Source organism: Motacilla alba, chromosome 6, assembly GCF_015832195.1.
Source record: "Motacilla alba alba isolate MOTALB_02 chromosome 6, Motacilla_alba_V1.0_pri, whole genome shotgun sequence".
NCBI classification, from domain to species: domain Eukaryota; kingdom Metazoa; phylum Chordata; class Aves; order Passeriformes; family Motacillidae; genus Motacilla; species Motacilla alba.
In genome coordinates, this window is record NC_052021.1 from 20,726,457 (window position 1) to 20,798,545 (window position 72,089).

The 72,089-nt window shown below is 39.2% G+C and overlaps 2 protein-coding genes and 1 long non-coding RNA gene across 4 annotated transcripts; 1 reads left to right on the plus strand and 2 right to left on the minus strand.

Annotated features, from left to right (window-relative positions):
- Positions 1-234: 234 nt before the first annotated feature.
- LOC119702325 lies at positions 235-19,493 on the minus strand. The gene is made up of 12 exons (XM_038140200.1): positions 19,419-19,493; positions 18,508-18,584; positions 12,700-12,775; positions 9,225-9,356; positions 8,257-8,380; positions 5,969-6,029; positions 5,820-5,866; positions 5,304-5,379; positions 4,340-4,441; positions 2,884-3,795; positions 1,959-2,069; positions 235-831 (listed from the first exon to the last, which is right to left on the minus strand). Exons 2-12 carry the CDS (start codon positions 18,534-18,536, stop codon positions 519-521), a joined length of 1,983 nt encoding a protein of 660 aa, XP_037996128.1. The 5' UTR covers positions 18,537-18,584; positions 19,419-19,493; the 3' UTR covers positions 235-518.
- A 140-nt stretch (positions 19,494-19,633) lies between these two features.
- On the plus strand, positions 19,634-25,538 carry LOC119702594. 2 transcript variants are annotated; one of them, XR_005257386.1, is made up of 3 exons: positions 19,634-19,719; positions 22,090-22,259; positions 24,601-25,538. It is a non-coding gene; the product is annotated as an uncharacterized LOC119702594 (long non-coding RNA). The 2 variants fall into 2 exon arrangements; XR_005257387.1 differs by lacking the exon at positions 24,601-25,538 and adding an exon at positions 22,750-22,830.
- A 10,336-nt stretch (positions 25,539-35,874) lies between these two features.
- Positions 35,875-44,536, minus strand: CCNJ (cyclin J). The gene is made up of 5 exons (XM_038141340.1): positions 44,073-44,536; positions 42,088-42,298; positions 39,420-39,719; positions 39,169-39,328; positions 35,875-37,678 (listed from the first exon to the last, which is right to left on the minus strand). The coding sequence occupies exons 1-5, from the start codon at positions 44,139-44,141 to the stop codon at positions 37,267-37,269; spliced, it is 1,152 nt and encodes a 383-aa protein (XP_037997268.1). The 5' UTR covers positions 44,142-44,536; the 3' UTR covers positions 35,875-37,266.
- Positions 44,537-72,089: the final 27,553 nt, after the last annotated feature.

The window sequence follows — 72,089 nt, forward strand, 5'->3', positions numbered from 1 at the left end:
ACAGATAATATGGAAGTAAATTGTGGTGCTGCAATGACTTTTAGCAGTACTTCAAAGTTCTGTTTTCAAATTAAAGGATGAACTGTACATACCCTGGCTTCATTCATTTCTAAGTATTTTCCCTATAATTTCAATGCTAGTCTACCTGATAGTGCAGTGTTTTATTATGCATCTGGAAATCACATATATTTTAAAGAACTGTTTAACAAAAAACAAACACAATCACTCAGAAAGTTGTCTGTTTTAAGGGGTTGTTTGTTTCAGGGTTGCAACTTTACTAAAAGGAAGGACTGCTTTAATTCCATGTGTACAGAGACATTGTCTCTAACAACACTTAACAAATACAGCCTAATAAATTTAAAGAACCAAATATCAGTAGAAGCTAATCTTACAATAGAGACCTGTTCTTTACTACTGAAATTTTCATTGAACTAATTTGCTTAAAAAAAAAATTGGTCCACATACAAAATAAAATGGGTAAAAGCAATTCTAAGCTGAGCAAACATTGTCCTTTTTATTCAGTTCCAGTTGTAGTGGTCTCTTGGTGGTAAATCATAATGGGATCTCTCGTCCTCTTCAGGTCCACAGTCTAGTGGCAGACCATAATTGTAATCAACTGTTACAACTGGTAATCTTTTACTTTGTTCCATGCTTCTGGTAGTTTCACCCTGAAAAGGCTTTCTTTCATAGTCTATTGAACTATCTTCTTGGTGTATGGATGAAGATGGGTGCATTGTTCGTGAAGAGTATGGTGCAAATCTGTTTTTTCCTCTATTAAACTCCTCTGAGGGATGCACTCTCCTATTGTCTTCAGGACAATGTGGTCGATTACTGCAAGAACAAATATGAACAGTGAAATTCCTATCAATAAACCAGTTGATTTATTGTTGATGGCCACCACTAGAAATTAACTGTGTCTAACACTGAAAGAACAATTCAAACCCTCATTCTCATTTTTACCCTCAAAAATTAAAATCCTCTCTATGGATATTGCAATCTTGTTTGCATTAATTTTCCAATTCTAGTGATTAAAATTACAGCTCTTTACAGTAAGTAATTCTACTAGATGAAGTTTTGTTTCAAGTACTGTTTACAATTAAAATTACCTGTTTACTGAGGATATTTTAACCTAGAGAACGTTTTTTCTTAAGTCTGTCTTTTCATTTTTGTGTACAATATGTAACAATAGCTCTCTAGTAAATAGCCTCAACAGGCAAAAATGTATTTTGGAAAATATTTTAATTATTAATTTTTCTGCAATAGAAGACTCACTCTCCTATAAAATACATATGGAATGGTCTAAAAATGCAGATACTTTTTTTTTTTTTTTAATTCTCTTTACTCTCAAATACCTTCCTTACTTGGTAAAGTAAGTGGTGTATAAAGCCAATTCAAAACAATCTTTAAAATTTTAAAATCTTCTCCCTTACTGAACCATAGATCCACTTAGACTGAAAAGGATGTCTAGAAGTAGCTAGGGTCACTCAAACTCAGTCTCATTAGATGAGTTTGTACAGGGGCTCTGTCCACTCTTAAAGGATGTGGGACAGTGGCTCTGGGCAACCCAGTTGAGTGTCTGCCCACCCCGCACAGTAAAACTCCTTAGCTCCTTGTACACAGCACTTAAGATTTAAATGCAGCATCTGTGCTTTGCGTTTTTGCTCACTGACACACGATTTTCATATTATGGAGTTCATTAGCTTGAACTGTGCTTGCCATGGCAATGATTATGTCAGGGATTCACACAACAGTAACACTCAAAATTCAGTATCAATGGACCACAAATTAGTCACATTATTTGCTCAGTGCTCAGATCCAATGGATTAAACTGCTTTTAAGCAAAAATATTAACACAGATTTTTACACTGTGCAGTTAATTTTTATTTCTTAGCTGGGAAACAGGGGGAGTAATACTACAAAGGTAAGTCAGAGAACAATGTATGATATCTGATACTTACCTGTAATTTCTGTTAAAGTCATCATTATCAGACCCGTAATCTCTGTGAAGTGGAGGAGATGAGGAGAAATGAGGTTCTGGCACATTTTCGTGGGAAGGAAAGGACTGACTTCTGCAAATAACCAAAAGAATTGCATGTTATGAAGACTGCCAACAGTTGTAAGATTTGAGAAAAAAATACACATCAAATGAAATAAAAGATTTCTTCTTTTAAGAAAAAATTACTTAAAATTTTAATAAAACTTGTAATAACTGTATTAATTTAATACCTCAAAATCATATGCTTCACTGTAATTACATTCTCTGTTTTAGCTGTACAATGGAACAAATTAAATCAAACTTAACTAGTCCAATGAATCTGAAACACATTCTGCAATATTAAAAGTATTTTGAAATATGTCAGAACCCAATAGGTTTACTAATAAGTGATATATGTATCTATGAGAATATAATGCAAGTTCTGAAGCAGATTTCTAACAAATTATTAACTCATGGAATAAACAAAGGCAAATCAAACTTCCTTGTAGCACTCCTGTTTATCTGTGTTTGGCTGAGGGCATAAATAAAATTTCATATCCTCTTTTGTTCAGAGGGCTTCTTTTTAAGCGTAAGTTTCTGTACAAAACAAAATAGGACAGGAGTTTTGTTTCAAGCTGACTAACAGGCAAAGGAAACACAAATTTTAAAGAAGCACAACCTTCTAATTAAGGAAACACTGGTTTTTGAAGCTGCAACACTCCAACTTATATCAAACCCTAACTCAAGTAAGTCAAAACAAGAAAAGTTAATGAACTGATCATTTATATAGAAAATGGATGATTGATTTTTTAAAAAATTATTTTTAAAAATACTTCATTTAAGTTAAAACTGCTGAGGTTTACACTTTTATTCTCTAATTCTGTTCTTACAGCTCAAGGATGCTTTACCTGTCTGAACACCATTCACGTGGCAAGTCATTGTGACCTGGATGATCATGAAAAGGTCTTGGCCTTTGTCCGTGCCCTTTATTAACATAATCAAAATCTTTTGATTGAGTCTGTTCCTGTAAGCCATCATAAGGCTGAGGGTCATGAAAAGGTCTGCACCTTTGTCCAGGACCTTTATTATCATAATCTTTCAGTTGCATCTCTGTTTTTAAGTCATTACGAGGCTGGTGATCATTGAAAGGTCTCAACCTCTGCCCACGACCCCTCTTAACAAATTCAAAATCTCCCAATTGCATCTGTGTCTGCAAGCCATCATGTGACTCATAGTCATGGAAGGATCTTAGTCTTTGGCCAGGACCTCTACTGGCAGAATCCAATTCTTTTAACTGCATTTGAGACTGAAATTCATCATGAGATTGGTGGTCATGGAACAGTTTTCGCCTCTGGCCGCGGCCCCTGCCACCGAAATCAAAATCCTTTGACTGCCTTTCTTCCTGCGAATCATTAGGAGATGGATGGTCAGGAAAGGATCTCTGCCTCTGTTCCCGTCCCCTGTTGAAGTCAAAAGACTGTCTATCTGCTTGCAAATCATCGTGAAACTTATGTCCACGAAAAGGTCTCAAACTCTGTCCGTGTCCCTTGCTACTGAAGTCTAGGTCCTTCAGCTGTGTGTCTTCTTGATAATCATCATAAAATTGGTGATCAGTAAAGGCCCTTTGTTCTGGTCCCCTATTGTAGTCCCAATTTCTCATTTGCACTGATGCTCTTAATTCATCCTGAGTTTGATGGTCATGAAATGGTCTTCGTCTCTGTCCAGGCCCCTTATTAACGAAGTCAAAATCTCGCAACTGCATCTGTCCTTGCAAATCATTGTGAGAGTGGTCATCATAAATTCTTAATCTTTTCCCAGACCTGTTAAGAAGTATTGAATATCATACTTAAAAATGCTACAAGTCATTAATGAAAACAACTAATTTTTAACTAAGAATTTACATGAAAGACCTTCATCAAATATGTAGGTATCAAAATTATTAATAATCCAAACGGTATGTAAGATTATAAAACCCTCAGTGTTAAAGCAGAAGCTGTGACATTCAACTGTAATTCTATAGTACTTGTTAAACAGGCAAAACCAGTGATTCAAAATTAATTAAAAATAATTGCACATTAGTGTAGAATAATGAAGGAGGACAGGCAAAGTAAAACTGAATTTTCCTAAGTGAAATAATTACTTACAGACTTCTAGAAGCATACATTCCCTTTCCTACCCATATCTTGTTGCTGTTTCGTCAAATTCTGTAAATACATTTTACATGAGTAGGCTATATTAATAAAATCTCTTTTGGGTGTCTATGGTATTTTCAATAAGAAACAATTCTTCTCCCTTGTGTTTTTTTTTGTGGGTTTTTTGGGGTTTTTTTTGTTTTGCTTTGAATTCCATTTTTCAGCCTATTACCCCTGAAAATCTTCATTTGGGAACCGCTCTACAGATCCTTCCATTGCATGTGGTGGTGGGATAATATCTTCATCTGCATCCCATACATCCATTCCAAGGTTACTAAGAGGGGAAAAAAAAATCTCACATAAGCTTCCTTTTTTAAAGCATATTACTGACAGAGAAAAAACCCACTCCCATAAAATTCTTCAGTTCTGAATGACAAAAATTTTATGTTAAGTAAAATTTACAGACAACTCAGAAAATATTAATCTTGTAAATTTATTTTAAAAATCTGACATGACTCCAACTTAATCCTGCACAGACTATGAAACAACAATAAGAGCAAAACAAAGGAGCTACAATTAATATAAAAAGAAACAAATCGCTCAGGTATTAATTTTAAAATCCATTCACTGCTACAAGACATCATTGGCACAAATACCTTAGGAAGACATAAAGGTTGGCTGTTCTTAGGAGATGATAAGCATATAATTCTTAAACATCAGAAATACAACTACTATGAACAGAGGAGACAAGAACAATGTTCCACTTTCCTGTATTTTTTTATTCTTAAAACTGTTCTACTATTTTTTTTTAATATCTTGTTCTACAGTGCCAACAACAGCAGACAGATCACAGAGCTTGCAAAGAGATCTTTGCAGTGGCTCCTTTCAGCTTGTGAGAGAATACAGACTCAATACACTTGTCACAGTATGATAAAAGCACAACGATGTTCAGTAGTAGTTGTCAGATTAAAAACGATCTTTCGAACCATATACATCGGAAAGATTAACAAAGTTCACTGCACTTCATGTTATTCATCTGAGAATACACAAACAACTGCATATTGTTTTACATCTATGTGTAGTTTTGTATTTGAGGTTTAAGAGGGAATTTTGGCTTAGGACTGGAAATGAACTTTTAAAAATGCCAGGAGACATACTGGAAGATCTTAAGCACACAACCAAAAACTTTTGCTCACCTTCGCATCGGCTGTGTCCTGAGATCTGTGAGATACACAAGGCCATCCATGCGGTGACCTCTGGCATCACCAAAAGCTAGAGAAAAGAAAAAAATACAGTCTAATGAAATGTGGTCAAACTGAGCCATGAAAATGTAAAAGGCAAGGTTCTGTTCCACATGAGATGCTGAATTTGAAACAATTCTAACTTGGTATTACATATTTCAGCAAGCTGGCATCATTGCAGCATTTTTTAAAAAGACCCCTGACACTAGTAAGGGTAGCAAACTATGAGTGAAAACTCCTTCAAATAAAAATAACAAATGTAAGCAGCTAAAACACACTCCTCTATGCTGTCAATTTGCTATTGCTCAAGTCCTACCTGACATAGAATCAACAGTCAGCTATAAAATCTTCTGTATAAGGCAGCACATGAAATTATGGAAAAGATACTAAAATAGAATTGTTGTATTTGTGAGTGTTTAGTAATTGTGAAGTACAACCTGACATGTGCCTTAGTTCAAAATATATACCTACCCTGAATTGCTGCCTCTGGATCCCAGCCTTCAACATCTATAAGATACCTGAAGAAAAATATGACTATGTTATTGTCCCAAAGGGAATAGAGAGTAATATAAGGATGCTACTTTTTGTGAAGAATAATTTGTGCTTTCATATAGCCTTACCTACATATAAGATAGCCAGTTCTATTAATTCCGTTAGTACAGTGCACGCCAATGAGTTTCTCTATCAAAAAAGGAAAGAGTCTTTAATAGTCCAGAAAGTGAAATTAATAGAAAGCTAGCACAATTTTTTTTTTACAAAATAAAAATCTCTGCTTTTCTATCAAAGTAATAATAAATAATGCTTGCTATTTACAAATTCTACTGTCACGCCTGTAAAACAAGGGACACATGCAGACAAGACACATGTCCTCTCCATGCTGGATCTCTAGCAGCTGTTAGCTCACTACTTCCAAACCTGTGATGGCTGAGATTGACTCTGCAGAATGTGGAAAAAAAGAAAGAGTGATGGCAGGTAAAGCACCTAACCTCAGCCACTGAAGTAACAGGAGAAAAAGAATAAAATATTCTTTTTGAATATTTTGAAAGCAAAAATCAACAAGCAAATGGAGAACTGAGGACGTTAAATTACACATAATGCACCTGAAAGTATGAAATGCAAGGCTAAAAAAGCAGAATAACCTACTATTGCTAGGGTGTTTCAAATGAGAGACTTCCAATAGAAACAGGGAAACACTAATACAGACATGCAAGGCACTGGTAAAACCCCATCCAGACTATTTATATTCATATTGAAATGTAATGAAAAACAAAAAAGTTCAATATATATATATTCTCTCAATATATATAGAAAGGGCTACTATGTTGGTCATAAAAGAAGGAAGCTTGTCTTAGTCTGTAAAACCAAATCTGAGATACTGAATGTAGTAGTCGGGACAGAGAACAACAATACTTAAAGGGCAAAGCTGGTAGAAGAATAAATGTATAACTGATTAAGTTTTAGGCTAGATTTTTGAAGAAAAATTATCATCAGAAGAAGAACAAAGTTTTGGCAGAGACAGTACTGACAGATGGTCTTTGAAACAGGACGTTGATAAACTTCTGAATGACATAAAATATAACTGAGACAAAATGTGTTTGCCACAGATCACGACAGCCAAATTGCCACAGACGTTCATTACAAGCTGATGTCCTAACAACTCAAACACTAAAAGACCCACCTTCTTAAAAAGTATTTGTAAAAGGAATTCTGAGTTATTTTAGGGATTATCTAAAACAGAGGCCAAATTACAAGGAGGAAAGTTCTGTCAAGTCAGGAGTTATATAAGCTCTGCTGAAATGCCCTTACAAGCTATAACTGCAGGTCAACATCCAGCAACAAATCAAGAATAGATTCTCTCAAGATCAGATTCAGATACACACTATTCTTTGTCACACAAAGAAAGCACTAGATCCAAACTGAAAGAAAACTAATAATCACCAGGTAATTTTGTTAAGCCAAAAAAGAGCAAAGGAAGAAAATACAAACTAACTTCCTGAGCAAGGACAAACGCTTTTTCTTATACTTTTTCATCTTCCCAGTAGTTCTAATTCAGGCTCTCATATCTGAAATTTAGGTCAGATCTTTTTCACAAAACAGTTGATCACCCACTGGAAGACTCTGGTTATGCTTTGCAGTAAAAACTGTATGCACTTGGGCAGTTACTATCCCTACTTTCTCAAAGAGAACGCCAAAGGAACCACAGCAAACATCACAAAAAGGCCTGAAAGAATGGTCCATCACTACTGGATAAACAAACAGGTAAAATCTGCCTGTAAAGAATCACTACCTAAAGAAGTGGCAAGTTTAAAGCTACAAACACACGGTGGCAAAATACACACTAATTTATTTTCACAAAAAGCACCTTATCTAATCTCAGCAAGAACTGTCCTGTTGCACAGACACTGAAATAGCAGCACAGCCACACTGTGGAAACACTGACACCAGGTCTGTAATCAGATTTTCAAGAACTGCTCAGATCAGACTGAATGGACTGAAGCTGCTCACACGTATCAGTGCCCAGTGCCATCAGAGACCCTGCGCTATTTCAAACATCCATCAAGGGCTGGCAGCCACAACACTCAGCTGATGGTAAAACAGCTGGGTCACACAGAAGAAGGCCTTGCTGCAGTTACTTTAACCCATAACACAAATGTAACACTATTAGGAATGGCATTTAAGTTACCAGTCATTTTTGAAAAAAACATGTTTTGATTGAAAAAAAAGATACGTAGTGGTTTGCATAATGGATCTTATTATGATAATTAAGTGGAAAGTGCTGCAGAAAGCCTGAGATCTGTGGTGTCATAAATGTTATTGAATACTGAAATTAGTAAATGACACTGTTAATACTGAAATAAAATTATTGTGAAGTTTGGTTTTTTTTTCAGCACAGGATGCTGATATTTACCATTTCCTGCATTTTCCCAAAGGAATTTTCTGACCCACTTTTTGAACTGTAGGATTGTAGCATTATCAGGGACTTCCAGTCCAACAGTATAAAGTTTCTTATACTGCACACTTTTAGGTAAATCCTAACAAAAAAAGGAAAAAGTAATGGTAAAAATTACTGAAGTCTTGCAACAATTAGAAACCTTAAGCAGTATCTAACATAATGACAATGTAAACCAGTTGTTCACATCCTGAATAGAAACTGAAAACAATCTTAACACAATTGTATAGAGATAAACTCTCAGAAACCACCAGTAACATTTCTACATGAAAGACCATGTCAGTTCCTACATAAGATTTATTTATCCCTGCTAATAAGGCTGTACATTAACTAAGGGAGCAGTTTCTTGGCATTCCATTCTAACCCATTTTACAATTATTAGCAGTATTTGTCCCTCCTACCCACAATCATGAACATACTCACAAATTCACTCCTTTAATGCCTAGAGCCCATGTGCATACAAAGATTTGCATTCTGATATAACACTGTCATTTATTCTCCTTTTCAACATGAGGCTGATTAATCACAATTGTTTGAACCATTCAGGCAAAAACTTTTAAACTGATAAAGTAGTTTAGAAATGTACACCTTCTTAAGTGGATTCCGCTGAGGATGAGTAAAAAGAACCACCTAGGAATAAATGAGAGTATCTTCAGAACACAGGATATAACTCTTCTGCACTTTTTGTGCAGTGCCTGGCACTGAAGTCTTCATCCATTACTGAGTTACCATAATACTAATAAGCCATAAATGCAACTAGCTGGGAGAATGAGCTATTTCCTCTGTGATTAAACATTTATTTTCTACTGGAGACATAAAAGTAGTCTAGATAGCTTGTCTACTCCAATTCAAGGTAAGAAAATGTGTAAACACTTTAAAACAAAAGTTACAGTAACTACTTTACATTTTTATTAGGCTTTTGTTACCTTAACTTCATAGTATCGTGTGGTGTATGTTAAATCAATAATTAATCCAAGCTCCACATTTAGGGCTTTCATTGCAGCAATTAAGTCTTTTGGTGTAAATTTCTGGGTTGGGGTAAGCCTCTGGTTAATTGCCTAAGAAGAAAATAGAAAATAAATATTTTCTTTTTATATTCTAATAGTAAGACATTTGTAATATTCAGCTGTTTTAATTAGTACTAGGAAACATCAATATTTAAAACAGAGTGTTTAATTATCAGAACCACATCCATGTATTATACAGGTAAGAGAAACCAACAAGAAAGCAAAAATTTATGTACTGCTATTTAGATGAAAATGCAAGACAATGTGAGCATTTCTGCTTGTACAGTGTTAACAAACATTATTAAAATTAGCTCTAATTTGATAGACACAAAAATTCTGAAAAATGCAGCATGTATATATTGATTTTTATGTAACTAAACACACTAAAAAGCAAAACACTACAATCTACTTCCCCCAAACAGATTTTGTCCAGCACAGTAACTCAAAACTAAAAGCCTATTTCACATAAAACATAAGAAATTGTGATACAAGAGTTCATTTCTAAACTTTCTTCCCCCAAATGTTGTGCAGACATTTTTATCCCTCCTTCATCTCTTGACAGAGTGTACTTGCATATCATTTAGCACTGGGGAATATTAAATAAGACTAAATATCGTGACTAAGAAAGCTGTGTGTTGGTGGGTAATGAATAATTCATTTCATTTGACAAACAGTGAGAAAAATGTTTACTCACCCTATTGTAGCTGTGGTTTTTGAAATGTGTTCTTCACTTTAGGTATGAAAATGCCTCATATACTCAAGACTGGATTTTCTCTGAACAGTGCACTTGTCCATTGTGAGAGCCTTTTGACACAGGCTCAGCCAGAACCAATAAAGACAGTGGCAAAAGATGCAGCAGCCTCAACCACCTGTCAGTTCCTTTGTCAACAAGAAATTCAAGCAGACTGGACTCAGAACTATTGGAAAGGAAGGCAGCCACAGACCACATATTTCTTAGAACCACAGATGCTATAGGGTAACTAACCATTCCTTGTTTTGACTGTACAGATTCTAATGTAAAATGCAAGCAAGCACTTGTCTCAAGTCTGGAAACAGAGACAGGAAACCGAAGTAAAGAATAAAGAGCAGGGCAGTCATATCAAAGCTGGTATGTGATTAGGAAGCTTGAGCTGAAAGGAGGAGGAGGATAGAAAGGAAGTAATAAAGTATTCAGTCCTATGTATTTCAGATACCAGTGCATTGCTGGAAAAAATGGATGTTGTACAAATTTAAACAAAATGAACATGAGTCAGTTATGTTACTGCTACTCAGCAGTGGCTCTTAGTACAATCTGAAACTGAACAACTTTGAGGTGACAAAGGTGAATCTGCAAAAGGTCTATCGTAGAATATTAAAGAATTTTTACTATATGACATGACAGAAACTGAGGAGGAATGTAATTTACAAAAATAAGGTATCTCCAAATATATTGATTGAGTAGACAGTTATATGTGTTACAAAACACTATATTTTGAAAGGCTCGCTAGAATTTTCTGAAAAACTCCTGCTGAGTTGAGGTGTTTAATAGGGCTTTGAGAATGTGAGAAATCTGAACCAATTCTGAAAATCCTCCTAATGGCATGGGAAAAAACTTGCCCAATTCTTACTACACTACAATGTTACTGTTAGCACTATAAAGGTGATGTGAAAGGAGAGACAGAAAATCCTTCAAAGTAAACACATGATCTCTACCAACAGCACATCTTCTAAGACAACAACCCTGTATCTTCAAATACTGAAAATATGTTGTCTCCCATTGGGAGAAATCACCAATCAAGTTCCTAATACATAGCAAAGAAGCAAACTGCTGCATATATAAGAGGTCTGTTCCACCAATTTAATAAATAATAGGACTTCCAACAAACTACAACCAATCAGGTCTTCAGCATTTTCAGACAGATTTACTGACCACCTCTGCAAAGACATCACAGGCTAGCCAGTTACACATTTTATGTGTGTTCTGCCACAAACTCTGTGACCTTCAAGCACACAGTCTCTAGCAGACTTGTCATTTCTCTGTCTTGCATAGCTGAGACTGAACAAACTGAAGGGACAGAAATGTTACAGATTTTGCATTCTTGGGTACCAGACTTTATGTCTGGCCAAGACAGCCTCCCAGAACAGAGATCTACGCCCCAGTGAGATCAGTAGGACAGGAAATGAGTAACATGCTGATGTGGAGTGGTCCTTGTGACAAGAGCAAAGAAGCCAATTATAATTCTACTGGATTTTATATTCACAGCTTGATTTGTTAACTGGCAGTCTTGGTGGAAAATCACACGACTGCTGTACAACCCATCCACATCTTGGAGAACAGGACATGTTAAGTATGAGATCCTTGGTGTCCAAGGAACCAAACCATCATCCTAAAGCTGTAAAAGCAGCTGCAGGAAGCAAATCCTACATTTCACTTCAGTCATTCTTAATAAAACTGAATTGAATGGTGACTGAAAACATAATGGGTAGTAATATACCTTTTGTGTATGAATACTAGAGAGCAATCTGAAGACAAAAGCTTAGACAGAACATTTCCCTTTAACTGCTAGAGTTATGTCAGACCACTGTACTTCCTTTACAAGTGCTTAGAAACTTTTATTTTCTCTGTATCTAAAGCAAGGACTTGTAGAAGTCAATTTATGCAGCACTCGTTCTGTTTGCCCTTCTGTATAAATTAACACTAATTTGCCCTATGCCTCCAAAAAGGCACTAAAGAACTGAACAGTCTCAACAAGACAACCTCCACATTTTTAGAAACAAAGAATTGAAATATTTAACTCAATGTATTTAATAGCTTAGGATGGCACTTCATGTTAGCAGGACTCTAAAGGAAATACTAATACAAGTACTTTTAAAATTAATTAATTAGTAAAACAGAAGAAATCTATGGAGACTTCTTTTTTAGCTGTAATACATTCCACCAGATCACTGAAGCTTTTCGCTTATGAAATTGCCAATTTGGATCTATGATTTTAAAAGTTCTGCAGTGGCTGGTATCCTTCAATGAGTGCTTAATTTCCATAAAATTATACTTTGGCTTACACTGCCTAGACTGTTATTCATATCATAAAGTCTTCCATATGATTTTCTTATAACAGCCATGAAAAGATATTTAATAAGATTATGAATTTAGGCACTTGATCAAATGAAGTATGCTGATTGATTTAGAAGCTTGATTATTTTTAAAAGATAAATAAAAAGAGTAACATCAGAAATAAAGAAAAATAAGAAAAAAATATAGAATGTTATTTTAAAAAGCCAGATGGTTGAAAGGCTTAAATCTGAATAAATTATTTTTTAAAAAACTTTCTTGAAATTTGCATGTAAAGTCATGCTATTCTTTATTGCTTTTGCAGTTTATCTGATACAGCCAATTTTCAGTTTCTTTTATACATACCCCTTTTAAAGGTACTTTGAATGCAATAAATCTTGTTCCTGGTATAGGCTGTCCAACTGGTGTCAAACTCCGCCATCTGTAAGGAAAGAAATATTAAATGTTAAAGATTTTCAAGTTGCATGATTCAACAGAAGACACCTGCAGCACACAACACATAAAAATTGCTGTCATCATAAAGTATAATTAGGTCCCCAAATCTGCAATTATTCCATGAAGCAGTTTCAAAGTATCACTAGGACACTTGAAAAGAGTCTTTTTCCTTCCTTCTTCAACTTCCAAGAAACTCCTCTCCTCAAAATGGCAGGATAACATTTACAAACAAGTAGCACCAATACAAAGCAAAGCAGATATGTAAGGTTCAACAGGTAAAAACAGGTATTGTTGTAGTTGGTGGATGTTTTTCAACCTGACTGAATCAAACACCTTAAAGTTGCCATAGGCACACATCAAGCATTTAATTGACAATGAAATGCAAAGTTTACTTTCATTAACAATACAAATCATCTGTATTTTCTGAAAATGCTTCCTTTGTAATATGCTTCTTTTTCAAAGAAACACTCATGATTGAACTCTCTCTCACCATTTTGAAAAATACAGAGGATATTCCATCACACCAAAACCTATCACGAATCACTAATAAGACTTGTTACAACACTCAAAATACCTGTAATTCCAAAACCACAAAGACCTGGTGTGCACAAGTTCTACATTATGCTGAAAAATCTCTCCATATATAATATCTCAGAGATTTCAATTTTTAAAAAGGATGAAAAGCATTATCTGAAGAGGAAAACAAGTTAATCAGCGGATCAATTTTACCTTCAAAGAGGTAACTTTGTAAACTTAGAAGTATTATTTCTTCTTCTTCCTTAAGTGCAAATAGCCTCTATAACCTAACAAGGCGCAGCTGGATGACTTAAAATCTACACAGGCTTTTTGCATTTTTGGCTAATACCTCAACTATTAAAATACAAAACATTTCCACAAGATTCTTTAACACTGGTGTCCATGCCTTGCAATTTTCTGAATTAATGCTTAAATTAATCTCTCCCTTTGAAGGGAGCATCCAACAGCTTTCTGATATTCATAAAACTACACCATTTAATTAAATAAACCAAATACTTAATTTTAAAATATTCTAACCACTGAGTATTTTGCTTTGTTCACAATTCCCGTATTGGACCACAAAAAAACTAGAAGTTGGCTGGGAAAATTCTCAATGAAGTATCTATAATTATGTTTGTCATAGTATATAAATAACAACGTCACCATTCAGAGATGCTTGGAAGTGACAAAGGAAACACAAAGCAGGGTGACCGAAGTGTATGTGATATTAACCAATCACATAACAATCCCTAAGCCATGTCTTTAGCACTAACTTCTCTCTGTATTCTTCATCATGAGGCAAAGAACAGATCAAGGCTCACGGTGCAGACCTACAGGTGCTTAGTTTAATGGGCAACAAATGAAGCAACAAAGGAGTAATAACAACTCATCATTAGGAAGGCTGTTGCCAACAGCTGGTCTGTAGAAGACAGACACAAGGAGAGAAAGTGTAAGGGCAAGCTAAAGATGAGATCACTGAGAGCAGTTTCAAGTAAACCTTTTACTAAATTCTAAATTTTTTTGCAGGATAAGTCTTCTTAAGTGAATTTTCAAGTTTGTAAATTCTGGAGACTGGTAGCTTTATGCTTCCTGTGAAGTATGAAAACAAAAATCTGAGACTATGTTCCATTCATTCCTATTTAAGAGATTTAAATTGTACATGAATCAAGATCAGAAATTCAGTGCTATTTTAAACGGCTTTCTCTTGGAAATCTATGAGTGGAAATAAATTGTAATTACCATAGATAGGAGCATTTAGAAGTCAAAAAGAAAGTATCAAAAAAATGGCTTTAAAATCTTATTTTCTTTAATTAACAATGTAAAAAAGGCTTTGTAAAAATTCTGATTTCTTTTTCATATTAGGGGATTTACAGAACAATACCCCAGGATTACCCAATTTGTTGCCAGACCTTAATAAACTTGGGGTTTTATTCTCTTGTATTTAAAGCCATTTGAATCCATCCAGAAACAAAAAAATCTGCACATTCAGCAAGAAACTCAAAAGCTGCTGACAGCTCTATGGTAGAAAATGAGCAGAAGGCACTTTTCATCAAGAATATAAAGGGTATGTGTTCCATGTTATCTTTAAAATGGTATTTTAAAATGAAATTTCAGCACACTGCTGCAGAACTAAAAATAAAACCAGCAGATTGAAATTAACCAAAGATTAGCTAAGGAAATAAATTCACATTTGTTCTGTTCTCAACAAAGGAACACGGCTGGGAATTAAAAGTGGCCTAGACTAAAGAAAGTCAAACCCTTTCAGAGTAACTATAGATAAAGGCAGAATGATCCAAGATGATCATCTGCAGGTGGTCACATAAACAGGAATTACAGGAGCAAAGCCTTAACTAAGCATTTTAGCAAGTATGAATGAGACTTGTGACATGTAATTTGTGTCCTGCTTGAACACGAGTGCAAGGAAGAAAGGCAGGAGTCACAGGTGTTATCACAAGACTTGGTACCATCATCACCCCTGTACCAGTGACTAAGAGCTACAGAGGCTTGAGTGAAAAACAGGCTGGACATGCAGAAACTGATTATGGATTACATCCAGCTGCATATTTTATCTGCTTTGGTTTTAAAGTTTAAGCAGAGCCAGATGTGGAACAAATGGTTTTTTTGTGATTTATTTTAACATTAACATTGTTAAGGTCATATGGAAGCTTTAATTTCCAGTAAAATTTTCTGGTTTAGAATTGATTAATTTTAAGATTTACTTTTACAACTACTGTCACCTCTAGCAAGATCATTTAGAAAATACTGCTTGGAACCTCTTTTCCTTTTTTTTGGCTACAGATACTGCATGATATACATGCAGCCTGATTTTCCAGGTGACTTCCATATAGACACCAGATTCAAAACTGATGATAGGAAACACTTTTACAAATAAAATATCATCTTTCTCTCCCGTTCACTGTTGAACATGCACAATCCATTACACCACAGTATTTAATATTCCTGTCTAAAGGAAAATGCTGATTCTTTAAGTCTGCACAGGGAAAATTCAGTTAAAGAAGCATGTTTATAGTGTATTGGCAAAAATAATTCAGCTTTGCCCTTCTAACAAAAAGACCCCACTCAGTATTTTTTATACTATTCCAGGGAAACTTGCCAGAAGGTGACATTTCTGCAGAAGCTCTTCAGAAGTGAAATGGAGTTTATGTAATTATACACACAGCAGGATTTTGGATGCTGAGGCACAAATGAGTATAAATTTGTAAAAACATCATAGTATTTTATGACTCTTAGGCAGCTTGGACTGTCTGATTCTTCACTAAAACATCATAGTACACAACTGAAGGTTAAAACCATTTCAGCCACTGTGAAGAACCAGAACTTGACTCCATGTGGAAACTGCAGTGCAAGGAGTCACTTGAATCCCTCTTTTACACTGATGTTTCATTTTGGTACAACATAACTTCACCAGCACTATTTTGTAGGTTTGGGACTGCAGTGGACACTACACCATAGCTCTGATCCAAGACATTCCTGGTAAAAAAGAAATATAATTTTCTTTATCATAGAATGGCTTGGGTTGGAATAAGCCTTAAACATCATGTAGTTCCAACTCTCCTGTCACAGGAAGGGACGCCTTCCACTAGACCAGGTTGCTCAAAGACCCATCCAACCTGCCTTGAAAACACTTGCAGGGAAGGGCACCCAGAACTTCTCTGGGCAACCCATTCCCGTGCATCACCATCTTTATAGTGAAAAATTTCTTCCTTACATCTGATGTAAACCTCTTCAACTTTAAAGTCATTACCCCTTGTCCTAAAAAAAAGGTTCACCATTTCTTGTTTAGTTGCACTATTCCTACTTACTACCTTAACTGAAGCTCCCACTTTATTGTATCGCTTGAATTAGCATAATGAAGTCTGGATTAAAAGTGTTAAGAATTGAGGCACTAGCAGGAAGACAAAAGATGCCAGTATGTAGTGTCACTTTCCTTATCTCTTGCAGTACCATTAAACCAAAACAGTTAAGAGTATTGCTTTTGCATCATGGAGACTGAGGTTGTGTTTCCACAGTCTGCACTCGTCCTTACGCTCCAGGGTACCACAATCTCACTTCTGCCAACACCTACTTATGGGGCCAGTAAATTGCATATGCAGGATGACCTAGACTCAAACTAGTTTCCTTAAGTCCCTTCCAGGGTTCACTTCTATGTCCTCCTGGCTTACTGAGCTGACAGTAAAGAACAACATGCTGTGCTAGCACAAGGGTGACATCCACATCCTGCTGCAGGAGACTGAGGGACTGACAAGGCCCTCAACTTCTTTACTGCCAAACCCTTGTTACTGTGGACGTCTAGCTTTATTTCTTAGCAGTATAAAACCTAAAGAAGTTGAAAGCACTTCAGTATCAGACACTTTGTCACAAGGTAATACGAACTTTATAACCAAATACTTGACAGTAGCTGTTTCTCTCCCTGAAAGGTATTAGTTTCCAATTGCAGAAGTCAAAAGTACAGTCCATGGATTCTTCCCTACTTAAGAAATCTGTGTAATCTGAAAGCTTCTCTAGTCCAAATGCAACGGGGGAATAAGAAAGGAGAAACAAGCATCTGATTCTCAAAGTTTTAGTGGCAATTTCCAAGGATGAAGAAAACAAGGACAATTAATTGTTTTCCAATTTCTGAATTGCTGCTTAAAAACTAACCCACTTTAGCTCACTTTCATCTAACATGTAACTTAAATTTAATAGAAATTTTCAGAGAAAGACATGTTTAAACACGTTTTTTTTTTTTTTTTGAAGTTTATTCTAATTTTAATCCTCGAGCCTGTCAGCCATGGAAAACTCTTCTACTTCTTTTTTTCTTTTTTTTTTAATTCTGTTCATCTTTTGTTTCTATTTACTGGTTTTTGGACCAACAAATATTACAGGAGCACATGTTTTCTGTATCTTATTGCTCCTCCTGAGAATGCTCTTAAAAAACCTACAGAACACTCCCCCTGAAGCCAGCATAATGTAATTATTTCCTCAAATAATGTATAAACTGCAAGTTATTGCCCCATTACAGTGTGCCTTTATATCTCAGCACATCCTCCTATCCAAAAAGTTTGTATTGATGTCATCAAGAACACATGGGTTAAAACTCTTAACCTGGACTTCTTTTCTTGTGCTTTATTAGAGCTGAAGAATAGAACCGTATCTGTTTTAAATGACATCATTTTGTGGTCCACATATGCACTCCCAATCAAGACATCACAAGGCTGGTATAGCGCATTTGGAATAATTTGGGATTATTATTGCTGATACAACATTTCTGTCGTCCTCTTGTTAGAAACAAAACCACAGGATGTTTCTGGATCTGAATTCACAAAAATATTCCTTGCTCTTGTGCATGCAAACACCTGCTCCCATCTTAACAATTCTTCAGCCATTCCTAGTAGCAAACACGAGTAGCCAGGAGTATGGACTACTCTCCTATTTCCCAAGTAAACATACACTTGGGGGTAAAAAGATTAGGAAGAAGGAGCTGTGTGTGGCCAATGAAGGAGAAGTGTTCACAGACAGGCTGGAGCATTATACTCACCTGGGGAATGAATGGCTGGGCTGTTCCTGTCTTGGAGAAGATACCTACCTTAACCTGTCTGTAGGTGGTGAAGATGCTTGAGGCAAGAAAGCGCCTGGGGCAGTCAGCGCCCCTCTCTGTGGGATGCCCGCTCCTGCCTCTTGCTTAGTGTGAGTGATACTTACCCATCAGGGATAGTGTTCTTCTTTACCATGCTGAAAGCAGGAGCAGGCAGAGCAGGAGGCAGCGGTGAAAGTGGGCACTGCAGCAAAGGAGAGAGAACCGCGCGGTTAACACGGTGCTAATCTCTTTCTCCATCAGTGGGCCTTTGCACAGGGCTGAGTCTCAAGTAAAACAAACCAAGCAGCCAGCTTGGGCTTGAAGCTGTCCTGAACAAGTTCTGCACCTTGCAAGCTAGCCTATTTCTCCACTGCTACTGCACGACAAGAGGGAAAGACAACTCACCTCTCCTCTCCAGGTGATCACAAGAAAGAGAGAGGAGAGGCGGCAGGTTTCTCTGTAACTCTGGCAGCAGCCCTGCAGGCACGAAGATCTTCCTGGCAGTCCCTTCTGTCCCACTCCTGCGGCTCGGAGCCGTCTATTCCGCCCTTGCGCTCCCAGTTAGCACCCGTCTCAACGAGAAAAACCTCCAGGTAGCTGCAAGAGGCGAGGCCGGCACCTCAGCAACGTTAGGATCATCACCTGCTCCCCCCTAACCTAGACCGGCCTGACCCCGCTGGACGCCGGGCGCCCGCCGACCTTGGGGGGCCCGGGCTGGGAGGGGCGAGGGGAGCGGCCCCATGGCCCCGCTGCACGGATGACGCCGATGAGGCTGCCCCTCACAGCCGCTCGTCTCCGGGGCACGACCGGCTGCGGGGCCGGCCCAGGGCTCGACAGCGGCTGAGCTCGGGGCAGGGACAAACAAGAGACCGGGGCGGGGGGAGGTCGCGGCCCGGCTGCGGGGGGCGGGCAGGCGGCTGTGGAGGGAGGCGGGCGGGCCGTGAGGGGAAGGGCGCGGGCTGCAGACGGTGACAGGGAAGAGCCCGTGCGGCGGCGGGGCGGGGCGGAGAGGAGCGGGGCTGCGGGCGGCCCGTACCCGGACAGGATTTCCCTGGCGGAGGAAGGAAAGGCTGGTGCGACACAGAACCTTCCCGAAAGGGCCGCGACTGCGCCTGCGCGGCGGCGGCGGGGCGGGGCGGGGCGGGGCGCGGAGCGCGGGGAGCGCGGCCAATGGGGCGAGGGGCGGCGGCGGCTCCGCGCGTGCGCGGGGCGGGGCGGGGCGGGGCGGGGCGCGGAGGGGCCGGGCCGGGCCCCGGGAGCGCCGCATCTTCGGCAGTGCTGGTGCGGGGTTGTTCTCCGGCTGGATGTGTGGAAATACACCAGCTCCGGTATCAAGGGTGTGCAAGTGATGTCAATTTAAAAAGCAGCTAACCATCTCTCTTGCTTAAGCCAATTTTACAAGTTCTTGAAATTTGTTATTGCCGGGTACTGCACACCGCTCTGAGTTGGTGTCAGTGGGAAGCAGCCGGGATGGGTGACACGTTCTGAAAAGTTAAACCATGATTTACAGTGAAACAGCTGTTGTAATGTTGGTTGTCGGAATTTGTTAATACGTTTTTATTTCTGCTTGATTTGGTATCCTTTAACACGGCTCATGGAGCAAATGCATTAAATATTCTAAGCATATCTTTTTTCAACTGTGTTTTTCTTTGCTCTGTGGTATCTTTCTTCCTCAAAGACTTCCTTCAGTCTTGTCCTTCAGTAAGTGCTTTGGGGCAGCAGTTTTGAGGTGCCTCATTCATGGAATTTACAAATCCCCTTTCCATATACTGCTTATGATGCATTCCATGTTGGATGAGTCCTCTTGGTGCTCAGTATAAACTGACAGATCATACCTCTTCATTTTTGCATATTTCTTTTTTGTATTGTTTAACCTTTTTTTATTTCCTGCATAATTACTAAACGTCAGCACTAATATTTTTAATTTAATCATTTATTGAAGTTCATTTTAATCGGAGTCTTTGGAATGTCAGAAATTGAAAAGGACAAGAGAGAGCATGTTGTTAATAACAATGCTGCTTTAGATCATGAATAGTTCTTGTTTTTCAATGTGTGGATTTGCATTACAGTAGCTGAGAGTGGAGTCCTTTTTGAAAAGGGAAAACTTGAATCAAGTGATTTGGCTTGAACTTTTTATAAATAAATATTTGTGCATTTTTGAGGGAAGCTTGTAGGCAGTTTGATTATATTGATAGATTTGAAGGAAGACAAAGTAATCATGGCTGAGCCGTGCCGTAAACCAAAGATCTTGGAAAGGTGACCTTGACTTTCAGAAGAAAGTTCAAACAGCCCTCTGAACAACATCTGTGTTCTCTGTTCAGCAGTAGAGTGCGGCACTACCCAATACTTCTCATCCAATGAAGGAACCCGTGGGTTTCGGGCTGTAAATCCCCCCGGCTAGCTTGGGATTTAAGCCTGCACAGATCCTACACGGACGAAGTAAAGGACGAGAAGCGCTCTTTCTCCACGTGGTTCTGATGTCCTGTTTTATTAGCTGGAAAGGGACATCTGTATCGGAGACCGTCCAGGTGAAAAAGAGAGGACCAGCGCCAAACCCAAGGGACATTTATACCTGCGGAATGGGAGGCGGGGACGGAAGGCCGCAGCCAAGGGGACACCAGTGAGGAGGGGCAAAGGGAGGGGCTACAGGGGACAGACCACCTTATCCGGGGGATACAAGGGGAACAGTTCACCCAGTGCAGAACATCTAAATACCTATATAGTGCATCACAGCAATCCAATAAATGTTAAATATTGGTTTGAATGTGGGAGCTTCTTTACAGCATTTCACCGAAATCGCTTTACTCTGACTTTTGAAAGAACGCAGTAATATCCAGAAGCAATGTAGATTAAAGAAAGTCATTCATTTCATTTCCTCCGTGTGGGCGCGAGTCTGACCGCGGCGCTCCCGCCCTGCCCGCCGCCGCCAGGGGGCGCCGGAGCCGCGGGCCGCGCGCCGGGAGCCGCCCGTGAGGGAGCGGGCCCCGCATGGCGGAGAGCCCCGGCCTTGCGGCCCTTCAGCCCCGTCAAACCCGCGCTGAACCTCCCCCGTGACAACGCACAGCCGCTGCTCAAACAGTTAGGGGAAAAATAGATGGGGTTGTGCTCCCCTGGACGCTTGTCCTGATTTGTTTTCCATAGCTTGCTGGAGACACTGAGGATGTTGGTAGACGACAAATTAGAATGGCTTGTAAATCAGAACCTGCAGGAAGGTAGTACAATAAAAATACTTATTTACATATTTCCTGCTATTGTGCAGCAAAACTTAACAAGTCAGTTAGGAATGTATTAATTTTATTTTTTCGTGCTTATATTGAATAGTCCCATTGAACTTGGTGGCATTTCCCGTGGTTTAAGGTAGAGGTTTCTGAATTTAGTTTTCTCATTCTCTCAGCAGCAGCAGTAGTAACTGCAGATGAAGTGTGAGGTCTTACTGCTGAGGAGGGATGCTCCCAAACCTCTGTAAATACTTGCACGAAATGCCCTAAATGAGGAACCCGTGCGGCTGTCTTGGCCATCCCCATCACCTCAGCCTCAACTTTGCACCTGCCTGAGCAATGTCAGTACAGCACTAATGTTGAAAGAGTACTTAAAGAAAGTATCATTTACTTGCTCTGCAGATGCATTGTATTGCCTTTATTGGGGATTGAATAGTGCCTAGACAGACCTGTAATCTGACCCATTACTTTTTTTTTTTTTTTTTGCAGCTTCTCTGCTGTTTACGCTGTGTCATAAAACAAATGGCACTGCTATTAACTGGAAAATCTGGTCTAGCATACATGATGTGCATTTAGAGTGACAGTTCTGTACCTTGATCTACACTTAGTGGTGCCACTCTGAATGGAGCATCTGGTAGAACAAGTCTTCCTTAGGACATGTAAGTATTCATTTTACTGAGATCAGTAAGGAAACTTGTATATGTATTTGGGTATATTATTAAACATATTATGAGAAGAAAATAAGTATACAAATGGTTGCTCACTTGTATTGTGTTAGTAGTTGGAGGAAGTTTGTGGAACTTACTAAGACAACTTGATGTCCTGGTCCTGCTGGAGCTGCCTGTGACCCCGTTTAAGTTGCTCTAAGTGTATGCTCGCAAACAGCCTCTCTTCACAATCCCCCTGCTCTTGGAGCAAGTCCAGGATGACAGTGCCTGCTACAGCAACTGTGCTTTTTTTACTCAAGTCAGGTTAGGTGCATCTGCCTGCCAGGTATCCTACCTGAAAGCTGGGACCAGTACTAAATTCAGTCTTCTGCAATTTCCAATTGACTTTCTTCCTTCCCCTCTGTCCACACATTCTTCATTCATCTTGTGGTGATTTGTTTCTGTTTCCTGACTAAATCTCTTCCTCTTGTTTCTTCTCTAGCCCCTGTGGATTGTAAACCACATACTGGAACACAAATAAACTGGAAATTCTACAAATATTTTATAAAAATATTTTTAAATCGTAAGCATGTCTTCAGCACATCACTGTTTTCCTTAGATAGTTTTTAAAGTGCTATCTGATCAATATCAGATATTCATCAGATACTTAGCATTTGGGTACCAAACTGATCTTAATCCTAAAATACAGTTATCTAATTTACTCACACTGTGAATATCTCTGTTTTGCATGGTCCTGATGTAATAAGGTTCAGAGAAATACTATTGCTTGTAGAAGGGTTGACATCAACCCTCAAGAACTGAAAACATAAGAGATTGTATCATGACTGAATGACAGAATAGGATTATTCAGCTGATATAAATCTTACTTTAAAAATCACTTAAATTACAAACCTAGTTGATAAATTTAATTAAATATATTTTAAGACTACTAATGTGTTAGTATCAGATAATAGTTTAGGAAGAATTATCATGCATAGTATCAGTAATCACATATTAAATGTATGAAAATTTGGATAAAAATCAGACCTTAATGTAACTGTCACCAGATGGATAAATTGTTATCACACAGAAGCACGTTTTGTGAAATCAGTGGTAAGTCTGAATAGAATAGTTTGGGTTTGAAGGGACCTTAAAGAAAGATCATGTGGTTCCAAAGCCCCTGCATGGACAGGGACACCTTCCACTAGATCATGTTATGCAGAGCCCCATCAAACCTGGCCTTGAACACTTCCAGGATGGGCATCCACAGCTCATTATTTTTAATAATCTGCAATTTGAGTGGTTTTCTTCCCACTTATCTGAAAATGATCTAAAATAATTGCTGAGAAAAATCTGCTGCTGGAAGGAGGCACTCATACATAATGGTGCAGATCTCTTCATGACTCAGTTATGAAAATTTGCATTTGTAGCCATTAAAAAGTCATTGTTACTTAAAAAATGGAGGCTATGTCTACAAAGTATAACTGTTCTTCATAGTCACTTTGAATATAATTTAGATGTCAAATGACTAATGCTGGAATAAAAGCAGCTAATGCTTTTATAGGAACATCTTTCTGCTCTTTTGTAGAAATGGCTGAGTGGCACTTCATCAACTGATGAAGTGTTCCTGGGACAGCCACAGGGAAGGTTGTGAGGTGCTCAGGTGGTTTTAAAATTACACCAGTCAAGGTGGGCCAGTTTACGTTTTTTTGGTTGTTTTTTTTTTACAGTTTGTAAAATGATTTGAAGTGAAAGTAGCATGCTTTGTATTAGTAGTGCCCAAGTCCCTGACTGTACCCTTTCTGTAATAAGTTCAGTTACAGCTACAGTAAATGACAGCTCAAATAAACCAGATGAAGTCTGGGCTGGGTTCTGAGCACCATGTCCTCATCCTGAAAGGAGACACCAAGGAATATAATATTTCCTCACTAAACAGAGTCTTCTTTGAACTCTGATCTGACAGGCTGTGAATATTGACCTCTAACTGTTTTGTCAAGTATTTGTTTGTGGAGCATGTTTTCTGAAGGTTTTAGAGAATTCATTTTTTCTCCTCCATTAACTCTAAATTCAAGAAAGCATCCTCCTTCAGGGAAATACAAGCTCATCAGCAATTCAGATGTTGGAATACAGGCGAGTTGCTATGGCTGTGAGGCAGCAAAGTGTAAATTTTGTTTGAAAGCCACATTGTTTATATGGCCCATTAAAACGAAGTGGAAGTTTCACTTTATTTGGAGGGGCAGAGAGGGTGACTTTTCAAATATATTGAATCATATATATCCCCACACACAATCATATTGAATGACTTTTTCTATTCTGTCAATAAATTTTGATTTAGATATACCTTTCTTTCTAGATGAGGAAGAAACTGCATGCTCTGATGCCAGGCAAACTCATGCATGCTGTATCACGGGCACCTGATGAAGGAGGTGCTTTCCTGTAGCTCCTGTTTCACAGCTGATAAATTCTGCTTGATGCAGGTGATAATGAATTGCAGATTTTCAAGTTTTATCAGCATTCTCATCTGTTAAAATGTCATGTTCAGATCTGTGGGCACTGTTTGTAAGTTGGTTTAAGGCTTCTTAGTGCTTCCTAGTTGATTTTTTTAAAATAGCTATAATGTTAAACCAGGTAACCTGATTAATCTGTCAGAATTTGAAAATGTGTTCTAAAAATGGCCCATGGTATAAGCAATTTATGTTGCCATTTGTTCCTTTGAATGTTCTTCAGTTAATGATAGATGGCTTTATTTTAATGTGCCAAGAAATATCAATGCAGAAATAGCTACTGGAATTTGATGGCTCAGTCACAGACAAATTTATCAAATAGGCTAAAGCAGTTGAGTTTGATCCCAAATATCCTAAGTATTCATGTATGAGGGTATTAATATATGATGGAATTGATTATGGTAATGTTTAGCAGATTTTGATAGTCCATCTTCACATGTTTTTTAAGAAGGAAATACATATTGTCCATACTGTATTATGAGTATTACAGGGTAACTGTAGATACTCTTAATATTTTTCATGCAAGTTCTTTGGCTTCAAGATTACAAATAACAGGGACCAAGTTAAGGCTTGTTATGTTTTTAGAAAGTCTAACAGATAAAAGCAAAGCATGGGAACAAACTGAAGGAGTTATCACAGTTATTTAAAACCCCAGAGCAGAACTGTTGCCTGAGATTAGGTCTCATCCCAGAATAGCCAAACAGAGGAAGCTGTATCTTCTGCTGCAGTTGCAGAGAGGTCACTTGTGTGCCTGGGATAAAGGTCCTGTCCTCTCCAGGACACCCAGATGTCCTAAGAGCACTTAGTAGCTCCGGGATGTTCTGAACACAGTGGGTTTATTGCATGAGCTCAGATTAACCCTGGAGAGCTCAGGCCCCAATTCTCAGGCCTCAGGTGTGTGAGGGCTGTGCTGGATTTATGTGTCCTGTGCAGCTCACCTGCTTGTGCTCCATGTGTCTAATGCACCTGGTGACTAACAAATTACAATCAGTAATATCTGATAATCCAGTGAAAAGAGAAAAAACAAATTATTTTGTAAGAATCATCTGTAATTTGCAATGCTACTTCTTAGAAAAGGACACTTTAAAAATTTTTGTAATGCAGAAAAATATTTATGTACAATTTAAAGTAAAAGTACGCATATTTTTCTACTTTTCAAAAATTCACTTCAGTAAAAAAAGTATGAACTTGTTTACAACTAAAAGACATTGCAGTTAGACCTGATAAATAATTTTGGCTCAGATAAGCCATGTACTAGCATATGCTTATGCTAGTGGTGCTAGTCAGAAAGATGTATCAGAAGTCTTGAAGAAGTTTGTCTAAAGTCTGTAAAGGTTAATTAAGAAAAAAGTTATTTTGAAATTAAGCAATTTGTAGAACCCTCCAGCCTTGCCCTTACATTCTTTCACAGTATGCAGGATCCAGGGAACAAACCATTCCAAAATACTTTTGAACAGCTGCAAGAAGAATTTAACTTTGTTACTGAGAAAGATATTAAAAAGTGTAAATGCTTCCAGCTGTTGCAGTAGTAAAACTACTGTTTATAGGAAGATACAACATACAGTATTTCAGGAATTTGGTGTTTCAGGTACAGTCTTTGTTTTAAACTTATATTTGATAAGTTGTGTTTAATCTCTGATTTATTTTATATTTTCTGAATCAATCTTTCCTGTTCTTTTATATGTGTATGTAGCAGAGAATTTTGTTCAATTATCAACCTAAATGCCAAGTTAGAGCTATCTTTACTTACAACACATTTGGATTTACTGTAATTAGAAGCATATTAGATATATTAGTTAACAGTACAAATTAAAGATCCAGTAAGAATTTTATTATAGCTTGCAAAATTTTGCTTACAGGTATTAGATACATATTAAGATGCTATGGTCCTTTGAAGAAAATTCACAATTTTTCTCTCAAATGTTCACAAAGTGAAGCTCTGGGTAAAAACTTTAAAATGTAGTTAAACCCCAACGTTTTTATTAGATACTGCATCTAGCATGCTGATTTTTGTAGACTGCAATCCTTCACATTCTTGATTAATGGGATTGTATATTCCATGAAACTTTGTGATCCCTCACGCTGAGCTGCCACAATTTATCATGAGATGGAGCTCTGAGGCAGAGGAGAGTCAGCCAAGGCGGTGGCATTACAGCAGCATGGGCATTATTCCTTTCTAATGTTTCTGGTTTGGGAAAAACTTTGGGTTCTCTACAGTTTGAACTCTTCAGCTACATTTAGAAATTTCCAAAGAAACCTGACATCCTGTGAAATACTTTTGCAGTTGAAATGCTGGAATATTTTTTTCAAAAAGTTGACTGGTATGAACTTCTGTCTTTTCCTTCATTAAAAAGTCTTATAGCTCCTCTTTCAATTAGTTGTTTCAAAAATGGGATATCATGAGGAAATATCTATCACACCCCTAGAAGAGTTGTCCTAATACTTACATATCACAATGCTTTATTTCTGTCATGTACTCCAGTTTAAATTTATCTCGAGTCAACTTCCTGGACCCTTTTGTGGTATGCCCATATCTGCTAGTTCAGGATCCCATACTAGATATGGTCTTCTTGTGCAGAGCTGATAGACTATTGGTGGCACTCTGTGTTTATGAAGTTAAATTGACTTTCTTTACTCTGGAATGCAAGTTTTCTTGTAAATGTTTCTTGCAACTCTTTCTGAAGCTTTCCCATTCATTGAACTAATGAATTAGGGATTTTGTTTTTCTGGTAATAAATATTTTCATAGTGCTCAGTCTGTATGGCAAGATTAGCTATGAAATTAATGGGTTTTAAACTCTTTCCCTGCAAAGGATGGGTATATTCTGTGAGTTACTAGTTTTTGAGGTCCATTTTTGTAGAGATTTTTTATAGTTTCCTGCCAATGTTTATGCTTTTCTTGATAGTTGCAGATGAGGCCAGGAAAAATGGTGAAGGTTCCCAAATCATACATAGAACATAAATGAAATAGAAACTGTGATGATTGATACAAACAACTGACACATAGATTGATAGTTTGAAGTATCTACTATCTCAATTCTCAAACCCTTTGTAGCATGGCAACCTTGAAAAAAATCCCTTCCTGACTAATTATGCAGTTGTTATAATTACAGATATTACAAAATTATTTTATACCTTTCTTGTCAACAGATGTGTCCACATGAGTGCTGTCAGTGGCAGCTGTACAGGGCAGGGCTATTCATCACATGCTTATTTGAAGAGGTGTAGATTGAAAAATTCTAGTAATTCCAAAGAAATTACAGTTGCATGAGCAGATGTCAGAAGCAGCTGAGTTACTAATCATTTTAGAGAAGTTACCTATCAATTATCTGAGTTACCTATCATCTTATGAGTTAACTCCCTGAGTAAAAGGGAGTTGGAAGGTATCAGTAGGTGGCAGAAAAACACTGGTAATGTAGCTTTACCTGTGTAACCAGAACCTGACATCTCTGCCTTTATAATATTTTAAAGTTTTCATCTTTCTCTGTGCTGAGCTCCAGACCCCTTTACAAGACTTCTGTTTCCATGTTTTCAGTTATGACAACCTAGTGCTGTATTACTGTTGTTCAAATAGTTCAAATCTGTCATCAGAGGAACTTTCAGATGCTTTGATGTGAAGCAGACAGCTTCTCTTTCCATGAGAAGGGAAGTTTGAGGGGTGGTGAAATGAGAAAGTGTTCACAACACTGAGAACCCGAGAACTGATACTGAAATTGCTCTAGGATACTGCAACTATAACTTGGAATAGTTATTTTGCTCTTCTGTGGTTTTGATTTTTTTTTTTTTTTTGCTAGATGTCATTTTTGTATCGGTTTGAAAAGGTGAACTCTGAGCTTAGGACTCTTGAGTCTTTGATCTGCACAGTATCATTTTGGATCCAGCAGTGCTTACTTCAAAGTACAATAATGTATGAAAATCATGTCTGACTTCTGTGGGCTTTGGAAATTATATGACTGCATTAACTCTTGTGCTCTATCGTGAGCTAAGAAAACTGGCTAGATCCAAGCTAGCATATGAGAAACCAGTTCTAGTATTTATACCAGCAGCACTGTTGTTTCTTGTTCAGTCTGCCAACAAATAGTTTTAGCTTTGTGTTGACAGTTATATCATCTTTGCTTTTGATGGGATGTGTTTAAGTTTCACATTGGCCACTCATATGAGAAAGAACTGGCTTGGCTCAGTTATCATTTTGTTCTCAGCTCTTCTGGAGCAATTGAAAGTCATGCAAAATTAAATATAAAATATTTCTGTGGTATTTGCAAAACTCTGTAGGAGCTTTTGTTGTTAAAAAAGTAAGGTGATAAGGTTTTCAGAGTGATGACATTCTGCAGAGTCCAGTAGTACATATTATAACAACAGCTCCAGTGTGTTATCGTTTGTGAGAACTCTTGGTGTCTCTGTATGTCTTGGAGCTGATATGAAGACAGCTCCCTACTTTTGTAGCATGATTCCTAAAAAGGCTTTTCCCAAAACCTTTTTAAGAAGCACTTCTTTTGTCTGATTTGTGACTACAGTGAAAGGTGCTGGCATATTTCCCTCATGGTGAGGAGAGCATGGAGGCCTCAAGAAGGAACTGAAATTAAGTTTGTCTGAGCAACACAAATAATTACAAGAAGAATAGGAAGTTCAGTCACAATATTTGGATTCTAATCTATTCAAGCTCCAGACTCTGTGTTCAGCTATAGCTGATGACTATCTTGAGCATATACACAGTAGGAAGTTGGGAAGAAAAAAATTGATTTAAGGGGTATTTAGAATATGACTGTTTGCAATAAAACGTTTAATAGGCTGTTTTAGAATCCTTTTATTGAAATTAGTTTTAAATTATAACTTTTAACTTTTTCAACTTGAATAGGGTCATGGAAAGTGAACTGCAGAATACTAGATGTCTTAACATGATAGAATAGAACCATAGAATCATGTAGGTTGGAAAAGACTGCCAAGTCCATTTAATTTTACAAGTTCCTTAGATTGTCAGTGTTCAAGCGCATTATTCCAAGGTATCTGTTCTACTTCTCTGAGACTAGAAGAGGGTTTCCCATGATAATAGGTCACAGGACATGTCCTCCTGGGAAAAGTCCAGTACTGTTCTTCTTGTCAAGTGTTGGTGTCCTTTTACAGAAGTTAGCAAGTAGAGTCCTTTAAGGAAAATATAAATAATTGTAGTGGATTTCATGTGACTATACCACAAGTTTTACTTGAATACACCTTGAATTAGACATTTATTTCCTAATGCCTTGGAGCACGTAATATTATTTACCTACATAATTTTCCTCTGTAGTCAGGCTTTGAATTACAAATCAAAGTAATTTGTCTGTTCTAGTTCATAGGATACTAAAAGAAATAGTTCTTCAAAGAACATATATTTCTAAAAGAAATGTAAAGCACAATTTCCAAATAGAACAAATAAAAACTTTAACAAAGTGGTTTAACAGAGGAGGAAAAGAGTTTTAGTAATGAACTGTATTAAAAGTGCTGAATGTGCCACAAGAGCTATTAGATGTTGGTCTCAAATAAATTATTTTAGCATCCAGTAAAAAAAGCAGAATTTGTGAATTTCACAGATTCACCGAACATTCTGAGTTGGAAGGGACCCACAAGGATCATCAAGTCCCACTCTTTGACCGACAATTTAATACTGTAATTGACAACTTGCTAGTAATGGCTGTGGAAGCTGAGCCAGTGAAATGCAATTTTATCACAATACCTAAAGGTGCTTTTAAAAGAATATGTGCTTTTGGGAATGTCTGTTTTAGAAGTAAGTCTTTCATTCAATAAATGTTTGCTTATCTTTATTTCTGTGCCTAGGAAAGCATACAGCACATGCAGTGCTCAGCAGAACTGAATATACACATCTATTATACCACAAAATTGTATTGAAAAGTAACTGTATCAAGTCTAGGAAAGTGCTCTGCTTTCTGCATTAAATCAGATTCACTGGTAGAAGGTGCAAGAAATCCCATCATAGACTCTATTGACTAATTTGCATTAAGAGATATTTCTTCCTTACCTCCATCAGGATTTGGCTTAAATCCTGAGTGATTTCATTAGCTGTGTAAGGGCTTAATCTCTTGAAAATCCTGCTAAGCTCTTGCCCTCATTGAAAGCTGTGATAATTTGTTCTAGTTAATTTTGATTTAAATATATAGCCTTTCAGTTCTACTTAATCATCCTTGAGTTTTTTATTTTTTTCTTTCTTTTTTTTTTTTTTTTTTTAATAGTGGCAAGATGAATAAGAACACCATTTTTTCTTTATTTTATTATTTTGCATCCCTCTGCTGTTTGGTCTTAGAAGCTTCTTTTAAACAATACCACTTTTTTCAATCTGTCAATGCAGTCACTGCAATTGTTAGTGAGGTAGAATTAAATACTTATGGAAGTTGATGTCTTTAATCCTGTTTTTTCAACATAAAGTAATATTTGAGACAGCTGTGATTTTTGCTGTAATTATTTTTTTGACATATGAAAGACTTAGATTTATTCAGAGTTGTCCTGCTCCCTTTTTCCAAAGGAAAGATAACAACTTGCAAAAGGTTGCAGAAGAAAGTGCTGCTTTAAATCTGTTTTACATTACTGCAAGTATGTAAGGAAGCGAAATAGTGTTTTTTCCTTTCTTTCCTAATGGAAGTACATGTAATTTCTGTTATCCATTTTGTGTTGATACAGGAGGGAGAATTGCATTTGTACTAAGTCTAGAAAAATTATTTTGGAATCTCTTAGTGGGGCTGTTTTGCAAGGGGATATTATAAGCAGTTTGATACTTTTTTATCCTCTCCAGAATACTGACTGCATTGTGAATGGGGAGAATTTAAGAATGAGGAGATAGGATGGTTTCCTGCTAAAAAAAAAAACCAAAAACAAGGCATGTACTAACATCAAGTATAAACAGGAAAATATAAACAGGGATGGCTTTTGGAAACAAACAAAACAGGCAGTTTTTTCCAGGAGAAAGTGGCGATGGAAGTGCTTCCAAGCTAGTTTTGTGTTGTCACAGTCTGGCTGATCGAGGAAGTGGAAAAAATTCTTGGTGGTCTCTTGTAGGTGTAGTGCTGCATGCTTGCTACCTTTTCAGCAACTAGTTCTCTCAAGTCTTAGGATACTTTACAAGAAATTCCCCAAAGAGTCTTAAAACCAACTCTGTCTTGTGGGAGGATCCCTTTAAAGCACATAACCTAAACCCAGGTATAGAAGTCAGAAGAAGTCTGAAGTAACTTTGTTACTGGTTACAGAACCCCTTGCCCAGTAGGGCCTTATCGAGTTTTCCCATTTGCCATTCAGCTGGTTTTGGATGTGTGGCCACACACCTACTCCTTCATCTGTCAGTGCAGATAGTCTTCAAGGTAGTCATAATCTCTGCTAAAAGGGAATGGAATATCCAAGTCCTTGGAGATTGTCATTACTGCACCACAGCAAACAGGAGCTAAGATAAGATATGAACACTGAGATGGGATGCAAGGTCAGGAGCACAGAACTACTCTCCAAAATACAGGCACTTTGCCTGGAAACTCAGGCTTTGTGGTATTTCTGAAGAATTTCTCCACCTCTGTAGCAGTGCTGTCTGGAGTGTCATCCACCCTCCTGCAAAATCTGTCCATCCAAGCATATAGAAGCACTTAGCAAAGCCTTGCTGCTGTTTGTGTTCTTAAAACAAACAAAATAAATAGAGAACTCTTCTCTAAGTAACATAGTTGATAGTGGTTGGAGAGGGTAAAGCAGAACACCATTTGGCAAAATCTTTCATGACATCATGTTAACTACAGGCAGATTGACAATCTGTCCTCTTCTGCATGGAGTCTCATTAAAAAATCTATAGGTCAAACTAAAGGGAGGGCAAGTGTTAAAGTTCCCAATCTGGTGAGCTCGAGTATCAAAATACCCATAGTGTAACTGTGCATACAGTCATTTTCAATTACTTCTATTCAATTTTATGTTTTAATTTTCTAAAAATTTCTAAGCAATGCTTTACATATATTCTTTGTTCTCTTCAATATGATAAAGATATCTAGATACCTGAAGGTGCATAGAAAAATGAGTTTAAAGAGAAAATAATTATGCAGTTACACATTGTTTAGTTTGGGATTGATTTTTCTTTTCAATGTTCAGTAGCAAATGCTTTCCTTTGTCAGAATGCATGCCTTGTTTATTGAAGTTAGAGAAATTTCTTACATTACATTTAATTCCAGGAAAGAGCAAACAGTCTAATGTAAGCTTCACAATTGTACTTGTGCCCTAACTTCTAAAATATCACTGAGATGGAGACTATTAATAAGTGTGTATTTTGTTATTGCTGCTTTACTCAGTGTTTTGAAAAATTGCTGTTGACAACCTTTTAATACAGGATGACCAACTGGGCACTTGCACTCACTCAGATAAGGCCTTATCTACTCACAAGGCTTTTGTTCCTGTGAACATTCAGAATGCAGTTAATAAATTATTGCAGGAATATGCTACATTACTTTCTGGCTAATATATATTTTAACTGCAGTATTACAGTTGGAAAAAGTTTTTATTTCTGGTGATGTGTCAGTCACTAAAACGTTGACTTTAAAATTCATATTTTAAGCTAAATTTGCAATTTAGCTGGAAGACCATAAATATCCTCACATTGAAAGTAAATAATGAACCTGGGTCATGGGAAGCAGAGATAAGGCTTTTCTTGTTATGTACAAACACAAAAATAGCTTCAGACTTGCAATTTCAAAACTGAAGCCGAGACTCCTACTGAAATGTTGAAAAGTATTTGGCAGTCCCTGTAGTTGTTAGGAGACTCAGAAATGTCATGGGTAGCCTATTTTGTAATTACAGTGAAAAAAAAAAACCACCAACTTGAGATTTCAAGGCCACAGTCTAGACAGACTTGACTTTTGCTGCCTTAAGAGTGAGGACAAAACTTTCCAGGTTGAAGTATCCATGTAATATGCATGCTATCATTGTGTTAGAGCATTGCCCTTGTTCCTTACAGGGATGGAGTACAGCTTGCTCTCCCTCTGGCCCTAGGTCCTCCAAAAGGTTTTCACTATCAGTGGTTTATTCCTAAATGGATGGGTGAAAGCTAAGAGGCCTCACAATTTCATTTTTTAACTAAATTTTAAGCAAGCTTATTAATTTTTGTGACTCAGACCATAATCACAGCCTTGCTACAAATATGAAATGTGCACAGTGTTAGGAAGAATCAGAACTTCTAGTAAGCAGCAGTTATCAGAAGTATACAACGATCAAAAATATTTGTGCTAGGATACATGTGATTCTATAGTGCCTGCAGTAAGACTGAGCCTTCACAGCTATTGTAAATAACACAAGTGCTTCAGCTCTTGACAAGAGGCTATTCCCCCATCTCCTAACTGATTTCTAGAATTAGAAATCTGAGATTGCCAGCATTAATGGATTGCTTTTTTGTATGAGAACAAAATGAATTCCACCCGCTGGCTCTTGAACTACTCGAGTTATTTTGTTCTTTATTTCTTACAGCTGTGTACTGGACTCATTGTTGAAGTGTACAATATTTAGCATATGCTGTGGCTGCAATTAGTTTTAAAGCTCCTTCCTGCATGATTTCCTTCCTATTTTTTTTTCAATTGTGAAGCCTGAGTGTTCCTGAAGCTTATGATATGTCACAGAAAACAAGGGGGGAGGGAGAGAAAGAAGTCCTTGCAGCTTCAGCCAGCTACACAGGGCAAGACAGTTTACATATTTTTATAAAACACAATACAAAGCATAATACACACTGGAGCCTTCTTACTCAAAACTAGTTTTATTTTAAAAAATAAGTTGAATGCATAGCACTCACAAAGATTCCATTGTTTTGGACATTTTGCATTTAGAAGCACCACTCTTATTTATGCCATAAAAAACACATTTTGGTTCTAATAGTAAGAACAGTGTATCTTTAATGTACACTGATAAAGCCCTTTTAAATAATGTAGATTGAAACTGTTCAGTGTACATTTTCTCTGTAGTCATGATGCAGCTGTAGTGTCAGAAAAAAATTCAGACTAAGTAATAAATTAAAAACAAACAGTATGTAGTGGATCTTTTTACAATTGACCTAATGTCTTAAAATAGTCAAATAAAAAATACCCTATTAAATGTAAAGCCGTGGTATCAACTAAGTGAAAAAGCCCCCCACCTATTATAATTCCAGTGTTAAGTATTAGTTAAATTTTATATATCAAATGCCTATGGGATAAATTTACTAATACCCCAAAAAAAGAAGAGTCTATACTGCTGTGTCACAAAAAAAAAGATGACAAGTTAGCTGATTTGAAGATTTTACAGAAAAAAAATTGCTACAGGCATCTGCTGTTATTTCAAGTCATGGTCTATTACAAGACTGTACATTCATAGCATCAGAGGTAGTTAGAGCACTGAGGACTTGGATACAGCATTGCAACAAAATGAAACCAGCAGAAAGAAGTCAATTTCCCTCTAAAATGGGTAACAGTGCTGAGTAAAAAGCATGGCATCTTATAAGGTGGAAAGTCTCTACGTAACACTACTCTCAGACACAGGGAAATATTCATTTAGAGATGAAGAGAGGAGAGGAAAAAAAACCAAACCAACTTTCATTTTAATAAGGAATTGACCACACTATGCCTATTTCAAAGTTGATTCTCTAGGATAAAAGGGAGAGGGTCATCTTTTCCATTCATCCTCCTATTCTTCTTGACTTGCACATCTATGCTACAAAAGCCCACAACAAAAATTGGGATTTAAAAGACAAAACAAGAGAAACAGGATATCTTCTCCTCAACAATAAATAGTTTTTTTGTAGCATGTTATAATTTAGCCCCAGAAATAATGAACACAGCTGTCCTCCCTCCATTCTGAACATTATGGTGATAAAGCTTTCATCTTCATATTGATAATGTAATTTAATTGCCCCTGCTTTCAAAACAGTTTCTGTAAGATTCACAATAATTCAGTGTCATTTGATGGTGCATGACTGTAAGTGCTGCCACTAAGACAGGGAAGAAGATGGTAAAAAACCAAATGAAACTACCAAAGAAAGCCTTAAGCCCACATACTATAAAGATATTTTAAAGTAGTAAGAATCCTGTTATTGATACCACTTCCTCCCACATTCTACCACAGGAGAAAGTCTGATATAGTCTTGTATTCAAAGAAAAAAAAAACCACCAAAACAAAACACTCCCCTAAAAAACCCCAACAAACACACAAAGGACCCCAAAAACCATCTCCATTAATATCTCTACTATAATTTTCATCCAAGAGGTGGATGAGTGAAGCTTTCTACCCTCAGATTATCCACTCCACAGGAGATAGTGTAATTCCATAAAGTTATATTAGCACCTTACTTGTGGTGAAGGAGTTCACTCTGCAAAATATTTTTGATCCACTCACTTGGAAGAGCAAATCTCTACTTCTTCTTCTGGAACTCCCAAATAGTAGAAGAAAAAGTTGCCCCTTTATTACCTGAGAATTTCCCTCCACTATAAATGTGACAGAACTGGATTTCTGTCAGCATTTAAGTGCACTTTTTCTGCAGGGCTGATGCTGTCAGTACAACTGGAGGATGCTTTCTGTTGGTTAATGGTATTCATGTGTGTGTGTGTATAAAGAGGAATCACAGCCACTGTAGTAGTTCTGGTACAGTACAAGTTCAGTTGAAACTTTCTCTTCAATTATCACACTGCTGGGCAGTAGTTCACATCTACATTCTGTGAACACTAACATATCCCTTTGGTACTCTGCATAGATGCCCTGAAGAAAAGCCACTCCATTTGCTATAGTCTCTTCCCCCTCTGCCTTCCTTCCCCGAGTTATACCCAATTAGTGTACAAACCAGCAGCACAGAGTAATGAGTAGAAAAGTCCCTGAGTTAGTATGAAAGAGTTACTTTAAACACAAAAAAGATAGGGAGGATAAAAGAGGCAAAAATATACTGTCGGTCCTGTGAAGTACAAGACTTTAAAAACTAGCCAAAATATCAGTTAATTCACGTGCGGTAGCCTAAAGCAAATAACCAACACAAGTGGTGAAATAGGGGCAAGATTATGGAGTTAGCCACATGAGATTTGTTTCTTCCTGTGATCTCCATGTACCTGTAGAAGTCTGGCATTCAGTGGATTTTTAAGTTTCAGTAAGTATAAAGTAAGTGTTAATACTGTACGGTGGGATGACATAAATGTCTTCAAAATAATACTGCATATCTCCTTCATTAAAAGGTAAGTCTGTAGTTAGTCCACAGCTGTTTTTCTTTTGAGTAGTATTTCACAGACACTCATTAGAAGCAAAATATTCTGAGTGTCAGTGTAAGAACACATTATCCCCAAGCATACAGATTCTTTTTTCAGAGGATGGTCTGTGTGCTAACTTTTTGCAGGCTGTTATTTGAGCTGTGGTACCGGTTGCCAATCCAGTTGCTTTTTTCCTGGGAAGACACCTTTTTTTATTCAATTTTTTGCCCTCCAACTTTGAGGTTTAACAAAAAAACGAAACCATTTTCCACACAACTCTCTGTCCCAAACAAACAAGCACAAAAGTATTTTGTACTTATCACCTCTCAAAGCAGGGAGCAATACAGGAATATCGTCCATTCACTTGGTATGTCCGGTTGTAGGAGACACTTATACATGGCTTCACTTCCAGTGGCACAGCCAGCGACATGGCAGCGCCCGTCTGGACGTGGCCTCGAGCCTGAGCACTGGTCTGTAAGGCAGCAGGGCAAGTCTGAAGCGGGTAAGAGGCTGTGTGAGTGGATGACAGTATCTGCTGGCAGCTTTGCTGCTGTGATGCTGGGTGGTGGTACTGCAACGAAGACTGATGAGCCTGCAGGTACTGTGGTACGTGCTGCTGAGCACTGGCCTGCTGGGCACTTGGAGCTGGGGGCTGAAACACAGCATGCTGGGCAGACTGAGCCTGTTGTCCTTTCTGCTTGTTTGCTTCCTTCACATCGTTATCGTGCGCACTAAAACAAATTGAAAAAACAAAATACATCAAAATAGATATTCATATAATTTAAACTCCTTTGAGTTAACATTTAAGAGCACTCTAAAAAATGATGCAAGTATCTGACAGCTTCCAAAACTTTAAAAAAAAATAGTTTTAGCTACCCTTTACAATCACCTAAGGTTTCAAAATGTCAAAATGTGGTTAGGGTACAGTCTCTTTCCAGCATTTCACTTCATTGTACAGCAATAAAAAACACAGATAAAAGCCAAGTACAATACACGTAATAGAGCAGGACCTAGAATTACAGTGCAATAAAGTTTGCTACTGTACTTCAGTAGCCCAACAAACTGCCAGATTACCAGAACCTGAACTGGCTGCTTCTACCAAATTTAAATTAAACAGAGTATAAGGTTTCTAAAGGGAAGATACCAGAAAGGTTTGCAATATCTGCATTATAGTACTTAAAGATCATATGCATATTCATATTGGATCCTGTTCTAGAGAGCAAAACCACTTTTTTTTTCTCCTTCCTCTCACTTTTTTTCTAATCTATCCCATATGGCTCATCTGAATTCACGTTGATTTTCAACTGTCTGAAATGTATCTAGAACAGTCTCTTTCTTAATTCTATGCTAAGGTTAAGCAGATGCCACCTACACATTTCATTCCTAACTTTTTGATGGTGCCCTCCCTCTGTTCCCAAGCAATACTGAAAACACTTCAGCAATAGCACCTGCATTGCTTTAGGTACTACTCCTTTCATTATACACGTAAGTGAAGCCAACAGAGGCCATCAAGGGTGATAATGTCACATTTCTAAGGCTGACGTGGTTCTTCAAGATAAAGCTGTGCATCTACTGATCATGACTGTGTTAGACTTCGGTAAGAGGAAATTTCTGTAGAGGGAAAGCAGACAGTGTAACATGCCTACCCAGGAAGGCTCACTTGGCATTCATCGGCATTTTTATCTCATGTCAGTTGTAATGCAAGAATGGATACAGCAAAAATAGATGCAAACTCCTGGTCATTTCCTCCTGACAAAGCTGGCCACTCAAATGGTCTGCAGGTTTGATCCATCATCTCTTTGGAGCAAGCCTTGAACTTCCAAGGCATACAGTCTTCTCTATAAAAGCTCCTATGCCTTTAGTACTCTTCTTGACTTGCACTCTTCAATAGCTCTTTGCTCTCAGAGCAGACTAAAGAGATTGGGAACAAACTATTGAAGATGCTCAAAGCATCCCAGATGTCCAGTGGAAATGCAAGGCAGAAGTTTATTTGTTGAAAGATCAGGAAAGAGATTAGATCTGATAAAGTTTTCTCTTTTGGAAAGAGCAAAACAGTTATTGCCTAAAAATACGTACCAAACTTATATGTTCCCTAATACATAAGTATTTTTAGAACAGAGGAACGGAAATTTATAAAGAAATGCAATCGCACTGCTGGCAGCAATTAAGCATAACAACAGATGCAGAAATGGGCTTAAAAAAGCCACTGGTGTTAACTCACATTAAGAGTCGCTCAATACATGGCACCAGGAAGTCCCAGGAGTAGGCAGTCAGGTGATGAAGCCGCGTGGGCCACGTGGGTGAGAGACGCAGGATAATCCTTGAAGAAGCTACACATGCAGTAGCCACTAAAGAAGGGGCGTAATTTAAAAATTCATGATCTAGAAAGAAGGAATAAGAAAAAAAATCATTTAAGTTTGACATTGTCTGTCAAGACAACAAAGAAGTCATTATCTGAAATCTGTAACTCACCTTGTAATGATACTTCCAGAAAGTAATCAGCATATTTTGCCATATATAACTTAGTCTTCTCTAAGCAAACCATTGGCCAGCCATCATGAAGATCAGTCTCATGGACAGCAATAGAAAGATAATAGTCGATGAAATGAGCAGCGGTTGGGAGGCACAAATTCCACTGAAATGTTTCTAGCAACAACAACTCCATATGAAGCAAATTCTGTTTTGTTAGTACCAAATTCATGTTAGTCATACAACCCAAGCTGTTCAACTGTTCAAGTTTGGGAACACTGTCTTCCTTTTCTTCAAATTTACCTTCAGGTGAACAGAAAGAGGAGGGAAAAAAAGGTTCAGCACAAACGCACAATAAAATGGATTGTAGCTAATATCTTGTGGGTCATATTTCAATTCTACTATGTCAAACAAGCTGGAGACTTTCCTGCAGATGCAAAGCTCAAATGGACTATGTTATTAGAGACAAAAAGGGGTATGTACTAAAATGGGCTAAATTTCAGCAGATAATGTCAAACACTGTGTAGGACATTGTGCAGTGCCATGTTTCCTGTTGGTTTTCCCATGCTCTCACACAGAAGCCAGCTGCCAAGAGCAGAATATTAGGACATCACCGACACTGCATATGCGAGTTTTTTGTCACCAAATTATTGTATAATGTGTCCCCATCATCAATTAAATAAATACTTCTTTGATGTGACTTGACAAACACACCACAAGAGCATTTGGTTTTAATCACCCTCCCACCCCTGCACACCCTTTTTGTGTCTAAAACTCATTATAGCATAGCTAGAGCTCCAGCCAACCTGGCTGCTTTTAATGCCTGCAAATGGTAGGTGCAGTTTTTATACTTGAGATCTGGCAAACAAGTGGATTTCAGCAATGTGCATCTGAAAACCTTCTCTGCCACACAGACTGTTGCAACTTTCCTTAGACTTTCAACTTGTCAGGCCTGTATGTTTTTAGTCTAAAGCAAAACTGTGTATGTAGAAAACCCATTAATAAGAGAAACAAGTGTCACATTTCCATACAGTTTGCCATATGGTTGTGCTATTTCAATTTCATTGCAAATTCTTTCCATCTTACACTCTCTATTCAGTGCTACATGATAGGTTGTAAATGCACATTCTTTGAGTTTTGCAGGACTGAACATACATGAGCCTTTACTTTTTTCCAGCAGTGGAGGTACTTATGTAGGACTTAATCCAGTACCGGTGCCAGTCTGTTAGTTTTTGTTTCCCATGCTCCAGTAATTACAGAAATAAAAACTTCAGGAGTCACTTTATAATTTCTCTTATTACTTCTTTAACCTTATCAGATATATCACAGTGTCATAACTTATTACACCACTGATTAAACTGCTTGTTTAAGCCACACAGGGCAAAAGTTTAAAACAGCATTTTGCTTCTCTCTCAACCAACCCATACACTGTTTCTCAGAAGAGTGAGTGAATACTCCAGACTTTCAGATCTCTGCTTGCAGCTTGCCATGAACAATGGCAGAGGTTTGTTTAAAACAAAAAAAAAATTCTCTTCAGAACATGAATTTAATTTGAAAATCTGGCATTAGTTCAAAGCCAATCCATTTTCCTAAATGGATTACAGTGGTTTCTGAGGCAATGTTTTCATACTCAGCACGACACCTTTTGCCAAGAGAAGATTACTAGCTGGTGGCACCTAGTCAAAGTCTGCCCTCAGAAAAATCTGAAATAACCTTTTCTGGTTTAACTGCTCTGCTGAATAGCTGTATTGGTGGACACGGGATGCAGTGAAAAGATGAAACCTGTCCAATACCACTACACTCCACTTTTGTGGCAAAGAGGGCCTAGAGCCCTTGCTGGAGAAAATGAGAATAGATTCAGAGAAACCAATCAACAGAAACTGAACCAACTCTTAGTTCTGCCGATGGAACCAGTTTCTCTGACTCTGTCTGTGAACAAGTGCCAGCAGGTTTCCCAGGAAACGGCACCCTTATTTTTTCAGGGATACTGAAAAGGGGTCCCCAAATGTTGAAAGGTGGATACACACCACAAGAATCTGGCTGAGGTCAATATAAGCAGCACTGTTTATAATGAGTGTTTGTAATTAATTCTATCTTCAGAGTACTGTGTATTCACCAATGTATTTTACCTGTGTTACATTTTATGTGTGACAATACAGGATTTATATTAGCCTTAGCTTGCTTAAATAACACTGCCATTTACAAAAATCTGGAGTATTCCAGAACTACACAGCACAATCAGCAGAATGCAGTGCGGTCTACACATGGTTTATTTAATTTCTTTCTTTATCACAGACAGGCAAAATTCTCATTTCCAGCACATGATGTACCTATTTTGAAAAAACCCTAGAAATACAGTCTTTCTGTTTCTACAACACAGGTCTTCAAGTTCACATTAGAATAATTTGTTTACAAATATAAACGTTAGTTTTTAATCACAGCTTGTTTTTTCCCCACCCTCAGTTTCATCAGGTGCCAACAGAAATCAAAACAAGTCTAAAGAAATGTTCTACCAATTGGGCAAAACCGATTTGCACTGCTCATGATTTATAACCACAACCATGTTTATAAACCACTTGGTTTCCCCCACCTGCTCCATCCCACCAAGACACGCCTTGCATTTGGCAGTAGAATCGATTAGTCTGGGTAAAGTTTGGTGCCACGTACTTACTTGCTAAAAGTAAACAGGACAGAGCGACCACGTGCAGTTGCTGTGTGGATATGTCATAGCGGTCCATGAAGAGGTCCAGCAGGTACACAGCCAGGTGGCGCGCAGCCGGACACAGCCTGAACCGGTTGCTCACAATGGCAATCAGGTCTGCAAAGTATCTTCTCAGGTGTAACTGGGGAGACTGGCCTTTGTAAGAGGGCAGCTTTAGCTCCTAGATGGACAGCAGCAGGTAATTTTATTAAAACCATAATTTAGTTTGAAGCGGTATCAGATGAATCCAGCTGATATTTAAATATTTATAACGGGAGTTTAAAAGGATTTCTCCCTTCTTCCCTCTGTTCACTTCATTTCAGAATTCCTTTTCAGCAAACAAAATCTATTTGTTATATTACAGAACAACTAAAAAATACTTTGTTTCTGCACAACATTAACAACTTCAAATTTAACATCTTTCATTTGGGCAATCAGCCAGAGTGACTTCAGCTTTTACCGTGTCTGTTGTATTATCTCTGCTGCGAAGGCTGTACAAGAGCACGCAAGTATTCCTCAGCTGCTTCAATGCAAAGTTCAATAGTTTAACTCAAGCCCTCTCTCGCTACAGCTCAATCTGGGCAACCAGACTTTGTACTTAAGTGTTTGCCTGTTCTAGAGCTGCCAAATCTCCTGCCGACGCCTCCAGGAAAAGACCACTAACAGCCAGCTGAACCCTAGGAAGGGGAACGGGGTGTGCATGAACCAGCATTCTCCTCGTGTAGGTTAAAACACTGACCCGATGTGACTGATGTCCCACTGACACTGATTACAGTGCTCTGAGGCAGTTTGTTAAGCTCACAGGGTCTCAGATTTGGGGAGAGGGCCACTCAAAACAAAGGTCCTACAAACGTCACATTTGAGAAAATCTGTGCCATTATCTATTTTGAATACAAAATTTGGACTGGTAGGAAAAAAAAACCCTCCAGGCTCCTGCCGAGTAGCCAGTACCTCTTGTTGTGTGCAGCAGAACAGCAGTGCTGTCCTCTGTTACTATGAATAAATTTATGAGATAGACCGTGCACTCACACGCTGTGTTCAAGTAGGATTTTGAATACAATTACATTTCCAACGAAAATTATCTTGATTAATTTCACTTAATGACATCAAGTTGGAGTCACAAATTTTTCAAAGTTTTAATGTAAATTCAAAGTTTTGAAACGTGCTATTGAAGTGAAACAAAAGCCCACAAACTTCCCACCTACTAAGCTTCCTGATTCACTTCTCACAGCACTAACTTAGCTTTAGTCAAGATAATTTGGCAGCAAATAAATGATCCTATCCTTCCCTTATTTCCCTTCATCACCGGAAAAGTGTAAAGCAATCAAGACTCCGGGAAAAGTAATCCGCTCATGGAGGACCATCAGGCAACAAAAGCGCTGTTTTAGTAGGTTCAGTCATTGTAAACTGATTTTCAGGCCAGGTGTTAGGATGTGCTGTATGAAAACACTCCCGAAGAACAACTCTGAGACAGTCGAAGCGACTTCTAAGCAATTACCTAAACCCTCTACTATTCTTAACGCACCCAGCGTTTCTTTCACTGGGTTTTTGTTTGGTTGGTCGGGTTTTTTTGTTTGTTTTGGGTTTTATTTTGTTTTTTGTTTTTTTCCCCGATAACACCATAATGCTTTCTGCCGAGTTTAAACCTTCCAAAGGTCGCAAGAGCAGCACCGGGCGCACCGTGAGCCCTTCCCCTCTCCGGGGAGCAGCGGAAGCACAGTCCGGCCGCTCGGAGCAGCTGTCACGGCCGCGGACAGACGGACAGACGGCCCCGGCGCCCACGGAGGGCAGACACGGCGGGCTCCGAGTTCACAAAAGCCAACTCCGCCGAGCCCCGGCGGCCGAGCGCGCCCGCCCCACGCGCGCCCTCCGCCCGCTGCCCCCGCGGCGGCTCCGCCGTCCGGAGCCTCACAAAGACGCCGGGGCCGCCGCCAGCCCGGCTCTCCCCGAGCTACCTTGTATCGAAGCGCTTGGTGGATGTCGGCCGCCAGCTGTCCTGTCCACCACTGCGCCTCCAGCTCCATCGGCGGCGCGGCGCGGCGCCCGGGCCCAGGCACCGGGGAGGAAGCGGCACTCGCTGAGGGCGGGACAGGCAGCGCCACCCTCGCCCCTTTCTGGCTCGCCCCCGGTTAACCGCGATCAGCTGCCGCGGGGCACCCCCGGCCCCCCGGCCCAGCTGGCCGCCATGCGGGGCACAAGTGCGGCTCGTTAAGCCGCCCCCTCCGGCCGCGGGGCACGGCCGGGCGAGGGGGTCGCGGAGGCGGCGGCGGCCGCGGGGGAGGCGGCGGGGCGCGGCCCGGGACACCCGAGCGCGGCGCGGCGGCCCCGGGGCTCCGCCGCCATCACGCGGCGCCGCGCGCCGCGCCCATTGTTAAAGGGCCGCGCGTGTACAAAGCCGGGCAGCGCCCGCACGGGCCCGCCCGCCCGCCAATCGCCGGCCGCCTTACAGCGCGGCCCTCACCGCCGCCAATCGCCGGCCGCTTTACAGCGCCACCGGGCCGCCAATCAGCGGCGGCGGGCGCGGGCCGGAGGCGGGCGCCCCCGGGCCTGGGGCAGGGGCGGGCGGCGCGGCCCGGCCGGGTCCCTGCGGCGGCGCGGGGAGCTCAGCCGGCCGGAGCGCAGCTGTCGATGGGCCCCAATGAGCTCCGGATAGCACCTTTTTTTTTCTTTTTTTCTTTTTTTTTTTTTTTTTTTTTGTTCTCTTATTCCCCTTTCCATCATTTCCCCCGGCTCTTTCCCCGTTGGGCTCCGCTGTGAGGTTTCAGCACGTGGCGGTGGCAGCGCCTCGCTCAGCTCTTGCCCTGCGGGCGCATTGTCCCGGGAGCAGTGCGGGGTGCACACTCCTCCTCCGAGCTTTGAGGCTCCAGTCCCGGATCGGTTTGGTTCCCGCTGGTTAAATCCCGGGAGCAGGTTTGCAGGAGCGTGCATCCTCCCTGCCAGCCGGTGCCGCTCAGCTGAGCGCTCGCCGGGGCTCCGTGCCCTCAGCTGGTGGCTGAGAGCTCCCACCCGTGCCCCCGGCTTAGCAGCGGTGCTCTGCACCCGCTCTGCGTTCACAGAACCTTTTCCTTCCTCCTTTCTAGTCCCGGTAACCCTCCGCTACGGACACCTTGCAAAATAAAACTTAGTGCTTCGTAGTGCTTTACATCTTTGAATTTATAAATATTGAAGCAACTAGTTAATGAGAATATAAAGCCTGGTACAACAGGTGATGCAAAGTGATGGAGAAGAAATGCTTTGGGTGCAATTTTTTTGTTGAGGGAGTTGGGTTTTTTCTTTTTCTTTTTTTTTTTCTGTTGAGGGAGTATATTTAATTTTTTGTTTCTGCCTTTGCTCAGACATGATTTTTTTCCGTTTAATTAAGAAAATAGAAACCAACTTTTTCACATAACCAGTTGAATGACTCTGTAGTGGGAACTGTCAAAGCCTGTTCCTGTGTCTAATGGGTAATCCTATAGACTACAGTAGTCCCTTTCATCTGAGGAGGTGTGCTCATAGGTGGAAAGCTTTTGTTTTTGAGGACACATTTTTGGACAGTTTCCATTGGTAACAGATGTCATTATAAAATGCTACATCGTTTCCTGAGCAAAAAAACCCCAAAAGTTGGGGGGGGGGGGGGGGTTGGTGCATAATTGCAAAAATATTTTAACCATTTAGATTAGCTATCTGAGATCTATGGACTGTTGACAAATTATTATTATTTTCCTGGTCTGATGGCTTTTTGTCTCATTTCTGTGTATTATTTTACAGGCAAATGCACACTCAAGCTAATTTTTATACTTGCAGATATATTGTTTTTAAATTGTTTATCTTTGAAGAAAGGTAATACCAAACTCTGTGCTTCAAGGATAAGTCTCAAAACCAGATTCCGAATGGAGACGCTGTCTTTTATTACATCTTTATTGCCTTCAAAACTGTGTTGTCTGCTTGAAGAGAAGGCTAATAAACACCCACATGCTAAAACCTGTTCCAATGGGCCCAAACAGGGAAGTGATGGTCTTTCTCTTACTGCTATTAGCAGTGCTGCCTCCCCCTAGAGCTTTTAAACACTGTGTGGATTAGTCTGGTGCTGAACTGTTAAGCAGGGGAAAAAATACTGATGCTTGCTGGCTTATTTCTAAGATATGCTTCATTGACTTGGGTAGGAAACACCATCCTCATAAGGCTATGTGCTCTGAGAACTAGTCCAGTTATATATAATCAAGAAAGCAATGATGTCATTGTTACTTGCCACTGCGAGGTGGAGTGAGCTGTGGAACTCCCTATTTCAGATTCTTTTTCCCATTACAATCTATGTTAATTGAGTTGTTGGCCCTGTTACATCTGTCTGCTTTTCACTTTTGTCACTTTTGCAATGAAAACACGGGTTTGGAAAGAGCTTCATCATCCTGCCCAAGGCCAGGATTGCTTCTGGCATGCATTTTTCTAATCTTGGAGACATTCGGAAAATCATCCTATTGAAAAAGCCAGAGCACTTAAGTACTGCCTGGTTATCTGCAGGAAGCCTACATCCTATCAGCTGTTAACAATCAGCCATTGGTGTAATCTCCTCAGGGAAGTAAGTGCTGGATTCCCCTACCTTGGACACCTTTAAGATTCAGTGGAGTAGGGTGTTGGGACATCTTGCTTTTGCCAGGAAGGTTTGGACAAGATTATGCTGGAGCTCCCCTTCCAACCTGGTATTCTGTGACCTCAGTTTATGCCTTAGCCCCAGCTGGAAGATTTGACAATAATCCTGGAGTGCCAAACGGAGGCTGATTGCTTTCAGAGTTTGCAAGATCACACTTTGGAAGTTTGAATGGGAATGGGAGTAGCACAACTGTAATGAGAATAGGTTAATACAGCTTCTGTACATGCCTTACAATCAATCCTAAGTGTACTAACACTGGAGTTTTTTTAGCTAGTCCAGATTTCATCTACTTTCAGTTGTCAAGGCTGTGTACAGTTTTTAAAGTATTCCTACCTTAGTCCCCTGTATGTAAGTCAGGGTACAACAAAGACAAGCTCAGCAAGTCTTTAGAATAAACAGAGGATATTCAACATGTCTTTCAGTGGCGGGAGTTACATTTTCTTAGCAAGAAACTGAAAGCATGAACTATGTGTAGTATGTAGAACCCGAGAAAACAGCAGAATTAAATGTTATGGAACCATTTTGAAATTGGTATCCTCTTTCTGTAAATGACCCTGGATCACCTAAGCAAATATGTGTCTCGGGATCCGGGAGGGGGGTTGGGGGGGGAGAATGAAATTGGCTGTGAGAGCTGCTGTCTGTGCTTTGAAAAGGTGCCAAGTAGCAGGAAATACCGTTATTCTTGGAACTCACCAGGAAAAATTATTACCCTGAACTACATCCAAAATAGGCTAGAATGTAACCTGTGAAATCTGGACTAAAATCCCTGTAACATTTTTGTGGAATCTTCTGAAGAGGATGCTGCAGAAGTCTTACAATTTATGGACTTGTAATTCACAGGTTATAGTCCTAACACAGTTTCAGACATGGTGGGTGAGCTGGCTTCTCTTTGTAGTTACTGGGAGGTTAGATCTGTATCTCAGGAGTTGATGCATGTATTTATGTGTTTAAGCTGTTTTTTCCTCCCCTAGTTTTCTTCTGATGGTTGTTGGCCTATGAAAAAAGAAATGTGCCTTTTAAAATACAAATTAAGAACTTGGAAGTAATTGCCAAGTACAGCAAATGCTCTGATCCTGCAAACCACATTAGAACCTCGTTTACTCCTCCCAGTATAAAAGGATCTGTTTCTGGTGTACTGTTCTTAGTTTTAATGGTACATCAGCCACACACAACAAGTTTCTAAAGACTGACACTTCTACTTCTGTGCCCCTTGCCATAAGATGCATCTCTGAAGTTTGGATTTATCTTGACTGGCAGAATGGGATGAATCAACACACAATCAGCACCCAGGATGGAAGCTAAATTCTGGGGTGACACAGCACTGAAGGAAACATTTAAATAAGGGTTCAATTGCTATGTTAATTGTGGGTTTTGTTTATTGGTTCTTGCTTTTGTTTTGTTGCTCCTTGGTCATTTTCATCTGAATAAAGACATGGTAATTCCTTAAAAGGCATTTCTGAAGGACTTAGATTTTGAAATTAAAATGTAAGGGAATCTCAGTTTTGTAGAAATGAGAATAATTTAACCAAAAAAATGTGCAAACTTAGTTCCTGAGTTTTTTGGGCCTGAGAAAGTTCTGCTTTTGTTCTGTCCTTCTTGATCTTATTTTCAAACAAAGGCTGCATCTGATGACATTCATAGCAGTAATATTTCAAGGGCATTTAATTAAAGGGAATGAATCACCCTGAAGACAGAACTGTAATTGCTCACAGAGCTCTTTTGCAGCATGGTGGTAGATGAAATGTGCCATGTTGGTAGAAGGTCTTAACACTTCAGAAGGATTAATGAAGGAAGTCTTGTACAGAAAATACTCTGGGGTTGTATTTGTAAATCCTGTATTGAATGCTAAAGGTACTCTGTGGCTGGGATTTTCAAAGTTGTCTGGGGATTTGAATTCCCAGAATAGCTACTGAAATGTGATTAATAGATTTGATCTGAGCTGGTAAATATCCTTTGGAGCTGTTGACTTTAGTTGTTAATATGGCTGTTAATACAGAAAACATCTGAGAATGCTCAGGCCTGAGCGATACATGCTTTTAATGAAGCATTTTAATGAACAATTTGGCTTTACATATTTTCCCATCTTCTGGAAAGCTATTATAAAAATGTGCACCCATGAATGTTTTATTTGGCATTAGGATGAATGTATATGTTTTTGATAATGTGTTGGATGAAGGAAACATTCATATATGTGGAAGGGTGTTTGTGGATATGAGTTGTACTGGGGGGTTGTTCTTTTCTATAAGTTGCACTCATGGTTGTCAGTAACTAAAAGGATGGAGGAATTTTGCATCTAAAGCAAATGTACTTCCTGCTTGGAGGGCTTCAGTACATTTGAGTGGAATTTAGTAAAAGTTGTGCAGTTAGCTTAGGGATAGGACAGGAGCAGTTAGGAATACTCAGTTGTTCCTGTCAAATGTATTATATCCGCAGAATTTAAGTAGGGCGAACTGGCCTATTCCTTTTCATTTCAAACTTGAGGTCCATCCCTGATTTTTGTTTTTTTAATATACTGTCTAGGGCTGCCAAATTAGGAGCCAGCCCAGGCAGAGCACCGCAAAGATAATGCTTTTGTCTGCTAGGGGTGGCCTAGGAGGAGAACTGCCTGCAGACTGGGACAGGGGCACTTAACTCTGTGGTGCTTGTTGTTCAAGTACTTAACTGCTGGGGTTCCATCTCAGAAGCAGCACAAGTGGAAAACTTCACACTTCCAGTTTATTCCTAATGAACAGCCAATTGCTGCTAGTGAAAGTAACAAAAAAATATTGTCTGTTCAGAGGACTTAGTAATCTAGTTTCCTCTGTTGGGATTTACATGCACAGGGGTAGGGCAGAAATGTGAAGAGCGCAGCACTTATTTTTAGGTTAGGGAAGGCTACTCCTGGAGCTGCATCTTCTCTGGGCTGAACAAGTCCAGATCACTCAGCGTCTCTTCAAAAGGCAAATGCTCCAGTCTTTCACCATCTTGGTGGCCCTCTGAGGGATTTGCTCCAGTTAGTCAGTGTTGTTATTGTACTGGGGGGAGGAAGGTATCCCAAAACTGGATGCACTATTCTAGATACGGTTCAACAAGTGATAAGTAAATTGTAAAAATAGCTTCTTTTGCTTCTTAGCTATGGCTCTGTTAGCACAGGCCAAATGCTGTCAGCCTTTTTCAGTGCCAGAGCATACTGTTGACTCTTGTTCATCTTGCCACTGTAGGAGTCTTCAGCTTCCCTGCAGTGCTGGCTGGTCTGTGTTGTGCTCCCTCCAGGATGTTTGCCAGGGTCACAGCATGGTTTACTCTGTGTCCACAAAGCAAGCAAACAAAAAAAAAAAAAAGCTGGCCAAATATGAAGAATTATAAATTTCAGCAGATTTGGGGCTGGGGTAAATCCTGCCAAATCCCACAGGGATAATATATTCAAAGTGTTGTGCTCCTTGATCCATTTTTCAGAAGTACTGCACCTTAATCAGTTGTGTTGTTAGGGATGAGCCTGTGGTTTGGGGCTGCAGTAAATAGGAATAGTGATTCCCAACATGATGATAGATGACAATGAGATTTGGGATCTCGTTCTGCATCAGTAGCCCATGCATGTGGCCAGTTCTGCTCCTGACAGCCAGAGACCAGGGGCTTCTAATGTAATCTTAGCATCTCACTATGCTGAAAGAATTTGAGAGTTTTATATGTTTGGGACACATTTTACTGTCAGGCACATGGTACATGTTGAATAATAATATCTATAATAATAATTGATAATAATATATATATAGTGTGGATGTACCTTTATTGAGGTTTATGTACAAGCAGACCTTCATTTCTGCTTCCTAATATCCTCATGCTATTCTGTGTGTAATCACCTACTCACCACACATCTAGTCAAGACATGTTTTAATAGACATGAGTCAGTACTCCTTATTTTCACTCATTGCATTGTGACTCATTACACCCACTGCATTATTAAAAAGACAGAAACATACTTCCATTTGGATATTACTGAAAGCACTGTGATAACTGGTTTGACAAGCATGTTAAATGATCAATACCTTTGAAAGAATCTCTGGATGGAAGGGTAAGGGAACCTAAAATGTTTGGTTTTACAGCTCGTTGCCAGTGGTGCTCCCATCTGAAATTGTGACCCCCATTTTGAGCTAGACTCTGGGACGTGTATTTGATGAATGCATGCAGAAAAGCAATGCCTTTAATGAGCAGTTAACAACCTGTGGGTGGAAGGGTTCAGTCGAATGTGTTTTTTTCTGTTGAAATTAGTCAGCACTGACTGGTTCTCTGACAATAACAGACAGTATTAAGATTGCCCTTCTCTTGGAGCAGAACCTACCTCACAACTGCTGTGTAAGAGATGGGAGGAACTGGTGAGGCATTGCTCATTTTGCGCTGTAATCAATGTCACAGCGGGGGACAAGTGCTGTCAAGAGTCAGTGTGCATCTGTGGGCTCTGTTTCGTTGCTTTGCACGTTGTGTGATCATGTGCACAATTTCAAAGGAACTCATCTATTCATTTTCTTGTCCCATTCAGAAGTACTTTAAAGGACAATGTTGAAGAACCATGTGTTTTGTGCTGCTTGCAAAATGGAGTCATGTTTGCTTAGCATTTTGAATGCCAAACACTGCATATGAAAAAATGATATAAATCTCAGGCTGAAATTAGAGCTAGCAATATGGTAAATAAACAATATCTGTGAAACACTCACACACTACCGTATCTTAAACTTGTACAAGATTCTCTTTGGCAAGAAAATAAACTAGCACTTCATGTTTCTCTTCTCACTAATGGCCTCAGTCTTATGAAATGCCAGCTTGTGTTTTTCTTTAAGTGGTGGTCCAACGATTTCAAAACAGATGATAAAAGTCAATCTTTGTGCTTGAATCATTACTTTGCCTAGTATGTGACTATGATTAGAGTAGGTATTGCTTGTAAGAAATCAGATGATTGATACTGATGGGTGTTTGTTTTGTGGATGTTTGCTTTTGAGAGTAGTTTGTAAATTACTCTTTGCTTGAAAATGTCTGTAGAATTCTTTGGAGTTTGCCATTTGAAACTACATCTGCAGTTGGTCATTTAACACATTACTTAGCTGTAAAAGCCAAGTGCTGTTATTGTTGGTTCACTGTTGTTTTCTCTAAATAACCATCAGCACTGAATTGAACTGAGTTCTGATCTTCCACTAAAGGTTTCATGGACATAAACAGCGCCTTTTAAAGTTATCCTGAGCATGTGTTAGTGTGTTTACTGCTCAAAACTGGCTTTTTGTATCTCCATGTTGTAGTAGGGGAGCAAGAGCTCTGGACTGCAGAAGGTGAAGAGAAATGCATCTCAGCAACGTTGGTGTGACTGCAGATGATTGGGATGGGGGCATATGGTGGGATGGAGTTGGAGAGGAGCAGAAACAGATGATTAATAGGATTGACCATGAGCTGGTAAATCTTTAGAGACTGATATTCAAAGCAGTGCTCAGACACTGATATTGTGCTTGGTTGGGGTCACCATGGAAAAGTTGGTGGTTCAAACAGCTTCAGGTATTCATTGCTAGATCAACATGTCTGTTAGATCACAGGGGCTAAATGTGGAGGGGAAAAAAACCCCATGTCAGATTAGACTGACTTTTCCAATCTTTACTGCCTCATGATGTTTATTTAACGTTTCAGATAAGCACTTCCATGGTTATAAAATATAAGTGAAATTAAAAAACCTACCCACATTACTTATGAAAATCAGAGATATAATGCTGCAGACATGGAGTCACAGATGCTAGAACTAGTTTGGGTAAGGGTTTAACAAAATATTAAGTTTAACTTTTGAATTAGTACAAGTAGTTTAAAAATGTGCTGCTGCAGAAACCCAAAACTTTGATCTTTGGCATTAAGTTTCTTGGATAGTTCAGCTTTGTTTAAAATACTTATTGGGTTACTCTTGTGCTGTTTATATCAACAGTTGTCACTTACTATGACACTTACATTATACAAGAACAGGAATCACCTGTCCTCTCACAGACCCTGAAAACTCATGTAAAAATATAAAGCCAGTATAAGCTCTGTAATTTATATTCTTACTATTTCTATCACATCTAAATGTGATCTGTGTAGATCCTTCTATTGTTCAAATTTCTGCTGCTGACTGATCCAAAAGCCACAGATCTGTGGTAGTGCCTGTGGAAGCCTGGTCTTAGCTATGGATAAGAACATTTGCATCCTGGGTATTTGAGTTTCACTTCCTTGTTCTAGGAAAACTGTTAGTTAGCTGTGGCCCAAGTAACTTGTGACACTTGTGCCATATAATCACTGGATGCAAGTAATCCCTCAAATCATGCTCACCTGAATACTAAATTGAAATCAAATTAATAACATGAGGTGGCAGACTACATGATATAGAGCAACTATTAATGTAGTTCCTGGAAGCAAAAAGACAATGAAGGCTTAGATTTATTTTTTTTTACCATCAATGGAGGAGGTTGAAAACTGAAATTATTTTTAAAAGATAAAATTGCATCCTTATTGATCAACTTTGTAGATCTTTTATACAGATTAACTGAATTCAAAGAAAAAACACAGGAGAAGTAATAAAAGAATCTACTGGGTTTGTGTCTGAGTTCAGATGAGGTCATACTGAATATTATTTCATGGCCTTTCTCTAGTGGTTTGTGAGTACTTTCCAAAGCCAAAATATACGTTTTTGACTGATTAATGATCTGCAGTTAAATGAGGTCGAGAAGTGAAATACTCTTGAGGTTGCAGAACACAAAGTGAATTGACAGAGCTCTTCAGCATAGCTACAAGATCCCCCTCACAACAGGAGAAACATTCTTTCACTCTCCTCATTCCCTTTGACTGGGATTTTATGTTTCTCATGAAACTACTGAGGTCATGATGTAAAATTTAATAATGGTAATGTACATTTCACTTCTTAAGACATACTTTAGGCAGAAAAAATGAGGGATCAAGCCAGCAATATGATCAGAACAATCTCCACAAAATAGGAAAAGTGGATAAATGGATGTAGGAGAAGTTGAAAACAGGTGCAGTGCATGTATCTGTTTTCAGCTGTTTTCAAATGTGGATTATTTGCAACACAAATGTATATAAATGTATCATGATTAATTTTATAGTTTCATGGAATCATCACTTTTATTTAGCTTTATCAGGAGGAGCAGGTAAATGAGCTGAGCAGCATTGTAGAAGAACACAGCATTTGTCTTGCCTTCCTGTTTTTAGCTACTTTCTAAAACAGAGGAATAAATGGTACAATTACAGCCAGGGTTTTTCTATGAACACCTAAACTACTTAACTAAGAGCCTGGTATGGAGAGAAAATGTCCATTTGGAAAATGGAGTTTAACATGGGCTATTTTTCACATAATTTAGAAAGAGTTCTCAGGAGTAAGATTCCAGGGTAATTACTCATGTCTGGCAGGAGCCTGCCCTGGAAGCATTGCCTAACTTTGACCTGCTTTCAACCAGCTGGGAAACAGCCAGGTTGCTCAGTGGAATTGATAAAACATTCAAAGGCTGTATTAGCATAATTTAAACATGTCATAAGCATATCATCACTAAGGTCTCATTGAGGGCTACCCATAATCCAGATTTTTAAAACTGATTCTAGTAACTGCAATAGTTTGGTTCTGTTCCCGCTGAAGTCAGTTGTAGTTTTGATACTGAGATTTTTTTTTTTCTTAAGTTGTCAGACCTGTACAGTCTTTACTAAATAATTTATTACTTTCAGTGCCACATGCAGCAGAAGCAGTTCTGGTACCATTCCTATTCCCAGTTGCAGAAATAGCTGTAATCTGACTGTAGCTCTCTCTCTCACAGAGTCTACTTACCTGGGATGTTAATGATATAATTGAAAAGAAATCTTTTAGAAACAGAAGATTGAATAATTTTGTATGCATGCCATTTAAAAGGTTTAGAGACTGCATCAATGGCCAGATCACTAAGGGTGTCCCACCTGACACAGAGCAGTTACTTAGAAACCCTAAGGGGGCTGTTTGTGTTAGTGTGGCTTGTGGCTTTAGTGCATCTTCCTTCCATCCTCCATCCTCAGTATGTTCCCAGACACTGTCACAGTAACTGCCTGCAGGCTTTTTGCAAATGGATCAAATGGATTTCAGAGAATATGAGGGCTACTTTGAGGATCAGTATTTAGGAAGAGCATAGACAAAGACATCTGTGAGAACTGTTGTGACCTCTACTTGTGAACCCTGGCTGAGAATGATGAAGGCTCTGGGCTGAAATTTGCTGAACTTGCCATGGCCCTTTTCCTGATGATGTAATGTTTCTGTTTATGGAGATGTCAAATCTAGCACTGCCACTTGCTTTCTAATTCTCCAATAGTATCTAGTGATGCTGTCCTTTCAGTGGTAGTCACAGAATGTCCTGATTTAAACAGGAGAAGGAAACAATTTATTAAAAACAACAAACAAAACTCAAGCCCTCTTCCTAACTCTCTTTATTCATTGCTGCAGGTTTGTTCCTAGTGACAGAGCCTTTTGAGGTGTTTATCTAGAATTAGCCCCATTCACATATTTTAAAAGAAGGCATTGAATGTTGTTAGCAAAAGTAGCTGGGTAAATTAATATGTACATGTATTAGTTTCCAATAAACGAGGGAGTTGCATGCAGAAACTAAGGTCACTCAGCAATGAATGACTTTTGCAATGAGAATAAGGAGAGAGCAGCAAAAGCAGACAGCTTTTACTTTGCAGTAATTTGATGTAGACCCACGATTTTTTGTATGCTTCTTAGGGATTTAAATTCCAAGACTCAGCTTAGAGTTACTGAATAGGAAGCTATGACAGATTGCAGGTCGTTTGCAGGCTCTTGATAATGCAGTGTGATTTAAAACTGCTTGCCCCGGTGTAAAAGAAAAGTCAGGTGTCATCTATGTGCTGTGAACAAAGATTTAGCCAGGTGGATGCTGCAAGGAAGCCTGTCAGGTTTGTTTGTGTGCAAAGAATTTTGAAGCACCTCACTTGAAACGGGGTTACAATATACACAGTGCTATTGTAAAAGAAACAGAAATGATTAAGTGCTCACAAGTTGAAAGTAATTTGAACTCTGAGAATTCATGGGAATGTCTCAGGTTCAGGATCATCTTCAGACATAAGAGAATTGGTAGATTATTGAATTTCTGTCATTCTAGGTACAGAACTGTCCTTGTATTTGTGGATATCTTGTGTATGCCATTGGGATTAGTCGCTTCAGCTAAAGGGTGCTGGAGAATTTTCTGGCTTTTTATGAATTTGTCTAGTAGGTACCTGTGCACAAACGTTTGATTTTGCTAGATAATGAATCACATATTGGTTTGAAAAAGGCTGGTATGGATGTCTGGCTCCAGAACATACATCCTGGAAAGTCTCCCACAATGCTTAGATTGGTTGGGATTTAGTGAAGGGCTGTGGTGAGAAACTAGTGCTGATAGCAAAGACTCAGGTTTGGAGCAATGCAGCCTGGGACTGAGTAGCTGCACTCCCAGAGATATTGCCACAGCCTAGGTAGGCACAGTGCAAGGCACTGGTCTTGGGCTTGTGTCAGCTGTGGCTTCCAGGTTTGTACGTGTACATTTTTTTCTGTAGTCTTCACCAAGGATCCAGCTCAGTTCCCCTGAAATGCAATGGCAAAATCCTTTGCAAGGCCCTTGGGTGCCTTGCTGATTTGGACTGCACAGTTCATTGGTAAGAGTAAGTGACAAGCTGGTGGCTTAGAGCTCCACTGACTGTGTGCAACTGCAGAGCATAGGCAAATGTGTTTGGGTGTATGTGTGTGAAATTGAGCATCCAGACTGTGAAATGCTGTCAATTGGCAGCAGAGCAATCAGACAAAGAGCTTTTGTTGCTATCTCCTCTCTTGAGGAGTTTGTTGTGATCAATATATAATCACTGTGAGAAAGAAGCAAAAGATCTACCATTCCTTATATATTTTAATATATATATATGTACACACATGTGTATATATTTTTTTCATTAGAAATACTTGGATATTTTTCCTGACCATAATTAAACAGGTTAGATGATATTAAAAAGTCAACAAACACTGTTAATGTCATTTTGTGTATTCACATAACAGTCCTCCTTTAAATGATTTTATTTTCCCTTTAATTCAGACATGAATGCTGTAAGGGGAAGGGATGAAGGTACAGAAAAAGAAGTAGCCCATCAAGCATAATCATTCTTAGTATATTGATACCTTCAGCCTCGGAGTTTCAGGAGCTGGGGGGAGCAGGGCCGGGAGCAGCAGCAGAGCCCGTGCTCAGCTCCTGGCTGCGGTCATGGCGGTGCCGCTCGGTGCCTACTGCACCCTGATCGTTTGTAGCAGCTCAGTGAGACCTGCTCGGATGCGTGCCCACACTCCTATCCCTGCTTGCCAGCCCGACGGGGATGTCTGCAGAGGAGCAGGTTCGGGACAAGGCTGCGGTTTCACCTCTAGAGGGACGCCCAGGACCGGAGATGAGGCTCTGCCACACGCGAGCTCCCTGGCTCTGCTTCCCTCCCGAACCTGCTCGGCCTCAGGACCAAGCGCCCCAGGCTTCTCCAGAACAGCGAAATCCTGAAAGGAGGGGAACCGCGGGAAGCGAGATGTTTACAGGAATGACACTGGACGTGTAGTGTTCAGGGCGGTGAGAATTCCTCCTGACAGGGTTCGAATGTCTTCTGCTCCGTTCCCTTCCTCTCCCTCTCCCTGTGAGAGAGAGGCGATGATTGCACTCGTGTTTCACGTAGCCAGTGCTACTGCTTTCTCTCTTTGGTATTTGCAGTTCAAACGACTTTAAAGCACTGTTTCTCTCCAGTATGACCTCTTCCACCACCGCCAGGGCAGGATGAGCCCTCAGAATATGCTGGGTTACGTGATGTCTGGACGTGCCTGTAGCATTTTTGTCTCTGCACTCAGCATTTGTGCAGTGAAATTTCTGCTAGGATCAGTTAGGGTAGAAAACAGCACTTTCACAAAAGATGAGAAATCACTCATTGGCCTCTGATTCAGAATAGAACAAGGCGACCGTGATTTCCTTGTTACTGTCTCTCCAAACTAGTCTGAGCTTGCTCTTCAGCATGACTCTTTCACGGAAAATCCTGAACGGCTTCCCCATACTCTTTGCCAAATGTGTCTCCACGATCTTTGATTTACTTACTTTTGATAACTACTTAGAGTGAAATGCTTTGACTACATTTTCAGCTTTTTGATCTTAAACCTCTATAAATGGGGAGCTTTAGGTACACAAATGTAGTTATGTAGATACATAGAAAACACTGTATGTAGCCATTTAAAAGAATACGTAGATTGAAATTTCCAATAGGCAGAGTCCTTCCTCTTCAGCTCAGAGCTCTGGGCTGTGGTTGGATGATCACACAATGCACATTTTTTAAATTATGTTGCTCCATCCTGTCTATTGACATAGTTGTGTTCTGCCTAAGATGATTTGGTGTTGAATTTACTGATATTTGTGGAGTTGAAACGTCTGTTTGCTCTTCGTATGGAAAGCCTGGACTAAACATCTCTCTTTAGATTTGCACTGAAGCGTGTATCTGTGTTAAGGGAACTCTCCGGTCCGACCATCAGGAGCCGCTCCGGCAGTCCCAGCCTGAGCTGGGGCCGAGGCCCCTTCCCGGCGGGAGGCTCCAGTGAGCTCCCCGAGCTCTGCCCGGCTCCCTCCACCCGCCACACTCACGGTCACACCAGGTTTCCTCAGTGGCTCGACTCCAGGTTTCCCACAGCAGAGCCTCAGGCGTCTGAATCCTTAAAAGAATTTAATCTTGGCTCAAGAGCAGCATAACAGCTCCAGACTGAGCCTTCGAGGGGGAAACCCTGAACAAGGGAAACCCTGGAGGTTTTGTGCCCTTAAAATCCATGCACGTGCAAGTCCGGGGCCAGCGGCTCCCGCTGTGTCTGTGCCGGTCCCCTGGCCGGCGCCACGGGACCCCGGGCCCTTTGTTATGCAAAGGGAGCAGTTCACGGCCTCGTGTCCCTGTCTCGGGCTCTACCTGCATCACCCAGCTACCTGCATCGAATATACTCCTCAACATCTGCGAGCCCGCAGGATGGTGTGGTACCTGAAGCCGCTCTGCATCTGACTGGCAAAGATTGAGGGGCCCTGGAAAAAATGGGACAAAACTTCTACAGTTCTACTCCACCTTCAGCGACAAACTCTTGAAAAAACTGAAGAAGAGTGACTTGATTATTAAGATGTTAGACTAGTAATGTGATGGTTTGGATTTACAAGTTAGCTTTGCAAGATATCACTTACCTGACCATGGGTAGGTCATTTAATCTCTCTGAGGCTCCATTTGCCATCACTGCAATGAGAATAATAATACTTATTTTCTGCTGTCTACTTAGGCAGGCTTTCAGACACTTCTCACCTCTTCTCGAGGTAAAGAGGAAGTGAAGGGATGGCTGTAGTTGCAGAAGAGAGTTGGCTGACCAAAGCTCTTTTTTGACTTTCTTTTTTTCTGGAGAAATTGTTCCACATAATATAGGCCACCCTCCTGGTCTGTCTTGCTGCTTCCAACAGTGGGTGATGCAATGTGTCTTTTCTGCATGTCTGGGGAGTTGCTGCTGCTTTCCAGCAATCAGTGTCTTCATGGAATGAGCATTGTCTTCCATAGAAACTTTGAAATTGGTTAATTCCTTCCATGAAATAATCAATTCTTATTTTAATTTTTTTCGGATCATAATGCTCAAGGGACTTCTTTTTGCAAGCATCTACAGTTCCCCCCCTGCTAAATTGTAAGAATAGCTCAACATTTTCTTTCTTGAAAACAGCCTCACCCTTTCCCCGTGCTACCTTTTCATCTTCCTACAGCTACTGTTGCAGGTAGTCACTCTCAGAAGACAGTGGCGATGAAGGTGGCTGGGTAGGGTTGGTTTTTTTCGGTTTTTTTCTGCCATCCTGTTCTTGCATCCTGTAGATAGAGAGTAACCAAACAGCAGGAAGCAGTTTCATAGCAACCATGCTACTTTGCTGTCTCTTTTCTGAAGGTTATACAAAAGGAAAGTAGCAGAAAAATGCCAGGGACAGCCCTGGGTAACGGCTTTGCTATTCTATTGGAGTGTTCCTTGGGCACTTCTCTGCTTTTAATCTCTTATTCATCCTGCCACACAAACCAGTCTTTCACCTCTCCCACCTTGATCAGACCCTTGGAAAACCCCAGACAGCATTACTGTCCATTTGCTCTGAATCTTTTTGGGGGGCTGGTGGTTTTCAATTGTTTCAACTATTTTTAAACAAAAGGACATTACCCTCATTTAGGTGGCAGCAATGTGGGCATCACAACCAGCAGTTTCAGAGAGCTGTTTTAAATCCATTCTTGGCAGCATATCAAAATGAAATGGGTGTTAGGGATGCCAAAATAACCTGTTCTATTGCCCAACAGGTTTGAAGTCTTCATTATCGTGCAATGAATTTGTTACCTGCATTGCTGAGCACACAACTCATGCAAGCTTTTACTTGCATGAGTCAGCTTCTACACTCTTGGAAGCATCTGCAGAATTATGTTCTGTATCAGTTACATGCTCACAAGATGTTATTTCTCATTGCTGCTGTAAATGAAAACCATGTAGGCATTTCTGATTGCTTTGAATTTTATTTATTTTCATATTTAATGTTATAGTCTTGTAATTTTTCAGGCAATGTGCCCAGATTTTTTTTTTTAATTTCCTTGTTACAGAACACTGCATAGAGGTTAATTTCCCCCAGCAATCTCTGAACTTTTAAATGCCAAAGTCACTGCTCACAAGAACTGACTATTTTATATTGATCTTCCATCTTTAATGCTTTTGCTGTTCTCCTCTGGATACACAGACCTCTTAGAGGGATTAAGGAATCCTTAATGCACTTTGCCTTATCTCTCTTTCTTTTTTTCCTTTTTTAAAAATTTTTCTTTTTTTTCTTTTTCTTCTTTTTTTTTAGTGGTTCACTTCTTTTTCCTGTACATTCAAGTGCTCCTGGTGGCTTTTTTTGTTTGTTTGTTTATATGTCTAATAGACTATAAAGCAAATGTCTGCCCGATATGAAATTACATTATGATTTGCTGGTTTTCCTTTTCACAAAACCCAGACAATTTAGAGGAGGTTACCATAATTTCATGTTCATTTTTGTCCAGTATACAAAAGTAGACTTGGAGTTAAAACTGGGCCCAGTGACCATGGCGCTAAAATCTATATGGAAATGCTTTATTTCCACTAAAAAAATGTGTCACAGTCTAAAACAGTCTGAAAAGAATTAATATTCAGGCTTCATGCATAGACACACCCTCTTTCACTGCTGTTAATCCATGGTTAATACTTCTTCCCTGGAGGATTTCACCCCCAGAACTGAAGTGTCAAATTGCATTGACACAAATGATTGCCAGTGGACAGGTCATGGTTCAGCCACATGGTCAGTAACCCCAGAGGGAGCAGGGGATGGATCAAACACATCAAATTAACTTTTGCAAGAGGAAATCTGACTACATTTCTGAGACACTTGTTTGTGCTGTAAAATCTCGCCCTACTTTTTAAATTTAGATTTTGGACATATTCACAAGTCACTTTTCTATTTTGTTATTTGATGTTTGTAACACAGAGGTGCCATGGGAAGCTATCTATGCCCAGTCACAGACAAGGATGGCATTATGCTGGATACTGTATATATACAAGCTTGAGAAGGGGCTTTGAAGAGTTATAGTACATTTAATTTTCCATTTGTTTGTTAGTTATTTAAATGATCTAGTTATGAAATGCCTTAAATCTGTATTAGCAACTTTCAAGGGAAATGAAAAAGAACTCTGCAGCCTAAAATTTGCCTTTTCTCTTCAACAAAGCTAATGAAGTCAATGCAAATGTATTTTCCATAGGGGAAGCTACATTCACTTTCCTGCTGACCCTGTTTTCACATTTTTTCTAGTGGTCTGTACTTGTTTCCCATCTGCTGCCTGCAGACCCCCAACTTTACTTAGGTTCCTGGATCAGTTTTTTTCTTCTCTCTTATTTTTTTTCCTTTTAACAATTACACTGAAAGCAGTAGTCAAAACTTTAAAGTGAAATCGTTATATTGGGGGTAAAAATGGAAGAAGTAAACTATAGTCTGGTTGAGAAACTTTAGAGGCTTGGGTAGCTGGATGACAAAGGAACCAGAAGAGGAAGATAATGTTAGTTGTAATTGAAAAGTTTGTTTTGCAGGTTTGAGAGTTGATTTAATAACATCCAATTTCTATAATAAGTCCTAAAAGCAGCTGTGAACACATCCCCAGGGAGTAACACATGCACTCCTTTACCCCAATTATAACACAGTGAGTGGGTGCTAGGTGGGAGTGACACCAAACTGGCTTTGATCCGTCCAAGTGGCACTGCTGAAGCAGAAATTCCCACTCAGTCAGTTTTATTGTTTTGTGAAACAGAGCATGGCCCCTGTGAAAACGTATGAGAATTTTTACTGTGGTTTGTATGGCATGATTGGGCGCATTGGGAAGGTAGAGTGGGCCAGCTGGAGACACACCACAGCAGTGGCACCAGGAGTGTGTCACCGGGAGGGATATCCCATGATTTAATGGTGAACCAGACCTGCCTGTAGAACAAGCCATGCAAAGGGACCAGACCTCGTGTCACCAGCCAGTGAGAGGAGGAGTGCGTTCCACCTCACCTGGTGGTGAGGGACATCTGGTGTGTGCCACAAAGCCAAAGCCTCACCAGCATCTCTGCAGAGCAGCTCAGTGTGCAGGCTGCCTTGCTGCTCAAGGGTAGCTCTGGTGCTGGCAACGCAGGACTTGGGGCTGGAGCTGCCCTCACTCCTCACAGGCAACGCGGGCTGATAGCTGAGAAACTGCTGGCCTTGGGGAAAGGAGAAAGGAGTGGCCCAAGCCAAGGCTAGATAGCAACAGAGTAACAAGAGGGACTACAAGACAAAGATGTGAAGGGGATGGGGGGGACTGCCTGTAGGTGTACATTTTCAAGGACAGCGGCAGGGATCTGCAGAATGAGGCTGAAACTCTCAAGTAAGGATGTAGCCAGCAAAATGAAAGCCAGTGGGGAAGGAGTAAAACAGGGGTGGTTGGTTATTTAAGGTGTGTGTGGGGAAGGGATATAAAATAAAGCAGACAGGGCTGTGGTAGGGTCTCTGTTGAGCAGCCCCATACCTGATCACTGTGGCCTGGAGCAGGACAGACCACACATCCCGACAGACTTGCTTTTTTTCCCTGCAGGATTTCTGCCTCTGTTCACTGCAGTTTAGTTACACTTTTGAAAAGATAAGTTTGAACTTTTTCATGAGTCTCTTCATTAATAGTCATCTTCACAATATCTCTTTGAGATAAGTGTTGTCTTCCTGGTATAGAAGTGGATCTAGGTCATGAGGAAAATCAAATTGAAATTCATGCTGGGTGCCTGATTCAAGAAAATTGGAAACCCTTTGGAGAATTCAGCATGATATTTCACTGTGCATATTGACTGTTCTCCACTGGGGTGGGTGGCAGATTCTGTGTACTTCTGCTCACTGGGATTGTAAATAGCTTTTATTCAGAAAATGAGACACTGAAATTCCAGAGGTAACATGATGCTTCAGTGGCCTAGTCAGCATACCAGGGGACTTCTAGAAAAGGCAGACATAAAACCACGTTCTCCAGCATCCCACGCAGCTGCATCTACTGTGCAAAGCTGTTCTTACTATTGCAGTAACCCTGTCCTGTCCACTTCGTGCTCCCTGGCTGATCAGACAGCATCCCTAGTGAGGGACACTGCCCTATCCAAATCCATAGCGAGCTGTTCTCTGGAACTGGAGCAAGAGCTGCATATGCACAGTGAAGCTAAATTAAGGGGGTCAGTGGAAGCTTAGCTGCTATTTTCACTTCAAGGAATATAAATAAGCTGACAGTAGGACAAAATAACACATTAACCAGCACAAGCATAAAATCCTGACCAAGCATTTCTGCCACTCCATCCAAGGAACTGATCGTACCTATATCAGCAATCCAGCATCTAATTAGCACTTAAAAGCAGAGTTGGTCCAAATGTTGCTATTATCAACTACTGTTAAACTCACACTTTTTTAAAATAAAAAAATCTCTTACAATAAACAGATTTTCATTGAGATGGATGAAATAAAACGTTTTAATAAGTCTTAGTCCTGTTACTCTTCAAGTTTTTTACTTAGTTTTAATTTTAACTAAGTAACTTCTATAAACATAATTTTCCATCTTTATTAAAAGTTCCATAGGTAAATGAATCTATTGGATTGCAACATATTGACTCACTTATGTCATCAGCTTGTAGTGTCAGCCTCACACACAAACTCTTTCCTGTGTCTCAGGCTTGCCCCTCGGTTTGTTCACAATACCCTTTCCAGTTGTCTCCATCCTCAGGCTCCTCATCAGTAAGCTTACCTCTGTTTCACACATTTCTCAATATAAATTTCTTATCTAAGTAATTTGTCAGCCACAATGCCCCATCACACAAAGCTCTATTGTACCTATGGGTTGTGGTTCCCCTCCTGCATTCCTCAACAATCACCAGTCTTAGTTTGCCACCAGTAGCTCCTAACAAAACCCAAGGGGCTTTTCACAGTCCTTTCTCTTCTTTTGCATCTTTCCCAACACACCCTTGGTCCTGAACCGGCTTCGAGCTTGATACCTACTTCTCAAAAAAATTCACACAATCTTTGTTTTCATTTAACCTTCATTTTACAAAGTTAAACAAGATGTCAAATAGTAGTATCGGTGTAAGAGGGAAATGTTATAATTCATTATGAAGAAAATTAAAGTGGGAATTAGAAGGCTTTTTGCTATCCATGCAATGAAATTCTGCAAGATCCTTTGAGAAATAAATGAAAAGAGGTATGCTCAAATATTTTCATCTGTAGTTGCAAGGAAGTTTAATTCTGTTCAGGAATAACTATCTTTGAATTTTCACCTATTATTCTCTAATAAAATCCCACTGACCATGTGTAAAAATAGATATCGTATAAACTTATGGATTTTAAGTCCTTGCAGGACTATTGATCAGGAAGGCAACAAGATTATCCTTGATGGTTTTTTTTGCCTTTGTTCAGACTGAAAAAATCACTGAAATAGTGAATTTGGAAGGGAGCCCTGGAGATCATCTAGTCCAAAGACTTTGTTATGCTGAAGTTCTTGAGAATCCTGTCTGCCCATTTCTCCAGCCTGTCCAAGTGTCTCTGAATGGCAGCACAACCAGTGGTGTATTGACCACTCTCCCCAAGTATGGCTGGCAAACCTGCTGAGGGGGCACTCTGCCCCATCATCAAAGCCTTTTATGAGGAGGTTACACAATACTGGACCCCATATTGTGCCCCTGAGGATTATGTGGGACTCTGATCATTTTATTGCCAAAGTCACTGAGCCTTTCTTCACCATTCCTTTCTTCACCATAAAATTTTTTGCTTTCTTTTTTTTTTTGTGTTTATTTATTTTCTTTCTTTTCCCTAAATTTAATAATAGAACAAAGTTTGACAGAAGAAAATTTAAGTTCAGTTCAGGAAAATAACCTAGTAGCATGAAAGGACTTTGGGATACAGCTGGCAAGAGGAATTTCCTTGATGATATAAAGTCACTGGTGTAGGATAATTGCCAGGTATGTTTGGGGTAAATGTGGCCAAAATAGTACTTCACCTAAGGGATTATGAGCTCCTGGACTTATCTCTTCCAGTTGCATAGAACTGATCTCATATTAAAGGACTGCACATAGTTCATCATGGATGCAGCCAAGAGTCTGGGCCCTATAAATCTAATCTTTCTAATCAGTTAATCTGATAAATGTCCTTTCTGAAAGTGCAGAAGAATGCTAGATGGAAGGGAAGAATTGGAATCCTTTTAAAGCCTAATTGCCTCATGATCACCGTTATTTTCATGTATGATACAGCCAACAATTGGCCAGGATATGTATTTCATAGGCCACCTCTTAATATTAGTTTATTCCTGTCAGGAAAGGGAAAGAAGGTCCTTGGCTGTATTTATGTGCATAGTACTCCACAATAATAATGCAAGCCTTCTCACCATTATTCTAACAATGCTAATTGGGAGGAGTTCAGCAGACTGTCTGGTATTCTCTGAGGTCCAGCTGGTATCCAATTTCCAGCAGAGTTTGCAGAGAAACATGAAGGTCAAGTAACTTCCCCAAGGTTACACTATAAATGGCTCAGCTGGGATTAGGACCCAGATTGGCCTTGCTCCTAATCTTTTGCCTAATTAATCACTGTAGTCTCTTTCTGCAAATACTGAACAGGTTCATCTTTGTAGTTTCACCAGCAAAAAGTTGTGGACAAACTCACTTAATTTGGGGGAATAGATTTCATGAGAAGGGAAATAATGAGATAGCATTAGCAAAGCTAACTTATAACTGAAATGGAAAACAATTAGGACTGCATTTTGCTTCTGGGAGATACTATTGTAATGGCTGTGTTGTGCTTCTTTTCTTGATCTCTTATGTTTCAAAACTGTGCACATCCAGCCACTCTCCCCTATCAGCTGTCAGTACGTATGCTGTTGAGAGCATGATATTTGCTGAAATTTTTGGACTCTGCATTTATTTATCTTTATTGTAACTCAAGGAAATCGGCTGACTGGAAATGCAGAAGCAGTAACAAGGTGGTTGTCACATGGTTTATTTATCCTTTTGTAAAACTCTCTGCAATGCAAATACTGCAGCATTTAGGATACAAAACCAACTGTTACAGTGCAGTTGTTTTACTCATCTCTTGTGTGGGATGGAGTAGTCTAAGAGGAAAATCAGCAACCACAGTTTTTAGGTATTTTCTCTACCTCTAACTGAAACCCGTGGTCAGTATAATGGAGCACCAAACAGTTTATAAGCGCCAGCTGGTTTTAATTAAAGGCTTAGTTTCTCCAACACAAAGACACTTCTTTACAAACCAATGAACATGTTCACACCAGCACTCTGCCTGTTTCTGTAAATAGGAATGGGTACAATGTACAAGTCTGGAGAACTGCTTGGAAAGCCTTGTGGGGCACAGAACTAAAATAATAGCCCACACATGGATTAAGGAGCCAGAAAAACAAAAATAGCTTTATTTAGCCTGTTGCTAAACTACATCATCACAGTGTAACTGATCTCCTGCTGTTAGGCAGTGAAACCCAAAGCCACTGAGCACAATTAAAAGGCAACCTGACACCTGCAGTCTTCAATAAACCTTTTGAAATAGGTAGAAAGAGAGTATGCAGCTTATCAAGAGGCTGAAGATGGTATATGAAGGATTATCTATGGTAGGTTCCTACTTTAACTTTAGTCCAGTATTAAAGGCCTGGACTCTTACATAAAGGGAGTTCAATCTCTATCTCCACTCTTCAGAAGTTACTACTTGATATGAGTAATCTCAGCAAAAGTGCATCAGATGAATGAATATGGGAGTGGGACGTATTTGCAGTGCAATTACAGATGATTAAATGCAATGACATAGTTATGGGGCTATGCAGAGAAACTCTCTTGTGCTGCTGCCTTTGTCAGGCCTGCAGTGCAGCAGAGGATTTGCTAGCCTAAGATTCAAGGTGCAAGATGACACAAAATTTAAGAATTGAAAACTATATTAAACCAAAAGATTGCTAGATTTTAGTGTAAGAATAATAATTTAAAATCAACTTGAAACCTTGTAGGGAGCCAATGAAACAGATAAAAATTGGATAAACTGGGAAAGGTTTCTGCCAATATCTAACTTGCTACCATGATGAGATGTTTTCAAAGCAACTTCTAGAAGATCCAGATAAAATTTAACATGTGGTGATATAACAAAGGTACAAAAAAGCACAAAGGTATGTGAGGAAAAGAAAGAAATTTAGTTTCCCATTGTGCTAAAAGTCAGTATGTATTTTATTAGGAGAAATTTATCAGCAGTGACTGGAATGGAAATTATTGTTCAAGCAGCAGAGCATAAACAAGTCCTGTCCTATTATGCATGGAGATACTTCTGCAATTTCCACAGAATTCAACAGGAAGCAAACATTCATGCCTGAATGTAGTTTACTTCTCTGGTTTTAATTTGGTGTTAAGAGTATGTATCTCTGGTTAAAATGCAGAAAGTCCTGTCAATACTCATAAGAAAAGTATGTTGTATGAGAAATGTCACTTAGTTCTTGAAAAAGAAACTCAAGAATTTCCCAACTGATATCAAAAAATGTACAAAGCTATTGGTCAGAAAAACAAATTAATCTTATAATAACTAATTCTTTAGGAGTACACACCTTCACTCCCACTGATGGATACACTAAGCAGAGAGGGTAAACAGCCTGACCTGAAGTGTGCAGGTGTGGACATGTGCATCTAGATGGTAGAAACTCATGAGAGGGCTCTACTGACAGATACTCATAACTATTAGAAATGCAAAAATGGACAGAAGTTATAGTGTTATGAAATATATAATGCCATGTCTTATGTTATGGCATAGAACAACTTGTTGGTTTTGATATTTCCGTTTATCTGCACCTTCCAAAAGGGAAATGAGTACCCGCCTTGCTAAAGAACACCAGCCCAGTATCCAGGATGTATTTTGCAATGTTGCATCAGGACAGTATGTGCAATGGTGTGTGGTTTCTAGTTTGTTTGCTACCAAGTGTAAAATCTTCCCCATTTTCAGAAAGGCATGAGGTTAATCTCACTTTCTTAGCATTCATGTGCATTAACATTATTGCAGTTTGCCAGTCTCTCTTGTCTCACCTGGGCAATCGTGATCCAGCTCACTGCTCACATGTCACTTGACTGCTGATAAAAAGTGTTGGGGTCATGACTATCTGACAATGAGGAAGATGCTCATGTCACTCAGCTTGCTCAGCTGCCACTGAAAATTGTGAAGTCAAGGCATCTCCCAAAGTCAGCTCAGACACCTCTTTATTAGTCATCTGGCCATAACTAGTTTTCCAAAGGGAAATGGCCTCACCTCTGAGAGGCTGCTATAGCCTGTCTCGGTGCATGTGAAATAGGGCCAGGTACTCTGGGAAGCTTAATACCTTTTAGTTGTACTTGTGCTTTAGAATCTTAATTTGACTGTTACTTCCTGTCTAAAATCCTGATCCAATTTCCTGCTTTCTAGATCTAGATCTTGTTCTAGCTCCTCCTACGGAGTGCTAGATCCTAATCTGCCCTTCATCTGTTCAGCCCTGGTTCCTAGATCTTGCCTCTTTCTTTTCCAGCTCCAGTTTCTGCTTTAAATTAGCTTGAACTTGCTGCAGTGTGGACTGCTCATGATGCTGAAGACACTTGCAAACATTTGAGACTAAAATTATAATGAGCCAAATGGGATCTTCACTTAGCCATGCAAGCCTTAGTTTTCATGAGATTAAAACATTTTCCAAGGATAGTGACAGTGATTAGACAGTGATAGTCTAATCAAGAAATAAGATCTGTAGAAATTCTAGTTCAAGCTACTCATGAAGGTGAATCACATCTTTCAGCAGATTATCAGTAATTGATTGACACCTGGTAGAACCATAAATAAAGTGATAAACCTAAAAAAAAATTGTTTACACATTTCTAATAGTGCTTCTTCCTATTGCTGTTTGGCAACACTTCCCCATTCACAAATTATAACAATAAAAAAGTCTCTTACCCATTTTACATATTGTGAAGGCAGAGAGATGCTTTTTCCACAAGTTTCCAAAGAAGGTTCCTAAGAATGTTTTCTCATTTGTACAACAGACCCTTTGTATGCAAGTGATCAGAAATTGTACTTGAAAAAGTTATGCTGAGAATAAGAGTATGAATAAGGATATTCATTATAACAGGGCCTCTTAAGTGGATGTGTCCATCTGGTGGCTGTATTAAAATAATTAACAGAGGCAACTGATGTACAGGGCCTATTTAGCAGAGCATCATTTGGCCAAAACCAGATTCCAACAGAACTGTAGAAGATGACGGCAAAGGCTGCAATTTCCCAAGCTGGCTTGAGAAACTTACTGTCATCAAATTTTGGCATTGTTTTATTTCACCTTTCTTCCTGTAGAAAGATAAATTAATTTAAATTCTTGTTAGATTGAATGCTGTAAGTTTCATTTGAACTTTTATTCCTGAAGTTTTAACAATTATGGCTCAGATAACTCCAAGACTGATTTCTGCCATGAAATCCAAAAAGAAATCTGAATTGTTGACTTCCTTCATTGTTGCAATATTGCTTTAGATGTGCAGGTGGAGAAATGAAAAGAGTTCATAAACGTTCTGATATTAATAATGACACCTTTAGCTGTCACCATTAAGGCTGTTATGTTTATGAGATAATATATGTAAAAAGGCAGCCTTAACATTATGTTTTCCTGCTGTTTTGCCCTAAACAAAAGTAGGCTGTTTATCATAAGAAATACAGAGTCAAAATTACAGTGACATATGTCACTGACAGTGACATATAGGCAACCATACATTGCTCAATACTTCATTGTCAAAACCAATAATGTAGTGTATTAGGAACTGCTTAAAAAGGCAATTTTCTTATTTTCTCTGTGTACTGATGTTTCATCTTAGAAATATGGGGCTTCTCTTACAGTCCTACAGCTTATTCATATAAGCATTGTTTGAAGTACACTGTACTTCGTGAAAGAAATGAACTCTGCCTAGCCAATGTATTATTTATTTAAGTGACAAGCACAGTTTGGAGATTTTTGTAAGCAGATCAATATAAAATACTAGACTTGAAGAATGAACTCAAAGGCCCCACTAAAAGGCTTTTATGTAAGAATTCACCAGTAAAATGTTTAATACAGAAAGTCAAGCTAGCACCTTTCAAGAGTGAAGTGGCACGGAACAGAAAAAAATGGATGTATTTTCTTTGAACCCTCCATTTGTACTGTGCTGTTTACCCGTAAGATTACACTTTCTATTTATAGTCATTACAAGAATTTGAAACAACCACCTAGCAGTAAGATTACTTGGCTCAGACTTATTGTTACTATCACACCAGATATTTTCTAACTCCTGTGAACCTTATATTTTTAAAAATAAATAGAATTTTAATTCTTTCTTTCTTATCATTCAAAGACTGTCCTGCTGTGTAATCTGCCTACAAGGCTAAGACCTGTCAATTCCTAAATGTAATTTTCCTACATGAGTACGTTTAACCCCAGGTTCCTTCCTCCATGAACTTCCAGCCTCTGCTACCTGTAATATTGCCCACCCAGTTGTACCATGAAGACAGGCATATTTTTTTATACATTTTACACTGACATATTCAGAACTTGCTGTCTTCTGGAGAAACAGATAATCATTGCAGCTGTTCTGGTAACACTGAGTAGAAATTCTAGCTGCCAAGCAGAACATAAGAATATGGTTTATAATCTCATTACATATGAGCCAAGAAAGAAATAGCAATAATTCTATTTTATAAAGTATGTATTTAATATATTTATTAAATGTTGACATAGAAGAATGCATGATATTAGGTTTTATTTACTGTCACTATAAGCCAGAAAGTGATTCAGAATTTTATCTGCTATAATTATGGAATGATTTAGTCCACATCATAACAAAACTATCAGAAACAGGAACTCTTCCAGAAAAGCCATACAGCCAATAGATGAGCACTCAGAATTTCAAACCACTGGAGAAAAACCAAAATGAATTTGCATCTGTAAGAACAGACTTGTGGAGGTTTCTGCATTCCAACTCTTCTTTATGAAATATGTGCAAAAGACTGTCAAATTGTCTCAAAAGTGTCAGTAGAAAAGATCATAGAACAAAATGAAAGCCAGTATGATCACAGCTAGGAGTTTTAGTGTCATAAAGAATGAGGTAGCTGCACGATTATATCTGAGATGTAATTTTTTACTTAAAATTGATGTTTTAAGTGAAAGAATAGAAGAAGACATATGGGACACTGATTTTTTACAGAATTTATGAGTTGAATGAAAGAGCTATTTACTATTAACTCTTATGTCTTTCCACAGCAAAGTCATAGAAACACTAAAAAAGGCATAGAATACATTAATATATTGATTTATTGTATAGATTTTGTAAACTTCATTAGTTTAAATTCATGTTAGATTGAATAAAAAGTGTGAGAGAACCAAGATAAAAATTGCCATATATCAAATAACTTTGTGAAATTTGGCTATCACACATACCAACACTGAATAATGCAAATGTGAAAATCTAACTGAAAAAATGTTCTCACCTTAAGCCAGGTATTTCCATTTTTTTGTAACTCAAATACAGAACACACTAGCAGCAACACTTTATTATTTCTAACTGAGGAAGAAGCTTTCCCATTTGTGACTGAATTCAGTGATTTCAGGCAAATGCACAAGCAAGGTTTTTCTTAGAAAATTAGTTCACAGAATTAGTTCACAGAATCATTTGGTTATTCATGGTTGATGTTTGCCTTAGCATATACTTTTGAAAACACTTTTTTTTTCCCTCAGTGTTTCTGAGGAAATA

Bases quoted from the DNA above. Each gene is read 5' to 3' on its own strand.
- CCNJ (XM_038141340.1), bottom strand. From the start codon at position 44,141: ATGGAGCTGGAGGCGCAGTGGTGGACAGGACAGCTGGCGGCCGACATC. The intron at 42,299-44,072 runs GTAGCTCGGGGA...CTGTCCATCTAG, and splicing joins ACCAAGCGCTTCGATACAAG to GAGCTAAAGCTGCCCTCTTA. The intron at 37,679-39,168 runs GTGAGTTAACAC...AATTTGTTTTAG, and splicing joins TGTATTGAGCGACTCTTAAT to TGCGCACGATAACGATGTGA.
- LOC119702325 (XM_038140200.1), bottom strand. From the start codon at position 18,536: ATGGTAAAGAAGAACACTATCCCTGATGG. The intron at 5,380-5,819 runs GTAGGTATATAT...TCTTTTCTCTAG, and splicing joins TCCAGAGGCAGCAATTCAGG to CTTTTGGTGATGCCAGAGGT. The intron at 4,442-5,303 runs GTGAGCAAAAGT...TTCCCCTCTTAG, and splicing joins AGGACACAGCCGATGCGAAG to TAACCTTGGAATGGATGTAT.